This window comes from Ambystoma mexicanum, chromosome 11 (assembly GCF_040938575.1).
Source record: "Ambystoma mexicanum isolate Mex_15411 chromosome 11, UKY_AmexF1_1, whole genome shotgun sequence".
Lineage (NCBI taxonomy): Eukaryota > Metazoa > Chordata > Amphibia > Caudata > Ambystomatidae > Ambystoma > Ambystoma mexicanum.
Genome location: NC_090934.1, coordinates 666748755 through 666820843, shown reverse-complemented (window position 1 = coordinate 666820843; position 72089 = coordinate 666748755).

Here is a 72089-nt window from a genome sequence, read left to right as displayed (position 1 = left end):
TCTCTCCAGGACTGAAATCCCTTCACTGGCTCCCAGTGGCTGCGAGGATTAAGTTCAAAACCCTCTGCATTGTCCACAAGGCCTTCTGGTGCCAGGGACCTAAATACCTTCAACTCTCTCTTCCTAAATATCTTCCTTCACGAGCCCTTCGCTCATCCGTCTCCAACTCCCTCATGGTCAGCCGCTTCTCGAAGCAACGAGCTGGGGGTAGATCTCTCTCCGCAGCAGGGGCCTCCCTCTGGAACAGCCTTCCTGCCTCCCTGAAACTTGAGGAGAACCATCTCCGGTTCCGGAAGCACCTCAAAACCTTCCTCTTCGCTTCTGCCTTCTCTCTCCCTCTCCCCTGCTAAACCTGCTTAACCCCCCACTGAATTCAGCACTAAACCTGCATCTGGGCCACTCTCAGCAACCTCGGTCCAGGGCCCAGCTACTCTCCACTTGCACTGCCTCCCTGGCTCCCCGTGCACTGTGGGACTGTCACTGTACCCTACAGCCCCCTTCCCAGCACTTGCTCTGCACTTACCTCGCACTTGCCACCAGCTGGCCCTTTTTATTTATTATTTATTAATTATTATTTCTTACGCTACTTACCTTGTACTGCACTTTCCCCCCCACCTCCTCCCCCTGCACTTCCTCCTTTTCCCCTTACCTCTGCACTTGCGCGATCTGAATGACACCTGGCCTAGTAGGATCGTTTGTCTGTCTTCCCCTTGTTTCCCCCCCTCCCTGCCTCGTCGCGCCTTGAAACACTTGTGTATAGGCGCGTTACAAATACCATATCATACCATATCATATCATATACTTTTTTTGCAGAGTTTGGTGAGGATTCGTCCAGGGGGAGCGAAGTTATAAGCCAAAAAGTGTAGTTGCTATGGGGTTAGCAACTTAACCATAACTACACGGCCACTACCATGGGCCGTGTAATTCAGTGAAAACATTTTGTTAAAGGGGTGTTATGCTTAGGTTGAGCTGCTAAAAACCCATGAAATTCAGTAAAAAAACTTTGTTAAAGGCACATTATAGTTAAGTTGCTCTACTAAAAACCTATGAAATTCAATAAAAAAACTTTGTTAAAGGGACGTTATGGTTAAGTTGTGCTACTAAAATCCTATGAAATTCAGTGAAAAAACTTTGTTAAAGGGAGGTTATGGTTCCAAGTAAAACCGAAAAACCCCTGAAATTCACCAGTTATGGTAAGCTAAGCAACCATCACTCGTACCACCAGCGTGCACTGCTAAGGCTAACACCCGGGACATCAAAGAAGACATCACAAATGTCATTGATGACATCACTGATGACATCACATGTGCATTTACTTTTCATGAAAATTCTGTACAAGTGATCCTTATTGTAATGTTAATAAAAAAAGTGTCAAGCATCATTTGAATAAATATCATGAGGTACATAGTGCATTAAGCAATGCATTAATCCAAATAGCATTGTATTATGAAGTTTTTTCCAATATACTAAGGTACACATGTAGTAACATAGGCATAGTGTGCAGCAGCCATGATGCAGATGCAATATTAATACTCTTGCCATGTTAAATACTAAAATTATAAATGCTTTCTTATTAGAGTTTTGCACACTGTGAAACATTTAATAAGTACCTAATAAAACCCACTTACTATATTATTGCATTATTGCACACAAAACACAAACAGACAACAACACATACAAATATGAGCATATACAGGGAAAGTGAAGTAAACAAAAAAAACAGCAGTATTACCCGACAATCTTCATAACCTAACTGATTATCTTCATGCACAGAAATGATTGCTCTGCTTCAAAGCTGCTACTTCCCTATGTATAACTATCACATGATGTGACTGGACCCTGAGGAAAGTAGTGTGAGTACAATGTATACAATGTATACAAATATGAGCATATCCACGGAAAGTACAGTATTAAAAAAACAGCTGAACTATAAGAAAATGTTGATAATGTTACTGATTATTTTTTTTATTTTTTTTAATTGTTGCATATGATTAACATTAAACTTTTACAACTATTTCATCATGTATCCAAATCTTTCATAATATCATAATAAAAAAACATTATTTAAAACAAAATAAAATATACATGCACTCCAGATTCAAAGTTAAAGAAAATACTTTCCCACCCAAAACAGGAGAAAACAGTACCCTGATGACATATAATCTCCTTTTGCTATCGGTCAGGCAAACAGTTGCAGTGATTTTGAGCAAAATTCTGAGTCTTTTTCCAAAGCAAATTCAACTGTCCAGTATAGTGATAGTAAGTTTCAAACTTGATCCTGATTTCAAGCTAAGACTCAATTTTACAGTTCTCCAACATCTGTATCACTGCAATTGTAATTTCCTCTAAATTACCACCAATAAGTCTTTCCCACCAGGATTCTTGTGTAGAGTATAGAGCAGAATGAGCACATTTATTAAAGAGGTGTTGTTATCTTCTGCTGTGCCTTCGCAGAACAGCAGTAGATGTTTAATAGACTGCCATTCCGGGTATTCACAGATCTTGCAGAGCTTTACTGCCTGATCGCCCATTCCTCTTTTTGCTAAAACTTCTCCTCTTTTGGTAACATTCAACCTCAACCTTAAGAACTTGCTCCTACTTCTCCAGTCGGTGAATCTTACTAGGTATTTATTCAAAACACCCAATTTCCGGTCTGTCATCTGGAGAGGTTTCGGGCGTGTGCATGTTCTTATTTTCTCAATAGTATGGATCCAGTCCATTTCGTCCCATTTCATTTTCGCTTTCATCGGATCGTCAAGTAAAAGCTTAATTTCAATGTCACTATTCAACAATGATTTTTCCACCAACAGCTTTAAATTGTCCAAGATGGGTGATTTCCCTGACTTCATATGGACATCTATGACCGCATATAGTGAGTCTTTTTGAGCTGTGATGATCTTTTGCCAGAGTGATATTAATTTCCAACCTGCTTGTGATGCAAGAGACCTAAGGCCTAATTCAAAACGGAGATTGTCCATTGATAAACTCAAAGGCAGCACTAATGCATGCTTCCAAACAAGGCCTTCCCATCTTTAGTCATTTATTTATTTGCATTTGTAAAGCGCGCTTGCAGCCCATAAGGCCTCTGTTACAGAAAAGGAAGGACGTTGTAATGACCCCCCCGGTATCTTCTTGTGGTAGCTGTGGCTGCCCTCAGTGCGTTGTTTTGGCCTAGATGCAATTTGGCAATGTTTTTGTTGGAGGTCCCAACAAGAAGGGCATTGCAGTATTCTAGCCTGACCCGATAATTGCCCTGGAAATGGTAAGGCAGTTATGGTGGGACCGGAAGGGCCTGGCAGCATTGAGGACAGCATCTTTGCCACTGTGTGTCACATAAGTGAGGTTTTGCCTCCAATCCATACAGTAAGATCAGGACGATTTTTGCTTGATAGAATTTTAATACTGGGATAATGGAAAGTCTTCCATATTTCCCAAGTATCTTTTTCATCTGGGCCGTCAGAGGTTTAAGCTTCAGGGAAATCTCAAGCTCCATCTTATACACTGCTGGATTAGCAAATATTTTATTGCCAAGATAGACCAACTCTTCTACTCTCATTATTCTCACTACCGCCAATGACCAATGGTGGTAGGTGACATGTTTATTTTTCTGTCTATACACTAAGATTTTAGATTTTGTAGGGTTAATTGAGAGCCCATTTATGTTTGCATAATTGAAGAGTCCATCCAACAGTCGTTGTAGTCCTACCGCAGTTCTATCTAGGATAACAACTTCATCTGCATAAGCGTGCCAGTGTAGTTGAACCCCATTTAATACTGGACTCGCTAATGCAAAGGGAGCTAGAAAGTCACCCATATCAGATGTATAAAGATTGAAAAATAATGGAGCCCCTAAACAACCCTGCCTCACCCCCCAGTTTACCCTCACTGGTTCTGATAAATGGCCTTCTTCATCCAACCGTACTCTGATGTTATTCTCCCTATGGAATTCTATCAACATGCCCAATAATCCTTCTGGAATTCCCTTTGATCTTAATTTCTGCCAGAGCCTTCCTCCATCCACCTGGTCAAAGGCTTTAGAGAAGTCCACCCATGCCCCATATAGCTGTTTTTCCCCTTTCTTCTGTGTCTTCTCACTTAATACATTTAACATAATGACATTGACTGCGTGGAAAGCCCCTTCCTGAAGCCTTTCTGGCATCCTGATATGATCTTTGCCTTTCTTTCCCAAACCTCTAATTCACTTAACAATAGCTTCATGAAGATTTTGCTATCAATGTCCAAGAGGGCAATAGGACGATAGTTTGCTGCCACCGTCCTATCTCCCCCCTTGAACAAAGGAATTATAGTTGCAGAGCTCCATGATGAAGGAAATTGCTTTCTGGCTATGATCTCCAAGAAAAGCCAGTTAAGCAATTTTGACCACAAGTCGGCCTATTCCTCATTACTTGATAAGTGAGACCATTCAGACCTGCCACCTTTGAGGAAGATCCTTTCATAATCAAGTCTTTGATGAGGGTTTTGTCGAATGAAAATTGCCAGCTTATCTGCATATCGCGCTCAAATATAGTATTGATCGGTGTCCCGAAAACACGTTTTAAATGGCTAATAAAGTCTTCTTCTTTAACCAAATTACAAAACTGGGTCGCCGAATTTCCCTCAAGTTTATTAATAACAGACCAGAAATCCTTCAATTTCTTTTTTGTGAGTAAGTCCAACATATGTTCACCATTTTTCTGATGTATGATTATTTTCCTTGATATAGACCAGTTTTTGTAGTTTCTTTTCAGCAATCTTATCTCATCTTTGATCGCCTCCATATTCCCCTTGTGTTTTTTTTAATCGACAGTAGGTTCCTATTATGTTCTTTTTTCTTCACCATGGTCTCTTCATCAAATATATGTTTATGTATATGTTTAGGGCCGTCCCCACTTGTTCTCGGTGGACAAATTGACCAGATGAATTTTGAGAAACCTGAGGGTGAACAGTTTTCATGTTGGAGGGATTCCGGCAGGGCTATGAGTTTCTCATTTATTTTCAATCCCCCTGCTTTATATTTGTGGATCCAGACTCATCCCTTCCTACATTTCAGTTTTTATTTGTCTCTCAACTTTATTTCTGATAGTACTTCTGGGAATGAGAGTTCTAACCTCATACGGTCACTGCCACGCCCCTCACAAATGGCTAGCGTTGCCTTTTGTTCAAATAGTGAGTTTGAAATGAATAGGTAGTCTAGCTTTGAAACCACTGCACCTTGGATTCTCGTTGGTTTTGCAGGTATATCCCCAGGTATGTTTCCATTTGCCATTTTTAGATCCCACATACTAAAGAAGTCTATCCATGAGTGACCATTCTCTGTCACCCTCCGTCCTCCTTGGTTTGTTTGTTCTTTTGGTAAATTCAAGCATTGGGAATTCAAGTCCCCTCCTAGTATTATTTTAGCCTCTGGAAACAATGTTAACGCCTTTTCTAGGGCCTGTACTAGTTTTTCCAAAAATGCAGCCAGGCCTGAAAATGCAGGGTTCCAGTAGATATTGCCAATTATCAGCTCCAAGACTTGTTGAGAGCTCTTCAAAGTCGCTTTACAGAATTGAAGCCATTGTATCTTACAGTCAATGGTGTGTATATCCCTAAATTTAGAGTTCTTGAGAGCTATCAGAATCCCCCCACTCGGTCTCTGACTAGCTTTTTGAAATGCGGCTTGTGCCTCTACGAAGAAACCCTCTATTGCTATATGGTTTACCATCCATGTCTCCTGTAGCATAATAGCATATCCCTCCTCAAAAAGGTAATTTTTCGTGAGCTTGGATAGGATGTTATTCGGACCCCGCATGTTCCAACAGAACATTTTTAGACCGTTATTTTCAAAGAGGTTTTTGTACCAGGCCGAGTTTCTGCAAAACCTCTGTAAGAATATCCAGGAGCAGAGATAGCGCATTTCCATTTAAGGTTGCCCCCGAAACTACTGATGCATTCGTTACCAATTCAGAATTTAACTTGTGTGTATTTTTAAGCCCTTGAGGTGATTTACTTTTCTGACCCGCATTTGTAACTATTACATTTAGATTCTTCAGATCCTCCTTTGCCTCATTGATGGCGGTGTACACCTCTCTTGAAGCGCATCCGATCTCTGCCACCCGAGGTTGTGTTATGTCTGGAAATTTCACAAATTCAATGTCATTGCTGTTAATGAGATATAGGCTTGGCACTTTTTTAAGGATTGTTAAAATCACCCCTCGATTTAAGGACTTTATCTGGTTTTTATTTGCAGTTGATTGCATCCAGATAATTGGCACAGCAAATGGTGATGATCTTGCTTGACCTTCCATTTGTTGTTTTGGTGCCTCTGCCGAGGTCGTTGACATTAACGTTACTGATTATCTTCATACACACAAAATATTGCTGTCTTTCAAGTCTGTGTTTTCCCCTATGTATATGTTTCATATGCTGTGAGTGGACCCTAAGTGAATTACTGTAAGAGCATATTTGAAGTATAAGTCTACAAATATAGTACTTTTTGAATTTTTTGTTCCTGTGTCACGACCGCTGGGCACTGGCGGCTGTGGAAGAGGTGGAAGCTGGGCCGCCATTAGATTGGGCCGTCACGTTTTTTCCCTGACAGCACCAGCGTTCTAGTCTTTTTCAACATGGCCGCCATCTACGCGTATTTACTTTTCCGCGCTAGGCGACTCGGCGCGTTGCAACTTCGCATTTTCCCTCTGTTGCTCTCGCTCCTCCATTGTTTTCTCCTTGGCGGTGCTTTGCCCGCTCTGTTCTATATTTTCCCTGACCTGGCTTTTTCATCCCTGGCTCGCCCCTCTCATCCTCCTTTCCCTGTGTTCCTTCCCTTGTTGGGACCGGACGGGTTCCCTTCCTTGCTGTTTTTCCGTCTTGCTTCATCTCTGCCTACAGTGCTTGTTTCTCATCATACTCTCACATGCTCACCTCGCATAGTATCGCCAGAGTGTGCTTCACCGAGTTGTCCTGTTTCCGGCTTGCTACTTGCTCCAGTACTCCGGAGGGGTTTTTCCACCGTTTGGCTTTTCCCCTCACTCCGTTGATAGTCCGTCACGGAGGGGGGTCACCGTGCCTCCTGTTAGGAGCCACGGTGGCTTCCTTTCGAGGCCGACCTTACCTCTTAAAGAAGAAAAAACTTCCCGCTCTGCACGTCAGAAGAAAGAAGTTAAATTACTCTTCGAGTTCAGGTGAGGAGGAAAGGGAACCAGGGAACGAGTTGAGTTCTACTGATGAGGAAGACATTACTGATCTACCTGATAAAGTGGTGAGTCCGCCAGCCCAGTTTGATAGCTTGCAACGCCAAAACATCGAGATGGCAACCCCACAACAACTCCAGGAACTCGTCGCAGCGGTTCAGAGTTTGAGTCAGGAGGTACAGATTTTGAACACAGACAATGCCGCCCTTCAACAAAGGGTTGCTACTCGAGAACAGCTCGCAGCTGATCTCCCCCCCCCACCTTTGGTATCAGGCAAGTTTGATGGCACCGAAAGGAAAGTAAAGGAATTCCTAGATGCCTGTAATATTCACTTTGCTTTCCGAAGAGGCACCTTTTCCACAGACCATACCAAGGTAGGGTTCATGATTACCCATATGACGGGTAATGCCTTAGCATGGGCCACTCCTTTGGTATCTCGATCTGACCCGGTGTTACCGGATTATACAGCCTTCAAGGACCTTCTCAAACAAACTTTCCTTCATACGGAAACAGCCTTTGTAGCTAGCGAAGACCTCCTTGACGTGCGTCAAGGCAATTCAGACCTGCTTTCCTATCTGTCCTCTTTCAAAAGAATAGCAGCTGAGGCTGGATGGCAGGAAGAAGCACAGTATACCATATTCCAGCGAGGTTTGCGGGAGGACTTAAAGGACGAATTAGCCAGAATTCCCCGCCCAGATTCTTTCTCCGATCTCATCAAGGCGGTAATCAGGATCGATTTTCGCATGACTGAAAGAAAGAAGGAGAAGAAGAAAGCTCGTCCATCCGGATCCTTTCTTGAGACCCACCCTTCGACCTCCTCACCTGCTACTCGCCCACCTTCCAGAGACGAACCGATGCAGATTGGTACCACCCGAGCTCCTTTGTCTGTTGAAGAAAAGAAGAGGAGGCGAGAAAGAAGTCTGTGCCTCTATTGTGGTTCGGCCACTCACCTTCTGAGGGACTGTCCTGACGTACCCCGGAGGAGGCCGGGAAACGAGCGCCCTCGGTAGTCGGTAGGACAGACTATCGAGGGGCGTCAGTCGGTTCCTACGCTACTCTTTCTGTGACCTCAGCCAAGACTTCTGAAGATCATCGTTTGATGGTAATTGCTGTCCAACTCCAGTTCAGAGGACAGGAGATAGAGACACAAGCCTTGCTTGACTGTGGAGCTGCCGGAAATGTCCTAGACACCTTGTGGGCAGACAAGGTGGGTCTTCTTCGAGTTCCAAAAAAGGAAGACCAGAAGGTAGAAAGGGTGGATGGTACTCTTTTATGCTCAGGGCTCATTACCCACACTACCGAGGAAGTGCAAGTATCTATCCAACAACATTCTGAGTCTTTGAAGTTCGATATTATCAGGGCCGCCCATTTCCCGGTTATATTGGGGATTGGTTGGCTCCGCAAACACAACCCAACAATAAATTGGACAGACAATCTACAGAGTTTTCACTCTTCCTTTTGTCAAGAAAGTGTTTACCAGGACCAGGGTTTGAGGAAGTCAAGACTATATGTGCTACTGAGAATAGCTCCATCCACAATATACCCAGGCTATTCGAGGAATTTGCAGACATTTTCAAGGAACAACAACCTTCGGTACTCCCTCCTCATCGACCGGAAGATTGTAGTATTGATCTCATACCTCAGGCCTTGGTCCCTTTTGGAAGAATGTACCCCCTTTCCATGGTTGAAAAGGAAGTTCTCCTGGCCTACTTGAATGACAATCTTGCCAACGGATTGATCCGACCTTCAAGATCCCCTGCAGGTGCTTCCTTATTTTTCATACCCAAGAGAGACTCGAAGGAGTTGAGACCTTGTATAGATTACAGGGGTCTTAATCAAGTCACGATCAAGGACAGATACCCTATGCCTATAATCTCTGAGATACTTGAAGCCGTTCCGGGATCGGTAATGTTTACTAAACTCGATCTTCGTAACGTATATCATTTGCTTTGGGTCAAATCCGGCGACGAAAGGAAGTGTGCACCCATTTCAGATACGCACTGATCACAAAAATCTGCAGATCTTGAGGCAACAGGAATGCTATAACACTCGACAAGCCAGGTGGGCACACTTTTTTGCCCAATTTCATTTCACCATCACGTACATTCCGGGCTCTCAAAACCAAGTCGCTGACGCATTGTCCCGAAGAAACAAAGTTAACAAGCCATATCAGAAAGAACTCATGTTTCCCCATACCAAGATCGTCCTGGTGGTGTCATCTTTTCTAGAAGAGGTGAAGGGTGCTTATACTCCTTTAGAAGGACCCACTCCCAGTCTAGGAAGATTACCTGTCGAGGAAAAGGATGGACTATATTTCAATCAAGGAAGACTAATCCTACCTACACACAACCTCCAGGTACAAGCCCTTCGGTGGTGTCATGACTCGAAGGTCGCGGGTCATCGAGGTTTACGCGGTACACTCGAATTGCTCCAAAGAACTTTTTTTTGGCCCAACATGAGGGCAGACACTCAGGCGTACATTCAAACATGTTTGACTTGTCTACAAAACAAGAATTCCACCCAGAAACCGTTGGGGTTACTTCAACTCAACCCGATCCCTCCAGGTCCTTGGATTAACATTTCTACAGACTTCATCGTCGACTTACCTGAATCCCAAGGTTGTACGTGCATCATGGTCACTGTCGATACCTATTCCAAATTGGCACATTTTTCCCCATTGTCCGGCATACCCTCTGCTTCTGTTACCGCTGAAGTCTTTCTTAAAGACATATTCAGACTGCATGGCCTCCCTCAAAAGATTGTGTCCGATCGTGGCAGCCAGTACACCTCTAAGTTTTGGTCAGCATTGTGCAAATTGTTGGGGATTGAGAGGGCTCTTTCTTCTGGATTCCATCCTCAGACTAATGGCCAAACCAAGAGGCTGAACGGAACCCTTGAAAAATACCTGAGGTGTTTTATAAATCAGTCACAAGACAATTGGGTTTCTCTTCTCCCGACTGCTGAGTTCACGTACAACAATTTGATTCATGCCTCTTTAGGTATGAGTCCTTTTTATTGTACTTATGGTTACCTCCCCAGATCCATCATACCCACTTTCTGGAAGGATACCTCTATCCCATCGATTGAATCCGGTTTGGCACAACTGAGAGAAGCTCACATATCCGCCAAACAGAGTCTTCAAAAGGCTAGCATTCAGTACAAAGACCAAGCAGATTGCCACCGGAGGCAGGTACCTACTTGGGAAAAAGGTTCAAAGGTTATGCTGTCTACCAAGTTTCTACCCTGTTGGGTCAGACCTTCCAAGTGTCTCCCCGGTACATTGGTCCTTTCGACATCCTGTCCAAGATCAACCCAGTGGCTTACCGCCTCAAGTTACCCAAGTCACTCAGTCGTGTTCACCCGACTTTTCACTCCTCACAACTCCGCTCCTATGTGTCGAATGAGAGAAAGCAGAAAGCTCCCAGACTTCACATTCCTCCCGACCCTAACTCTGAAGAATACGAAGTCTCCCACATCAGGGATTCCCGTTACCATAGGGGTCGCCTGGAATATTTTATTCATTGGAAAGGCTTCCCTTCGTCCGAGGATTCTTGGGAACCCCAATCTTACGTCAACGCACCCCGTTTGTTACGCCGGTTCCACAACCTGCATCCCGGCAAGCCTGGGGGGTGTCGCCCTAGAGGGGGGCATACTGTCATGACCGCTGGGCACTGGCGGCTGTGGAAGAGGTGGAAGCTGGGCCGCCATTAGATTGTGCCATCACGTTTTTTCCCTGACAGCACCAGCGTTCTAGTCTTTTTCAACATGGTCGCTGTCTACGCGTATTTACTTTTCCGCGCTAGGCGGCTCAGCGCGTTGCAACTTCGGATTTTCCCTCTGTTGCTCTTGCTCCTCCATTGTTTTCTCCTTGGCGGTGCTCCGCCCGCTCTGTTCTATATTTTCCCTGCCCTGGCTTTTTCATCCCTGGCTCGCCCCTCTCATCCCCCTTTCCCTGTGTTCCTTCCCTTGTTGGGACCGGACGGGTTCCCTTCCTTGCTGTTTTTCCGTCTTGCTTCATCTCTGCCTACAGTGCTTGTCTCTCATCATACTCTCACATGCTCACCTCGCATAGTATCGCCAGAGTGTGCTTCACCGAGTTGTCCTGTTTCCGGCTTGCTACTTGCTCCAGTACTCCGGAGGGGTTTTTCCACCGTTTGGCTTTTCCCCTCACTCCGTTGATAGTCCGTCACGGAGGGGGGTCACCATGCCTCCTGTTAGGAGCCACGGTGGCTTCCTTTCGAGGCTGACCTTACTTCTTAAAGAAGAAAAAACTTCCCGCTCTGCACGTCAGAAGAAAGAAGTTAAATTACTCTTCGAGTTCAGGTGAGGAGGAAAGGGAACCAGGGGACGAGTTGAGTTCTACTGATGAGGAAGACATTACCAATCTACCTGATAAAGTGGTGAGTCCGCCAGCCCAGTTTGATATCCTGACTGTTACTGGCCTAGATATATCAGTAAAGGAAAAAAGAGTGAGCCAGACATGTGATGTCATCAGTGATGTCATCAATGACATTTGTGATGCCATCTTTGATGTCCTGGGTGTTCGTCTTAGCAGTGCACTGTGGTGGTGAGAGTTATGGTTGCTTAGCTTACCATAGCTGGCGAATTTCAGGGGGGTTTCGGTTTTACTTGGAACCATAATGTCCCTTTAACAACATTTTTTCACTGAATTTCATAGATTTTTTGTAGCACAACTTAACCATAACGTCCCTTTAACAAAGTGTTTTACTGAATATATATATATATATATACATATATATATATATATATATGTATATTTATACAGAGTGCTTCACTTAGGTGTGCAGTGAAAAAGTCAAAAACATTATGTCGAAAGTCATAATGTCGAGAAAAATAAATGCTGAATGTTTTTTTTCGAATGTTTTATTTTTTTATTTACATGTTTTGTTGAGTTCCACAAGTAAAAAAAAAGGGGTAAAACAAAAAAAATTAAGAAAAGGGAGTTGGGGAAACCCCCCCATTTTGAACAAAAAACAAACAAAAATAGACATTCGAAATTTTTCTTTTGACTGTTTTTTTCAACATTATGACTTTTGACATAATGTAATTCGAAATGATCACTATAAACCCTTCGCTTATTTGTTATTATACTTTGATAACCACTTATTTTGTTTTCTGCATTTACTCTTACTTCTTGATGTTTGTTCTACGGTACTGCTGCCTCTCTTTCATTTTCTTATGCTGTTTCTGGTACTACATTATCGTGCTCTTTCCTTACGTCTGACAAATGGACCCAATACTTTAACCCCTTTACCTTCACTGCCAGGGGCATGCAGCATACCACCTCATATGGTTCGTGGAACCTTGGTGAGTTCCACCTTCTTACGAAGCTACAAACATTCACTAGTTTGCCTAGAATTAAAGGTTGCTGTGGACTATCTTGTGCAGCAGTGTTGGTGTCTGTCTCATTCTCTCTTGTGTATGGTGGGGCAATCTGTTTTGCAATACTTCTTACTGCTCTTGTGAGCTGTGTAAGATACACTTCAAATTCCTCTCCCAGCACTGTCACTGTTCTGTGTGTGTCTGATATTCTTCTTACTGTGACAGTGGCGTTTGCATTCGTCTACCTGTCATTATCTCGTGGGGGGACAAGTGGTGGTCCTTGCTGGGCTGTGTGCATAATTGAAATAAGGCCAGCGGCAAACAATAGATACAGTTCTTTTTGAGGGTTTGGCAAAGTTTAGACAATCTGCTTCCAAGAAGGCCGTTGATTTTCTCGACCACCCCATTCTATTGCTGGTTGTAAATCGAACACTTCTTATGCTTTATTCCTAATAATGTGGTTACATCCTTGAAGAGGTCATTTACAAAAGTGTTTTGTTATCAGACCTTATGACATTGCATATTCCCCAACGCGGAAACACTTCCCTCACTAAGAATGTTGCTGTACACTTTGCATCTGGGTGGGAGCAGGGCCCTGCCTTCACCAAGTGCGAGAACGGGCAGACCACCACTATCAGGTATCTTGCCCCATTATAAACAAATAAACTGTATCTGTGTAATCACACTGTTACTTATTGGGGCTTATATGGGGTACCAGGTTAAGGGTCTTGACCAGTATGATAACATCGATTGCAGGGTAGGTCTGGACTTATCAAAGAGGCTGGCGGGAAAATTGATGTTTGTTAGTTGCAGGAGGCAATATATTGTGACAGAGGTCTGATTTTAGCTAAGGGCATGTTTGGGTGGGCTTCATGGCAATGTCACATATCTGGTACATCAAGAGAATACTTTGCAGGGACACAGGGTTACACTGGCAGTAATTTTCCAATAGCAAGGGTGAGGGGGCACCGCCAGGTTTGTGGAGATGGATGAGCTACAAGGCCTGGCTCAGACTGGTTCACACACGGTACAGTGATCTCAGAGGAAGAGCGAGATGCTACATTTGTTTTTGTTGCAATTGCCTCCGGCTCGAGCGTGAGAATGGAGCTGCGAAACTTTCAGACACAGTGAGAAAGGGTGGGGGCCCTGTGTGCAGTGTGTGTGGTGCTGCTAAGGAGAGAGAAGCCTTTTCGTATTATCGCAGTGAGGCCTAGTTAAAAAAATGTAGCCGAGGGTGCACAAAATGGATTCCATGTGTCTTGTGCAACAGCCCCATCTACGCCAATGCCAACATTAAGCTGATATTAATATAAGGGCAATGGAGGCGTCCCCCACCATTGGAAGAGCAAGTGGTCAAGGCTGTACTGAATGAATGGCGGGGGGCCCAAACGACCCCTCACTCCTACACAGCTATCCCAGTATTCTTGCTCACATTTGAGGTTTCTGAATAGGTATCTGTTACCTTACACCAAGGTATTGGTGCTTCTGGTGTGGCATTCCATAAAATGGTCATGATTTCTATTTTGGCTGGTTTGAGTTTTAGTCTTTCTTTGTGTGATTACTTTTCCAAGGTCATTGGTAAGGGAGGTATTAGTGTCATTGATTCTAACCATTTTTAACTTGATTTGTGCATCGTCCTAGCCATAGCCTATAGGTTTGTGTTTATAATGAACCTCATCAGTGAGGCTGTGTAGGTATTGGAATCAAGGGGGGATCGGCTTAATTATTATTTATTGTGTTTGCATTAGTTGCATTAGTTGGAAATGGAAGTTGGAAGCCAGAGGATGTGTGTTCTATAAGTAGAAAACCTCATCCATTGTAGTGCTGTGTTGTGTAGGCCTGCTTCATCCAATCACTGATTAATGATCTGTGGTTGATTGTCGCAAAGTAGCAAAAACATCTTAAGACTATTAGGGAGGAGTCAGTCTTAGAGTCTGCATTGATTTAACCATCACCCCAAATGGATCTTTGTGCCATAACTGTTTACTCATTGGTTGGAATTCTACTCATGCACAATCTATTTTTTGACTGTACATATTATTTTCCAGGATTTAAGCAGCATCTTCAAATTTCAGGTAGTAGTTTAGAATAATTGTTTTATCTAGGTTATGTTGACAGATATTGGCTCAATTTATATTTCCATTGGAGTTAATCAATGTGTTAAATTAGAGAGCTGGGTTCCTCTATTCAGCAGCTTTTTTAAGTGTGCTTCCATGATTGGTTTGAATTGGTTGAACAATCTTGTTTCCTTAATGACTTTGAACCTTTCTATCCGCAGGGAGTTAATGTTCAAATGTGTTCTCTGCCTTATCATTTCTTGAGCTTTAATGTTTCTGCTTTGTATTGAAGAATATGGCACTGAAGTGCTGTATTGTCGTGCTGGTTGTAATGTTCCATTTTAGAGTGTTCAAGTTTCTGATTTTTTTTTCAGAGTTTATAGCTGAGGTATAAAAAACCTTGCTGCTCTCATTTTTTCTAAACGAGTTTAACTTTTTAAAATTGTTAGGCTATCCATAGTCATTGAAAAACGACTGTGTGGGCCTCATTCCGAGTTAGGCGGTAGGGATACCGGGCACTGGTAAGGCGACCGGTGTCGGTAATCCCCTACCGCCCAATTCCGAGGTCCCTTAGTGGAAACCGTAAGGGACGTGTGGTCGAACCACACGTCCCTTACGGGTCCCGCTAAGGGACCAGTGCGCAAATAACTGGCTTGTCATTCGCAAGCCCGTTATTTGCGCCCTCCCAATTCCCATTGAGCCTTATGGGGGCTCAAATGGGAATGGGAAATGGTTTGTTCAATGGGGATTTACCGGTCCCTCCAGGGTCGGAATGGACCGGTAAGTCCCCATTGAACAACACCAGAGGCGGTACCGGTATGAGAGGCAGCCATGGAGCTAATTGCTCCATGGCTACCACCATACTGGGAATGAGGGCCTGTGTCACATATATATCTTCCTCAGAGTCTGCTTCTTGTGGGTTTGGTGTGCTACAGGTTCCTCCATGTGGACTGTCTAACCGACTTGTCCTGGCGATGGCAATTGCTTTGTGCATCAACAGCCTGAACGTGCTTTGACAGCAAATATGAAAATGATGTGGTCACTCTACAGTGTGTGTATGGGAGGGAGAGCTGCATTCATCAGACCCTCTCTGGAGAAAACTGCATCAAGTGCAATCCCAGTAGACGTGCTTTGGCACCTTCACCATTTGTTCAAGGAAAACCCTCGTGATGTAGGAGATCGATAATTTGACAGAGATTACATGTTTTTCCCTCAAACCAAGAACCAAGAAATCTACACAATTATTAGTTGAGGTTTTCTAACTGAGTCTGAAACACTTCCTTTGTAGGTGGGATTGTTGATCTTAAATGAGCAGGTTGGTAATGTTAGATTGATGGCAGAGGATAAGTTGGGTGAGAAGGATATCTGTTATTGGTACTGCTGAGATTCATAGGAGTTCCATGTGTACCATGGCTATCCCGCCTCATCTTCTACCTAGTTCACTTAGCTGGTGGAGTTGGAAACTGTTTGGAAAAGGATGGCATTGTAGTCATCTGAAAGCCAGGTTTCCATGATAAAAACGTACCCGTTCATCTCATGGAACTTAATCCAAACTAGCTCTTTATAAAATATATTCAACAACAAAAATCATGATAGCACTACAAAATGAAAATACCAATAATGATCTAGCTCTGTGTGAATTAAATATAGCTGTGCATAAAATAAATTTACCTCTGTAGACAATTAATCTTGCTGCTGCCTTACAATTAACTCTGTATAAAGTTGATTTAGCTGTGCATACCATACATCTAGCTGAAACATCAATCTACCTGTGCATAAAGTGTGCCTTGCTTGAAAATGTAGACTATCTGTGCAACATCAATCAACTGTGGGACAGCAGTAATGTAGATGTGCAGAGTGAATTAATCACTCTGCAACAAGTAAAATATTTGTTCATAAAATTAATCTAGTATAGCTATCTGCAGCAATAAATCCAGCAGATACAAAATATATCTAGCCGAACATCAAACTAGCTCTGTGCATAATTAGATGTGCATACAATTATCTAGTTCAAAATGTAATGTTGCTCTCCAACTATGTAACTATAACTATATGTGTATGTAGTTGTACAATACATTAATGCAGCTGTGCCGACTGAATAAATATTACTGCAATGCAGTGAAAAGACCAGTCGGGTAGTGACATAAATTAAATGAACTGTGAAAATAATTATTGAATTATTGTAGCTATGCTTACTGAACTAATTTAGCTGCGACAATCTATCTAGCGCTGCAAACAATTAATCTAGTTGCAAAAAGTCAATCTGCATCGGTATAAAATTAACCTAGCTTCAAAATGAATCTAGTTGTGAAACTAGTCTGGTTGTGGAACAAACTAATATAGCTGTGCTAAAAATAATGTAGCTATGTAGTAAATATATATAGCTGTGAAAAGTGATTTAATCTAGCTGCAACAATTAATTTAGCTCTGAATAAAATGGATCTGGCTCTATGTACAATTAACCTAGGTGCTACAATCAGTCTAGATGTGAACGCAATTAGTCTAGCTGTGCGACATAAATATCTACCTCTGTTTATAATTCATTTAGTTTTTTGTAAATTATTCTAGCTGTACATTCAATGAAACTTGCTGTACGAATGGTTTAGTAGTGCCGAGAAAAACAGTATATCATGGATTATTGTTTCTTAACTGGCAGTGGATCTGTGCACTCAGCTTGAGGGAGCTGCAGTAGCGTGTGGGCATCAGATTTACAGTCACGCAGGTGTCACTGTAAGACTTTTCCCTTTGAAAGCTGCCCATGCAAGGTTTTCCTGCAGAACTTGGTTTAGTGTGAGGTCCAGGTTCATGTGACTAAATGGGAACCAATCCTTCCATTGGAAAAAGAGACACAAAGGCCGGTGGGGGAGGTGACTGAGGGGTCGGGGTGGAAGAAGGGCCGATGGGGCACAGAAAAAGTTCCAAAAATAAAAACAGACTTAAGTAAACATGGATGCATCTTTTACAGCTAAATGTGAAACTCATCAGAGTGCTTGGGTTTTCTTTCTGCCGATGCTCCGAACCGGGTCTCGTGTCCTGTAAGAACTTTGGAGTGAAGAAGGATGGCATAAAATAAACTGATGTCAGAAAGTATCTCGGAAAGAAGGAGAGCGATGCGTTATTCACACAACTATACTTCCCATTCAATTGCACATTTTGGTCACTGCCATGTTCAAATAGGATTTTGTTTTATTTTATGGCGATTTGAACCTGTGTTGCACTGTATTGTCTTGCTTCCAAAACAAACGTGTTGCCCCCGACGATCCTTCCTCCAATCCCTTGGAAAATATAAATAACTGTGCATGTTGTTGAGAAAATGTTGTGCAACAGAGCAACGTAACTTCATCAGCTGTGACCTATCAAAGTTCCTTTTCAATACAATGTATTGTAAATATTAAAAACAAGGGCCAAAACCTTGGAGTGCCATCCCTTGTAAAAGACAGGAATTTACAACATTCTAAAAATACAACAAGCCACAGAATGTGTATTGAAAACATCTGATTGTTATTATCTAAGGCACAAGCACCAGGAATACACTGCCAGATGTCACTTAGTGGGGTTGGACTTTGGGTTTCAAAAGTGCTTGTCACCATCCCTCAAGTTGCCTGCCTCATAAAAAATCCATTTGCCATATGTCTGCAAATAACACATATACATTTTGGTTGATTATGAATGGTGAGTCTACTCAGGTCAGATTCGAAAATTGTGTGATTGATGAAGCCACTTGGTACCTATATTTGACCCAACTATATGGACACACATCGTGTGTACTGATAGACTATGTGATTTACAGACAGTCTCTAAAAATATGGACCAATAGGTTTGGCAAAGTGGCATTCTAAGATTTGAAGGGCTTCCGTTCCTGCCATGATGGCCCTGGTGACCATAAAACATAACCTGGAACTATGATCTGACATTTTGTGTCCCCTGTTTTCTGATATTATTGAAAAGGATTGTGTTCCTACATCCAGGCAAACAGCTCATATTATTCCAGTGTGCAAAAAAGGGTGACAATAGTGATGGTTTTAGCTAGTGACATCTTTGCAGAGCTGCTTTTACAGGACATTAAGAGTTGGGTCACAACTTCGTGGCAACTGTCTAAATATCAAATTGGTTTTCAGACACACATGGGTACCTCACTAAATGGTCTTATTATGTACCTAATATTTGCTAGTAGCCATACACCACATGGGAAGACTTTCTGTATAGCAAGTATGGACATGACAAAGGCTTGGGAAACTGTGAGTAGGGAGTTATTCTGGACCAAACTCTATTCTCGGTCTTTGCCTGAAGGTGTGCTAAAGGTTCATTATGCTACTCCATTCAGATACTAAAATGGAGATCAAAATCATGAAGGGTGGTGCCATGTCAAGGCCTGTCAACTCATTGGTGGGACTTTGGCAGGGTTACATTCTTGCTCCTACGCTTTTCAATTTATATCTTTCAGATATGAATGAGTGAAGTGCCAATATTAACTGCTTCCCGGTTAAACTTGGTTAATGTTTTTGACATTGAATGGCCTTTGCAATGTTCTTAATGTTTGATCTAACTCCTCTGGGGATCCAGAGAAAGTTGAATGCTTTCTCTGCTTATGGCGAGAGAAACAACTTGACAGTAAATCCCCATAAATCAAAAGTAATCGTTTTTTCCTAGCTTAGGTCTCCAAAGCTTGCAAACCAGGTAGTTATTGGTTTCAGATTAGAGCGAGTGGCCAGATTCACTTATTTGGGCTTTGAAGTCACCAATTCCAACTCAATGATAAAAATTGAGGACAGTCTAAAAGCCTAAAGTAAAGTTTATGATGCTCAATTTAAATTAATTTATTATGCAATCTGTAGGTTTTCATTAATCCCCACACTGACCTATGGCCTTTAGGTTGTCCTAGGCAACTTGGAGGAATGTTTAATTCCTTGGAAGGTAAGATATGTAAATACATTCTTCTTTTACCTTACTCATTGACTAATTTTGTTTTACGACATGAGTTATGTCCCACCTCCTTAGGCACCTTATTTGGTTGGAAGTAACTTAGTATTTCTGCTAACATTTTAGCTCCCTCAAATTCTTTGTTTGAGGATCTACGTATTTGCTTAAATAAACGATCCATGCCAGTCTTGAATAACCGTGTGGCTAGTAATGTGTGTATATTGGATGACCTGGGATTCGATAAGGGGACCATGGCTACAAACCCATTATTTATTAAAAAACAAATTATATGAAAGGGATTGGCGTCGTACCAAGAAGTTGCTCTCAAATCTGAAATTGTTTAAAGAATATGCCAATTTACTCTCACAAATGGATTATTATCACAAATATGTGATTACATTTCCAGCACTGTGACAACGATTAGAGAATATGCAATTTCATTTTAACATTTTGCCTACTTTGGAAGCCATAGGACCTAGAGTTGGCCTAACCATATGTCAGAGGAATTGCAGACTGCATGTTCTCATATTGTTGTGAAAACTTGAAGCACATGTTCATCATATACCCTGCTTTAAGTGAGTTAAAATCTAATTTCTCTAAATATTTGTATGAGATGTCAGAGGTCTCTTTGAAGCTTTGTGGAATAGGTTCACAATTAGTAAGCATATGCCACTGATATTGGCATTACTACTATTTTGTAACAAATTATATGACATTTTAGCAGGTTTTTCTTATAGGGGTCAAATTACACTGGGTAAAAAATATAAAATGACCAGTTTTAAACGTATTTGCAAAATTGAATGTGGGATGTTTTTTATGTGATCTTTGTAATTTGATATTGTATTGTGATTTCTGAGAAATTTAATGGAACTATTGTTAATATGACTTGTTATATATATATTTTCTTTTTTATTTGTTTGAAATTTGTCAAAGTTGAAATACATTTTGGAATGTTTAACTAATTTAAAAAAAGGAGCATTTGTCCTGGGAGGATAGCTCAGCTGCAACGTGCTCGCCTTGGAAGCTAGACGACATAAAGCAACACAGGTTCGATCCCCGGGTCCGCGTTTAGAAACCTCTGGCTATTTAAGCGTGTTATAAATAGGCAACTAAGACAAACTACACAACTAAAATAAAAACAATTCCTGTAACAGCGCCTTGATGCCCGCGGGCTGTGTGAGCGCTTTAAAAATACAAAATAAATAGAATTTAATTCACTATTGATATTGGACGATATGGAAAGGTTACTTAAACAGGAAACCTTGAATTTGCAACAACAACAAAACTAGACAGAGTAACTGTCATGTGAAGGTAAAAGTGGCCTCTTAAATCAAGACATGGTTTCAGGTCCTGCGATCTGTATAACAGCTGGACAAGCACTCCCTCAAACGACATTGAGAAGTGTATGTTCAAACATTATTGCCCAGGTCCACATTCCTCTCGATAGACAAACAAGGCAGATTACTTTGATACCCAGGCCTAATGGATATAGAGCAGTTCATGCCAGGCCCAGATATGCCTTTCACTTACCACCACAGCTGCACCATTAATTGGGGTTATTGTTGAGGCTGATCCTCTTTCTAATGACCAAAAGGAATCCAAAATATCACTGTTAAATAAATAAATCCACAGGATCAAATCAATTCAGCATAACCTCAAAATGTTACAGATCATCTAAAAAATGGTATCGATGCCTTCAACTTGACCAAATGAGACTGGGCTCATTCCGAGTTGGGCGCAAAGGGATTACCGGCACCGGTAAGGACACTGGTGCTTGAAAAACCTTTGCGCCCTATTCCGAGGTCCCTTAGCAGGTACCTGCTTTATTGCCTGGTCTGATCAGGCGTTATGGACGGGACCCGTTAGGGGCTTCAGAGCTAATAACGGTACTGCAAATTGCAGTACCATTATTAGCTACTTCCCCATTCCCATTGAGCCCTATGGGGGCTCAAATGGGAATGAGGAATGGATTTTTCAATGGAGACTTACTGGTCCCGCAAAGGTCAGACTACACCGATAAGTCCCCTTTGAACCAAGTCGGAGTCGGTACCGGTATGGGAGGTAGTCATGGCGCAAATACCGCCATGACTACCTCCATACTCGGAATGAGGGCCTATGTGTAAACCTACAGAAAAGCAGCACACTGGCTACCAGTGAGAGAAATTATTAATTTCAAAATTCTCGCCATCACCCACACTGCCACTCAAACTCTGTCTTGCCCTACCTCTCACAGAGCATCACCAAATACTCATCCTCCTGACCTACCAGGGCAATCTACAGCCACTGTCTGAACACCCCACAATTTATGCACATGCAATCTGGAGGCTTACTGCATCCCATCTCTGGAACACTTTTGCTGCTTCGTTTGCATGCTGAACCATCATACTGGCCTTTCGAGAAAGAACTCAAAACCATACTGTTCAACTGAAACTGTAAAGATACCTGTTGTATTTGTATTTGCTGCTCCCCTCTCCTCTCTTCTATAGCAATCTTTGTAAAAATCTCCTTGATGACAGTGAGTTTTTGAACATATTATAAATGCAAACATAAATGAATAAATAAATTGTGTTTGAACTTTCCTCCACCATAGCTATCATGTTGTCTGCATTTTTCCCTCTCCCTCCAAAACCATAAAGTTAGTGCTTCTGAGCCACCACTTTAGTTGACTTACATTTTGATACAATATAGTTAATTCACTGTAGATAGTTTTCAGCATGTAGTTGTAAAGACTGTGAGTCAGACTGAGTGATAAATAGGAGGCTATCCTAGTCTTGCATAATTGAGGGTCTCAATCAAATCCAAAACATAGCATGACATCTGCTGCAGATGCTGGCCATGTGTTGGGTCTGACATATTTATGTGTTTTGTGTATTTATTGAAGTCCATCTTGCAATTTTTAAATCTTGACTTGGGGATCATTTATTTACGGCCAAGGTTGGTGATACATCATTATTGCAACTGATTTGGGCTCCAATTGGTGCATAGATTAACAACACCCATCCCTTGTGCAAAATTACATGTATGTTAAAAAAGGCAGAGACAGAGTTTGCTCTACCCCAAAATATGTGGAATCGTTTAGCTTATCCTTGTCCCACCTCAATTTTCACATCAATCCCATGCCCAGAGAGGGTTCCTCTACAGTGTTAAATATAGTTCCAGCATAGGCAGAACACATGTTAGGACTCAAACAATCTTATTTTATATTAAATATTAATTGCATGCAGGGGACGAATAGTTTTAGTTTACACTTACTTGCTGTGAGGTGTCCTGCTTGCAATTTAGAATATTCACAATGTGGAGGGTAAAAGGAAGTGTAAAGTGAGTCAAACTTGCTTTCACTTTTCTTATGTCCTATCCTTCTTGTCAAAACGTAAACATCCCCTGTGTTAAGAAGTATTTCCAAATCAGCCCCGGGGTATTTTGGGAGACACTGGGCGTCATTACGACTCACCTGGTCTGAAAATAACAGTGGCGGTAAAACCGCTGCTACCATTGTTTCCGGACCGGGTGATCTCGAGTCCTGCAGCAGGAGGTGTCATTCCCGGCAGGTCAGAACTGGTGGGTTTAACACCACCTGCCTGCAGGCGGACGTGGAAACAACCGGCACCATTACAAGATGGTGCCGGTGAATGGGGACTTACAGAATTCTGCCTCCAGAATTACCGGGTCACTGGGGTTGTAATGCCCCGGTAATTCTGTGAATCACAGAGGCGGAATGGAGCAGGAAAAACCGGAAGGTTACCACCGGGCTCGTAATGAGGCCGACTGAGAGATTAGCCAAACCCAATCAAGCTAAGGTAGCAGGATAGCAGTTACAGGAAGGGTTTGAGAGTGGTCAGGCCTTTAGTTTACACGGTAAGCAAGTAAAACATCTAGTCAAGCATTATCCTACAGAATCTTATAAAACATATATATATATACCCTTAGGGGAACTAGAATATCATGTGATTCAATGACCATTGAAACATAGGTAAGTACTCTGAAGTCTAGAAATAGGAAGACCTCTACAGAATATTCACAAAACAGCTATCCTAACTCATACAAAGTCCAGCCCTAAGATGATTTGGGCCCCTTTTGTGCCAAATATTCATCGGTTTGAAAGTATACACTCTTCAGGTAGGTTTATATAGACAATGCCAGTGGTTATGGATAATAAGAGTCATAGAAGTTAGATAAAGTTCCGATCAGGACTCAACCCAACCCCAACACACTAAGGTATGTCTATGGAGGGATCCTTAACTAAAATTCCACTGCCTAAGGACAGTTCAGAGTGAGTTAGGGTCAGAACTGTATGCCCTTGTTTCACTATGGAAGACAGGGGAGCACTATGGATACCACTTGTGGAACTTCCAGACTTAGTTGGTGTCTTGTTCTTTTGTCTTTGTTCCCTCCACGAGGGCCGTCTTGATGTTTTGACAGCAGAGGTTACTTTTGGTCCCAGGATTTAGTTTCGGTCGGTCGTGGTACATAGGAATCCGTTCTATACAGCTTTCAGTAGAACATCCAAACAAGGAAAGTTGAAAACTTCTGCAGGTCGGACAGCCATGCAACACCTCAATGACACTAAGACAACAAAATTCAATGAAGGTCACCCTGGTCAGGCGGTGAACGTTCAGCAGTAAACACAGGAGCAGGCCCAGCACAACTTCCCTGTGAGGTGACTGAAAATTCAAGAGCAGGTGACTTGTGGCATAAGCTGAAGATCTGCACATTTCTTAGATGTTGCTCAGACTGGCAAAGGCTGCAGATAAGTATGCGAGGAAAGAGTTGGTCAGTCCTCTGATTTGTCCAGGGACACCTCTGAATATTTAACTTGCAAGGATCCTCAAGCAGGGGTCAGGACTGGCTGTTCCCACCATTTCACGGGTAAAAGCACCAAGACCAGGCTTTTGTGATCAGGTCAGAGGAGATGGGGTTTACCAGAACAACACAGGAGTAGATGCTGATCGGCTGCAGGGGTCATCCTTGGTTTGTCAGTGGGTTACTCTTCTTCACAGCTTGGCTCCAATAGTGAAGAACTGCAGAAGCCCTCCTTTCATCCAATGGTGAATAACTGCAGAAGCCCTCCTTTCATCCGAGATTCAGGCTGTGAGGAAACCCACCAATAGTAAGGATCTGCACCATTCAAATGAACAGTGGTTACCCAATCATGGATAGCTACTTGCCAAACCATCTGCGCAACAACAGACATTCAACCACATGGGATGTGAATTTGGGACTAGACAGTCCCAGTCCATTCCACTGGCTACACACTGTTAACGCCACTTTGCCCACCTAAAGCCACAGCTTTCCACGGAAAAGGGATTTCCAAATATGGCATTTCCTGACCTGAGAAAGCAGGAAGAAAGCCAAAGAACATCATGGCCAAAAAGCACTCAAAAAACATTGTAGCACAGCCAACTTGGGTGGTAGCCACCTTTAGAAGCCATTCACGTTAAAGACAAATGTGTTTGAATAAAATGTAAAATACAATGTAAAAATATCATAGCTGCTTCGAGCTTGCCTTAGGCACATTGTAAAAGTAACCAAAAAGCCATTATATAAAAGGATGCAAAATCTTGTAACCGCACTTTACTGTAAGATGATGTGCAATTGTTTCTTTTTTTTGTTTGAAAAGGTTTTATTTGAGAAATGTAACACAAGGCAGTATATAATAACAGTGGATCTTGCAAATGATGATATACCAATTGATACAGAATGATCCAAACATTGGTAATTAGACCTCATGAAGTCCAAGCATACTTATGCGATTTGGTACAAAACAACAGATTTTATCGATAAATTATAGCAAGACATACAATAACATAGACAAATAACAGACATACACATGAGGGGGGATGTAGTTACAGAGTACTATAATTCAGTGGTGTGCATTATAAATTAGGAGCAACATTAGTTAAAAATCTAAGGAACAACTTCCATTTCAGTTCATGCTTGTATACAAGAATAGGAGAGGAGGCACTCCATCTCTCCAGTCTATGAAAATTACACATAGAGTTACACCGATTTTTATAATGAATCTGATCACAGTTTTTCCAATTGGCTAAAATAGTTTGAATTGCAACTGGAATAAAAAGGTCAAACAAATGACAAGCGCTGCTCTCTAAGACGTCTCGTTAAAGTGCATTCCAAATGAAAATAAATGTAAAACTGAAGTCATGTTGTATCCTGAAAATTAGTTTCATTGTATTCCACACGTTTTTTCCAATACATGTTCTCAAAGTCGATAAACATATGCTTAAATGGTCCTTCAGTATGTAGGCAGCTCCAACATCTGTCGGTTTTGTGATACCTTGCACTTGGAGAGTTTTGTAGGAGTGATAACACTCTATGATTAAACAAATATAGAGTTTTGAGTAAGCTGGCTGATGTGGTAACCTGGGAAATCGTGTTCAAAACTGGAGGCCAACCTTTATCTTCATTGTTGTGGTTGCATTCTTGCTGCCATGAAATTTGTGACCACAACACAAGATCCAAAGATGTTTCAGCAGATAGGATCTTATTGTGGCGCTTTGAAACTCTGGGGGTCATTACGAGTTTGGAGGTAGCCATGGTGCTATTAGCGCTATGGCTGCCTCCAAACTTCGTGTCCGGGTTCCTTGAATGGGGATTTACGGGGACATTCCAACCTTGGAGGACCCGGTAAGTCCCCATTCAAAATACCCATTCCCATTCGAGCCCCCATAGGGTCGTTATTAGCGCCCTGGTCCCTTAGCGGCTCCCGCTAAGGACGGCTGGTTTTACCAGCCGGCCTTAGTGGGACCCGCTAAGGGACCTCGTAATGCGGCGGCAAGGGGTTAACGGCACCGGCATCCTTAGCGGCGCCGTTAACCCCTTGCTGCCAGCCTCGTAATTAGGCCCTCTGTTTTACTGCATACATGCATTAAAATGACCAATACTTACATATATAAATAAATAAAACAAGGAGGCACTCACATTAACATTTTACATGTCCTATAATCTGTGTTTATGAGAAGATGGGTTAAATAATAAAACTTAAAAATGTTCCATTAGTGCAGTAATAATTATACCATATTGGTGCCAATAGGAAGCCAGAGTAGAACAATTTTCAGTAAGTTGATTATAAGTAAATGGCACTCCCTGAACAAATAACTGATTCACATATGTAATCCCCCTAGAGAGCCATGGTCTCCAAAAGACAGATTTGCCATTCACCCATACCAAGGTATTAAACCAGAGATATTGTGAAATGAACTGTGATGAAATGACAATAGAAGGATGAAAATAAGTTCTGAGGTAATGAACAGATAAGGTAATACTTGTACCTTTAACAATAATTTTTCCCTTTAATAGTATAACAATCAACAAGTGACAAAGGCAATACCATAGCTCTTTCTAGGAGTAAACATACAGACACATTATTATGATCATGAGATGCAAACCACAGCTGCCGTTGTTTCAAGAAAAATACTACATGATTTCTTTTTTTTTATCAGGAAATTCTGCTCCACCATTGAACGAGATGTTGTAAGTTCACTTATTGATATTCCGTGCTGCTTTTTTCCCCCACAAGAACTTAGACAGACAGTAGTTTTAAACAAAATAGAAAAGAGAATTGGTTGCATATAAAGAAGGTATAGAATAAGTCAAGCTATCATAATTGTAATGGTATCAATCTAACCCCACCAGGACAGATATAGGGGAGATCATGAGTCAGTTCATTCTTTGATTCTGGATAGTAGAATATGTGTGTTTTTCTTGATGATATCATGGATAAATGAAGACATATTAATACCTTCATATTTATTTCCCTTTGGACACCATTTCATACCAAAAGCCTGAGTGTGATGTTTAGTGCAATATATTGAGAGGTAGTATTTTGGATGTATTAGTGTTGAGTTTATGAAGCTAATGGAAATTGTGAAATAAAATCCAACAGGTGTTATATACCAGTGTCTGGATTTTTAAGGAGCAGAAGCGCATCATCGGAATATGCTGCTACTTTTATTTGAACCCCAGTTGTATCAATTTATTGTATAGTATTATCCAGTCTAATCGCTTCTTGAAAAGGTTCAATTTTCAATATGAAAAGAAAGGGAGACAGAGGGCAGCAGTGATGCATACATCTAAATAGGTGTCAAAGTATGAAGACATTTTTTTATTTGTAAAGATAGCAGTTTTAGTATTGGAATATACTAAATTAATCATGGAAAGAAAGGGGTAACTCATCCCATGCCATTTGAAAGCATTAAACATATAATCCCATTCTACCCTATCAAATGTTTTTTTTTTTTACATCAAGAGTCACAGCATCTTTGGACATATATCTAAAATATCAAGGATAATCTTCAATTATAGGAGGACAATCTACCATTAACATACCCTAACTGGTCATGTTTAATCAAATTGGTTAAGAATGGAAGACGTCTATTTGCCAGGATCTTTGCAAAGATTTTACAGTCAGTAGTATTGGGAGATATTGGTCGGTAGCTTTGAGAAAGTTTGGGATCCTTGTTACATGGCTTCTGATAAAGTTCCCTGTGCTTTACTCAACGTAATGATGTACAAGTGTAACAATAAAATCATTCGCAAAGAGAAACACTGGGAATTATTCCAAGTATGAAGGCCCAGAAATAAGGGTGCTGGTAGCAACGTACCGGCACACTTTCCGGACTGCCATACTACGAGAAAGCCAGTAGAGGCACGGATTCCCTAGCAGGCATGACTTGCTGGGCTTTAGGGCCCCTAACGGCATATCTCCCACTGAGCAACAATGCCAAGGCCAGTGTTTCAGTGTCCTTGTACCCAGGGAGTCCTATGGGACTCCATGGGAACGGGGATTTACTGTTCCACCACCACGTGTTATATCCCGGTAGTACTGGGATATCAGGTGGTAGAAACAGTGTTAGAGGGTTGGCAGCAACCCGTCAGCAGCACCGGCGGGTTACCACCAACCTCATAATGAGGCCCATGCACTCTCAATACTGATAGTCTTAGCGACTAGTCAGTTTCCCCATAAGAATGAGCAAAACAGTCTAGAGAAGTATAGCAAAAAATTACCAACCTCCAAAAAGCCATCACAGGGTTCAAAACTAGCAAAAAGAAAGGGAGAATATTGTAAAAAGAAAACCTTTCCTAACAGCCTGCATAGTACCCTTTGCAGACCATATTTACTTAGGTATTTCTATGGAATCCTCATGATCTTTGTTAGGTGCTAAACCAAGATGGATTGCATAGCAATCAGTTAATTTGAGTGCACAGAAGAGACAGAGGAGAATTTCATGGCAGAGATCTTATCTTAGCTCCTCTGCCTTGTAACTGCTTTAAAATGGGCTACAGGGTTACATGGGGGTGTAAAAGCAGTATAATTTGACACACTCCATTAAGTGCACCACCAATTTTAAGTCAAAATTAATATCTGATCTTTGCACTGATTTTGCTTTTCCTGACATTTTTTCCAAGCAATATTTCCAGTATTTTCTCAAGCAATGGGCCTCATTACGAGGTTGGAGGTAGTCATGGCTCTATTAGCGCCATGACTACCTTCAATACTGGTACCGTGTCCGGTCCCTTTCAATGGGGACTTACCGGTCCATTCCGACCTTTGCAGGACCGTTAAGTCCCCATTGAAAAAGCCATTCCCCATTCCCATTTCAGCCCCAATAGGGCTCAATGGTTAGGTGCTCATAACGGTACCGCAAATTGCGGTACCGTTATTAGCTCTGAAGTCCCTTAACGGGTCCCTTCCAAAGAGACCCGCTAAGGGACCTCGTAGTAGGGTGGTAAGGGATTACCGCACCGGTGCCCTTACCGGTGCCGGTAATCCCTTACCGACCACCTCGTAATGAGGCCCAATGCCTTTTTAGCATTATCAAGGCTTATTGATAAATGTTTCCAGGGTAACTGTTCCTATTTTCAAAATTATAGCACTACCAAATAGTAGTAATTACAAAACTGCATTGCACGCCTAATTTTCAGCTTAAGACGTCTATGCAACTCTGAAAGCTAACTCATATAGCATTTTAGTATGCATATAGTTTAAGTGTCAATTACTCCTTTCAGGCAAGGCGGTGTGCTTGGTCTCTCTGCTTATGTTCTGTCTTATGTCTACATACCTTGTATGGTGGTGTGCATGAGATCAATGGAGTTGGCAAACTGTTTGGAGTCACATTTTCTAAGATGTTATGCATATACATCCATTTACAGGTATAGGACCACAATCAGTTGCCCACCTGTCAGATTTAATTTTTGCACTTCATTTCATGTGTACTTACCGGTGGCAGCAGTGTTGGGGGGATCTGTAGATGTACTGGTCCAGCATGCTTGTTGCCACCCACATGCACTGATCTAAGAATCCTTGTGCTTTTTAAATGATGTTGGCCAAGTGAAATTGCACTCAAGATGAGCTTGCAGGAGTGTTAGGAATGTATCAAGCCCATGATACACATGCACCTACAAATGGGTGCGTGGTGCAGTAAAGAGTAGACGTTTTGAGTCAAAGCACTAGTCTTGGTGCGGCCTTCCTCCAAGCTCTCAACACCCAAAGCAGGAGAAGGCTGAAGGGGGCATGATGTGGCTTGATTGCCCCTGGCAATAAAACCCTAATCAGCACTAGAGTCAAATTTGAGAGTCAGGGTTGCATCCCTAGATAGGACAACAGGAGAGGAATTGATGCCTGGCTTCTTTCAGCATTTCTTCCCTCCAGGTCTACCTCTCCCTATATCCAGGTTCACTGCCTTCTTTGCAGAAGGACAGCTCATTAGAAAAGGCAGATATTTTAGCAATAGTTAACATAACTCTCTAAAGATTCCCCCACCCCCAACTGCTGCAATTACCCTCTTCCAGTCCCCTGATCGAAACATATATCTGCCTCAATAAATACTAATACAAATACCAAGACAAATTCCTCTAATTTTCGTCAAGATTTCTACACTAAGGCTAACAGATAATACACCACCTTGATGGGGAGCATGGTCTGTGTTAGGGAGAATTATCCAGAATGGCTAATTTCCCTTACCTACAGAGCCCCTCAGCAGTTTTGCTGGATTTCTAGGATTTATTTTTTCATCTGGTAAGAGTGTGAGCCTTTTTTTTTCCCACACTTACATATGTTTTTGCTATGTGTTGTACAATTTTATGTGTTCATGGACTGTGGAGCCTCACCTACTCCATAGGCATCATCTTTTTACTATGTGTCAAGTGCAGTGACACAGGTTTGTCTTTTTAGACTTCCCAAGAACTGTAAAGTTGCCATTGACTTTATTTAGTCTTTTTAAATTCACAGACCCACTACAAACTATCTTACATAGAATACTGGAAACGGTTAATAGTTATCCCTTTTCATCTGTCTCTCATGGAACATTATTTTGTTCCCCTTTCTTTAAGATTTGGCTGATGGCAGTGGTATATACCCTATTTTTTTCTACCGTGGTCTATTTAAATAGCCATGGTACTGTTTTAGACTAAGTTAGTAACCTCAAACTATAAACCCGCTGGACCCCTTTTATTTTATTTCAGTTCCGCTGGGAACTCGCCATTTCTTTTTGTAAAGGTCTTTCTCGTGTTTTACTCTGTGCGCCAAACCAGGTTTGGTTCCTTTGTCCGTCGTCCTTTGGCGGGCTTCTGTACCGAAGCCCTCCTTAGGCGTCTGAATGTCTGAGGGGGACAGGATGTGAGGTAGGGGTTTGAGACTCCCTGCACAGGGTCTCCTTGGAGACCCATGTTGCATCTGTATGATTGGCTGTGGTGACTGTCCGTCCAGGACAGCCACCATGCTGTGTGATTGACAGCCAGGTTGTGTGAATGGGGGAAAACTTCATAAAAAGCAGGTCTCTGGGACTGAGTCGCCACTGGATCGAGGGAACCGAAGAGAAGCTGACAGAAGAGGACCTCTACCACAACTGAACCTCCCGGTGAAGCCCTGCTGCGGGTCCGAATCTTCAAACTTCGACGACAGGGAAGATCTGCAAGGAATCTTCTCCCCTTGAGCTGTGGGACCAACCAGTTTGCCAAACTGCAAGCCAGGCATCCCTCCTCTGGTCGAATTTGCTCTGCACAGGTACAGTGAACCGGATAGCCAGGAGATCAGATTTGGTTGGATTTTAAGGAGCGCACCTTTTATTTGTTGCTTTGCTCCGCTGCTGGTTGTTTCCCTGGGCAGTGCAGGACCCTCCAGTCTTCCTCCTTCTTGTCAGTCCAACAGTCGCTTCAGGAACTGTGAGCCTGCAGGATCTGCCAGGAACATCTGCCTCAGCTACAGCATTCTTCTGCTCTAAAGGTACTGTGTTAACCCGGTTGTTCATTCCGTCTGACCGCAGTGAAAGTGTTTGAAATATTTCACCAATCCAAGGGCTTGATATTCTCTATTCTTTAAAATAACTTTTCGTCTGACCAACTTCTTTTCGAACTCTTGGCAAAGAGTTAACCACAAACTACTCTGAACTGTGTGATCCTCTGCATCTGGTCCATGGATTTTGGCTCAGGCCCCTTGATTTGATTTCCTCACCGTAGTTGCCTTCTAGATTTCCCTGCTTACTTACTTGTTGGTGCAGCTTAGTTTTTGTCTAACCTTGCCTTTCCCTCCCTTTTAAATTGCTGGAGTGCCAATTTGCTCACACTTCATTTTGAGCTTAACTTGTCCAGAATCTATTGGGTGGTGTGTAGTGTATTAACAGTGTGATTGTTCTACTGCTTTACTTTAGTGACCTGTTTTATAAATGATGTGTAAATAAATGTATATTCTTTTACTCAGAAACCTTGAGTCAGTGTTTGCTTGAACCATAGTAAATTGCTGTCCTTTGTGTAACTATTGATACTGCTCACTTTACTCTTGAGATGAGTCTGGCTGCTCAGCCATCGCTACCACTTTACTGTGTAGTACAGGCTTGTACCAAAGGTGAATTTGTACTGTCACTTGTAGTCTTAATTTTGTGTGGTGTTCCCAAAGGGTACTGCATATGATTCTGCATAACAGTCTGTCTGCCAATTTGTCAAGCAAAGCGAAGGGCCAGTTTAGCTCAATTCAGACTCCCACAGTGACCGGGCATGAGCAAATCAAGTGTGTGTGCTCTGTCACCTCCACTTGCTCTCATCCGGCTCTCACTGCATCCTTCACCTTTGTAGTATACTGGCAGCACAGGATGGAGTGCAGTGTAAGAGTGGGTTCCAGGATGTATGGAGAAGAATGTGAAGTGCAAGAAATCAGTTGAAAGGTTGGAAAGAGCAGACAGAGATCACTGTGCTGCCATTGGGGAATATGTGCTTAAATTACTAGAAGGAGAAATACATACCAGTTACTTTTGAAGTACACCCTACTTCAAGGACAGTTTTCGATTGACTCTTTCCATAAATAAATTGGATGGCGTGGACATCAAACCAGCAGTTTATGGGCTGTAAATAAAATATAACACCAATTTTTGCGAGATTATCATGTACTGTGTTGGTGATCAAATGGAAAATATCAGGATGTTTGAAGGGCTTTGTGCACCAAATCAGGGTAGTCAAAGGTTCTAAGCCAGTGGTGCTTAGCGGTCAGGGAAAAGCTAAAGGAAAAGGTAAAGGAGAAACTGCTTAAACTAGAACAGGATGGAATCATTGAAAGGATAGTAATGTCAGAGTGGGTTTAACCTTTAATTGTTGTCGCAAAACTGAATGGAAGCTTGAGACTATGTGGACCTCAGATCACTCAACAAATGTGACACACCAGATCGGTATTGTCTTCCGAAGATAACAGAAACCCTCTCTACCTTACGTGATTCATGTGTATTCTCGCAACTCGACCTCACTTCTGCATATAACCAGTTAACACTCCGACCTTGTTCTAAAGAGTTAATAATGTTAATGTAACCTGAGGGTCTGTTTCAGTTCATGAGCATGCCTTGTGGGCATGTTTTGGCAGTGTTAGTATTTCAGAGAATAATGTATGTGATATTCAGGGATGAACAAGGACTAGTATGCGCTCAGGATCACATAACAGTTTTTGGAATTACCAAGAAAACCCATGATGAAAGGTTAATAAAGTCAAGAGGGCATTGATAAAGAGAGGCCTCACGTTGAGTAAAGAAAAGTGCAGATTCACTCAGAAGGAGGTTGAAAAATTAGGACACACTGCATCGGTTGCTAACATTCACATGAAACAGAAATGAGTGAACAATATTAGGAGGACCACTGAACCAGGAGATAAGGAGAAATTATGTTCATTTCTAGGAATGACTGCATACTATTCGAAATTCATACCACACTTGTGGACAAGACAGTAAACATGAGACCTCTAATAAAAGGTCAATGTAAATATGAGTGGAATACACAGTGTGCCAAAGGGTTTAAAACCATCAGGGCTGCTCTAGAACAAACACTATACTTAAAAAAAACTTTCAAGTAGAAAGGAAAACTATACTCTGGACAGATGCCACCAACACAGGTTTGGAAGCTGTGATGAACAAGTAGAATGGGATAAAGAGTATATAATTTGATTGGCTTTGCACCTTCTTAAGCATGCAGCAGTGACCTATTCAACTACTGAGAAGTAACTTCTGGTGATTTAGTGGTTGATAGAAAAGTTCAGGACATTGCTCTTAGGATCAAAGTTAGTTGTGCAAAAAGACCACAAACAACAAAGAAAAATGTTGCAGAAGAAGGGACTATACAAAGTATTCTCAACAATAAGGAGATGGATGATCTTGCTCCAAGAATATGCTTTTGACATAGCATATGTTCCTGAAAAATAAAAAAATCCCTGCTGACTGTTTGTCAGGTCTGGTTATAGAGGGTGAAGATGGAGAGGAAGGAGAAGAAAGTGATTGTGCTTTGAGCATTGAACAAAAGACGGTTTCAAAGGATGAGTGGATGATCAGTATAGAAGGAGATGAAGTGCTGAACAAAGTTAAGAGAGAAATAGAGGAAAAAGCAACAATTGCGAAGATGTGTGTTGCGGGTACACATTTGGAAGGTTTGTGGATTATTAGGGATGAATTATATGTGAGTGGAGATTACGTCATGAGGGATGATAGAGTAATACCTCTGAATGGGGTGAGGAAAAAGATTGTGGAAGTAGCTCATGAAGGTGATCAGGGCATCACAGAAAACAAGCAGAGTGGTCACTCAGATTATTGGTGGCCTGGTTGTGACTTGGGGATATAGAGAGAAGTAAGGAACTGCATTTCATATGAGTTAATCAAAACTAATCTCATATCAAGAGAGAGTCCTGTGACTCCTGTTTCCATACCCCACATTCCTTGGGAGAAGATAGGCATGGATATAGTGGGGCCCATTCAGAGTTGAGAGATTCCCAAGTACTGTATTGTTTTGGTGGATACTCTGTCCAAGTGGGTGGGAGTGAGAATTACACTGGGCTTAACGACAAGGGAAGTGATAGGGTTCATGGAGGAAGTGTTTAGTTGCAAAGTTTATCCTAAAGAAACATTTGCTAATAATGGTTTACAATCATATGAAAGCATTACTTGCTGACAGTGGTATAGAACCTCTATATATCACCTTCATACAATGGTGTCACAGAAAGATGTAACACAGTGATAAAAGATTGTATCAGGTGGGCATGGACTAATCATGACGATTGGGAGAAGGCCCTGTTTGATATAATAGTGGCTCACATATTTTCACATCATGTTACCACAGATGTGTCTCCCTTTCAAATGAGTAGGGAAAGGAAGCCCAAAAGTAAGTTGGTTCTGCCTTGGTTGAACAGAGCAAGGTGGGTTTCAGAGAGAGTTGAAGATTCCAAGACACATATCAGAGAGAAACATATGTATAATAAGATGTGATATAATGATGGAAAGGATGTAAGGTAGAAGATAAACAAAGGTGAGAGGATGAGAGTCATGTTGCATGGCCTGCTCAGGGATGGTTTTCACAGTTCTGTCAAAACTGAGAATGGGAAGAGCCGCTGGTTTTCCACACTGGATGCGAGGAGACGAGGCCTTGGGCCTCCCCGTTTGGACCTGGGAAGCTAACAACGAGCGCCCATAGTGGTAACAATGGAGCGATCCATTCTTCCCACGTTTGCACCGTCCCTCCTGCATGTCCAACTATAAATTGTCAAGGTTGTCGGACTGAAGCACTCAACCACGAGGAAACCGCAAGTTTATCGTCTGACCTAACCCACAACCAATCTATTCTCTTGAACAAAACACTCCTTACAATTGAAGTACACCTTATTCCAATTCGGAATGACCTGAAGAGCCCAAAGGAGGCTCCTAATCTTCCGGCCCTGAACACAAACTCAGTGTCTCCACGGCAAACCTGATACCCTTTCCCAAGGAGACCCCGAGTTTGCCGATCGGCAAGATTCATCTGTGCGCTCGAATTTTTTTTTTAAAAAAAGCATTAGTCGAGGGCCTCCTGAACTTAACAACCATTACGCACACCAAAAACCACCGTCACATGAGCAACAAGTGCAGAAGAAGACAAACTGTGAAACCTCCGGTTCCGTCAAGTAAAAAAATGGGTCCCAAGAAATGTCCTACTAAGCCTCTTACAGTGGCAGCCTTGAACGACTTCTTTAAGAAGAAACTTGAGAGCCGGTTGAATCTCCAAAATGAACTTTCGGACAATGAAATTTTGGACAGCTTAGTCCAACAAGAGTCAACTACCACCTTCACACAAGTACCGACAGGGAGCCCTATTAAAACATCATGGGCCATGCAACATCAACCATTAACCACGTCGGTGGAAGTCCTTCCTATCGTAAGATGGCACTGCAGTACCAAACTGACACCAGTAGCGGAAACGGACCGCCAGTTGTCTGATGAGATTCCCGCTGCTGTCGCAGCCATTCCAGCTAAAGAAGTAGAAAGTACCAACAACATAACTTTGACAGGAAACCAACTACAACGTTGTGACTTGTCAGAGAACAGTGTTAATCCGATCCTTCATGGCAGTGATCTAACGACCACGACCCCAGTGGAACCCAAGGGGTTGGGTTTGTCCGTATCACTGAGCCCCCTTCTCGCTGGCGCAAAAAACTACAAAGTCCCCGGCACACAGGAAAAAAAGCTCTGACACAGCAAAAAATTAGTGGACTAAACAGCTCTACAAATTTTCCACACACCCCTACTCTAACGTGAAGAGCGTCCTCTTTTTTGGGATGCCCAGGCATTGCCATTGGAATCAGTTGATTCCTGATAGGAAACAAGATGGCCCCTGTGGCCTCTTGCCTTCTATCGCCCGTTACCTTATTTTTCTCGAAGTCTCGGAAGCCCTGACTCTGTCCCTTCCCCCTGACTGGCTATTGAGTGGAAGTTGCATATATGGTGTTGTGGGGAAGTCCAGGCCAGACTGGCTGGAGCCTTCCCAATGACTGTATGTTGTGGGTACGCCCGTGGGGTGGGAATCGAATGAATGGAGTGTGTGACGAATACGCATTCCATGTTATAGGTGTCTAGTATCTGGTGGTTGACACAATGACTGAGACAGCCCTGCCCAAAACTGATATGAATGCAGTGTGGAGTGTTGAATGGTGCAATACTTGTCCAAATCCGCATCCCGCGTTGTGAGTATCTGGATGGAGAAGAATGGGCAGAATGCACTGAGTCTGATTGGCTGTCTGACTGCCTGAATGCCCTCCTGAGTGATTGGTTGCCTGAGTATGACCCAGCAGAGTGAATGGGAGATCAACAGTATATCTGGTTGCCTCTCACTGCTAGAAATCGTTCAGAAACTGAACTTGATACTTGATGCTTACTCCCAAAGCCGAGCCGGAAGAAGAAGGTGAATTGATGGTCCCTTTGTTGCAATCTGAAAGCTGCTGTGCCTTCAAGAACTGATCTAAAAGAGGACCCAGCTAGGAGACGAGCTACGAGGGACCATCATGCACCAGCTGATCTTTGCTAAAGCTCCCTGGTAGACAGACCTAGGAAAGGCTGCCGACCGGAGAAGGGGACCGCCGAGGAGAATGGAGAGAGGCACCGGACAGCCGTTCACCATTGCCGACCGCCATCACCAACCGGAGCTGCAGTGCTCCCTTTGCCTAAGAACATTTTGATACAAGGACTCCCTTGCTCATCCTCGTCGACCGCTTTCATCCTGCTGGAGAAATTCAAGGGCGCCGATGACTGAGGAGAATCCGCAGGTGGGTTTCCTGCCACCGGAAGACCTCAGAGACGCTGACGAAGCTACTGAAGCCAGCCGTGGTCACGTCTCATTGGCCGACGCCAGACGCGACACCCCAACGCCCTTGCTGGGACAAAGTTCTTCATTTACTCTTTGCGGCAACAAACTTTCACCGTCGAGGTGCACCGCACAACTCTTCTTCACAGGACGTTCACAAGCACCGTGAAGATCGAAGCTGCTCCCTCCACGATAATGTTCACCTCTTTCTTCACAGAATCTCGATAACCCGTGGCTCCTGCCTTAGAGGGAGTGCGCTCAAGAAGGGCCTGTCGACGACTCACTGAAGAACTCTACGAAACCAGGTACTTTGGGGCAGTAGATCTTTTATAGAAGGAGATAAGACTCTAATAGACAATATCTGGAGTGGGATTGTAGTGCATCTTCATTTACAGGTTGCCCAGGTGGGGGGATCCTCATACAGAACTGTGCCTAGTGGTAGGGGCCCAGTATTCTGCCAATTGTCTAGCCAACTTGTTTTCCTCCTAAGTGTACGGTTGATATTGTTTTGCTGTGTTGATTCATATACTATTTAAACTGAGTACAGTTGATGCATTTTAATGGAATCAAAATGATAGGGGTACCACATAGAACTGTACATATTTACCATTTTAGAATTGTCTGAGCACAAAGTGTGCCATTGTGATTGTGTATATAGGGTGAACCTTATTTATATAAAGAACTGTGTTTTCGCTAAAATAGTGTGTGGGCATTCCTTTGTTGGTGCTTGGGGACTACACTGTACTTAAGGACCAGCCGTATCACCTCCTGAGAGCTAAAGCCTTGGTTACTCATCCACAATACCAAATAGAGAATCTTGGCTGGGTTCCTCTGTGCCTCTCCTCTACCATATAGAGAACAGGAGTACAGACACCCCCGCCAGTCTTTGCACATATTTATTGTAGTTCTCAACTCCGGTCCCATCTGAAGATACTCCAAAGCACAAATCAATGGGTAAGAACAAGTCGCTTTCAGGCTGCCCTCAGTTGCCTCTTCTCCCTCCTTCAACGCAGATTGTTTGTCTGCAATCCAGGAGTGGTGTGCAAACAATGATCTCTGCTTTAATGCCAGTAAGACCGAGATCCTCCTCATTGGCACACCCGCACCTTCCTTTCCTGTCACTCTATGGCCGCCCACTCAGGGCCCTCTTCCTGCTCCCATCTGCTTGGTCTTTAGCAGTTTCCAAACCAAGGTGAAATCAATAGGAATTAATTTGTTTCACGTCTGCATGAAAATGTCATGCAGGCGTGAAACAAATCACATTGAGGAGAAAGAGGAACAATGGATGGCAAAGATCTAATCTCCACTTTCTGTGTCTCCTCTGCCTCGTTACTACTTGAACATTGGCGTGGGTGTTAAATAGAGGTGTCAAAGCAGCCCACCTTACTTTTACTCCTACATTTGACTTATTATCTATTCTGAAATGAGGGTGAAAATCATTATCTTTTGAATATAGCTCTATATGGTACATATGTTGTGTACACATGTAGAACCCAATATTACTGCATCCTTTAAAAAAAAATAGCACATCCGCATTTCTAGTTACAAATAACTATCTTCTGCACACATCTTAGCATCTTCCTGATGATCATTCAAGTGACATAATCGATAGGTCTGAAGTGAGGAATTTAGAGAACAAGGCCATTACGTAGAAGACCGCTTCATCACAAAAAATATAAAAACAAACCTATGAATAGAAATATATACAGCAGCTAAGTCAAAATGCTTGTAGCCTGACATTAAGCAGGCAATGTAATTCTTTAAAGTTGTAAAGGTGGTCAGAATTTGCTAATTGGAGAGTGGGAGTAAATATAATGTTTCATCCCAGTTACTAAAGAATATAGTACATACATATTGTTTTCTCTTATCAAGTTTCCACCAGTACTGTATAAAATAAGACTGAGGTGAAATTATATGAGAGGTTGTCCTATATTTTAATTGTTTATTGATGTAATTAGTTTGTCAGCAAAACGCATGGCTTAGATATCAACAGACAGGAATATCCAACCCCACTAGTTGAAAAATAGTGCTTTTTTAAATAATGCTGCAGCAAGTGTGCAAGTAATCAAAATACCTGGACTATCCAAACCCAAAGCATCTCGGGTAGTTTTTTGTGAAGCACCGTTCCTGTAGGAAACAATTAATATAAGCCAGAGCCCTTTGGACCCATGGTGTTGACATTTAAAGCGCATCCTAAGCACACTAAAACATGGCAGTGGTCCTAAAATGCAAATACTGGAACCACACTGTGCTCTATGTGACCTTTAAGGACAGTGGTAACATGCATCAAGAGATCTATGGCTAGCAGTGGCCAAAGAGGCTGCAGCTACCAGGTTTTACGAACGTCAGCATCATAGTATCGAAAGGTGCTAAATAAAGACAATAACTAACCTTCATCTAAAAATAAGCCAATGAAAAAATAGGGGCCATGAGCAGACCTCTTATTGTACTTCTGTCTCTGCTGGCGTGATGGCTACAGCTAAGCTAATACAAGAGACATAGACCTGTACAATATGATTGTCATGTGTCTTGAAATAAACAAAGAGAACACACGCAAGGCCAGCACAACAGCGGTGCTCAGAGTTAAGGTGGCATAGTTTCCAACACTTGATTTCAAGGATTTTGTTGTGTTAAACAATCACTTTAATGTCACATCAAATGACGTTTTTTTCTCTGAATATTCTGTACATTAGCTTTCTCATCCTTTTTTCAAATTCATGAATATAAACCAAAGATGAGAGTTGGCAACCAATATATATCAGACGATCCTAAAACATGAACATGATAATGTAACTCTTGCTGTAGACATGATGACGCATTTGATCCTGTAATGGATAACGTAAGCCTACCTCTGAAAACAGATTGGCAATACAGAAACGAATTCAAGGACACAATATGAATGATTTGTGAAGACTTTGGGCCTCATTACGAGAAACACCTTCAGCAATGCCTATATAGACCAGCCCTAAGATACCAGAAATGTGCATTCAATCCCATGCTCAGTTATTGGGACAATCATCTGTTTAAATATCCATAAACAAGAGTTCCATACTGTGATGCTGGAAATGCATCAGAGGAACAGGGCCTCTGAATCCTTGTCCTTTACTGCTTTTTATCATGTGTTCTGTCGTGTTTTCTGCCAGGAGTCCATGTGGGACTCCTGGCAGTGCAGCTCTCTCTTTTGGTTTGGTGAACAGACCCATGGGATACCCTTATGCCACCCATGGGTAGGGGTACAACCCTGTGCCCCTAGCGTATGTTTTTGGGCACCTGTGGGTGGCCCACAGAGCAGGGTATGGGCTGGTGGCAGCTCCATGCTGAATTTGACAGGTGCTCTGGGTGTCCTCCATTTTGGGATACCCAGGCCCTGCCATTGGGATCAGTTGATTCCTGATAGGAAACAAGATGGCCCCTGTGGCCTCTTGCTTTCTATTGCCTGTTACCTTGTTTTCCCAAAGTCCTGGGAAGCCCTGACTCTGTCCCTTCCCCCTGACTGGCTGTTGGGTGGAAGTTCCATATATAGTGTTGTTGTGAAGGCCCAGCTAGACTGACTGGAGCCTTCCCAGTGACTGTATGTTGTGGGTACCTCCTGTGGGTGGGACCTGGGTGAATGGAGTGTGTGACCAATATACACTCCTTGTTGTGGCTGTCTGGTTTCTGTCATGAGAGACAAAGACTGAGACAGCCCTGCCCGAAACTGGCCTGAATGCAGTGTGTAGTGTTGAATGGCTGGGTACTTGTCCCAATCCATATTCCTTTTTGTGAGTGTCTGAAAGGGAGGAGTTTGGCCTGAATGCACTGTGTGCCTGATTGGCTGACTGACTGCATGAATGCCCTTCTGTATGATTGGCTGCTGAGTGTGTGCCAGCAGTGTGGATGAGAGACAGAATAGTATATCTGGGGACCTCTCACCACTGGTAATTGTTCAGAAGCGTTCAGAAGCGTTCAGAAGCGTTCTGGAGTTGAGTCACCACTTTAAGAGTAACTGGAACTGCTGATCCTCGACGTCCAGCTGGAAGAAGAAGACTTGCTGTTGCATTTGCTTCGACCGATCCGAAGGCTGCCGAAATCGTCGAAGACTGACCCGAGAGAGGACCTGGTAAGGCGCCCTCTTCCCGTGCTCCGAGGGACCATCGAGCATCGCTCCATCTTCGCCGAAGCGCCCTGGAAGACAGACCCTCGAAAGGCTGCCGACCTGAGACGGGACCGCCGAGGAGATCGAAGTGAAGCACCCGGACATCGCCGCCGTCGAAGTCCATTGCCGTCGACCAGGGTTCGCAGGTTTGTGTAACCGCTGGAGGCCCATCGAAGTTGTGTTGCCCAGCCGTGGGAGCCACTTGACACTGTGCCGCCGACGACCGGAGCCGTCCGCTCCTTGCCTAAGAACATTTGAATCGAAGGACTCCCTCGTCCGCACCGTCAACCGCTTTTATCCTGCCGGAGAAAGTCGAGGACGACCAACGCGCCGAGGAGAAACCTACCGGTGGGTTTCCCGCCACCCGAAGACCACAAAGACTCGAACGACTCGACGCCCTTGCTGGGCCTCCGTCTCCACAATCTTTGCGGTCCAGAACTATTGTCACCGAGGTGCCCCGCACGCCTCTGCCTTGCAGGACGCCGACGCTCCGACGCCGACGAGCACCGCTCGGACGAAGCTGCCGCCTCATCGACACCGTTCTACCCTGTTTGTTGTCGGACGTTCGACGCCCCATGTCTCCTGCTCGAAAGGGAAGGCATTCAAGAAGGGCCGTCGATTCCCCGCCGCCGAACGCCGAGTTCCTCGACGCTTCTCGACGCCTCTCGACGATCCGTGACTCCCGCTTGAAAGGGGGTCGCTCAAGAAGGATCTGTCGACGCCTCTTCGAAGAACTCGACTCCACCAGGTACATTGGGGGGGTAAAAACATTATAGGAGGGAATAAGACTTGCAGAACAATATATGGACTGGGCTTATGCTATATCTTTATTTTACAGGTTGCCCAGGTGGGGGGATCTTCACACAGAACTGTGTCTAGTGGTAGGGGCCAGTATTCTGCCTATTGCTCAACCATCTTATTTTCTCTCCTCTCTCTATTGCTGGTTTCACTCTATTGATCTGTGTGACATTGTTACAGTATTGTTGATGCACTTTAATGAGATCTAATACAAAAGTTATCATGATAAGTGTACATAACCTTGAATATTGATTATATAAAGACTGTGTTCTAACCAATACAGTGTGTGGACATTCCCTTGTGGGGGCTTCGAGACTACACTGTACTTAAGAACCAGCCCGCATCACCTCCTGAGAAGCTAGGCCTTGATTGCTCGTCCATTGCTACCGTAATAGAGAATCTTGGCTGGGGTCTTCTGTGCCTCTCTTCTACCATATAGAGAGCAGAAGTACAGACACCCCCTACCGGTCCTTTACACTGGTGGCAGCGGTGGGATGCTTATGGTTTTAAGAATCAGTGTATAAACGTGCCACTTACAAAATTTCTGCACTTTATTAAATTAAGGTTTAGTTGTGTACAAGATAACTGCATTACAAACAATGGAGTCTATTGCAAATGGCAAATTGACTTGGATGAGCTTGGAGGCTCTCCAGAGTGCTTGTGAAGCCAGGGAGTTAGACTTTGTGGATCAGTCTAGGGCTGAGCTGATAGCTGCCCTGGTGGACTACCAGACTGATGGTGAAACTCTTGTTGAGGGGGGGAATGCAACCAATGAGGACTCTGCCCCTGGGGTTTCTGCTGAATCTGTTTCTGGGAATGCCGCCATTCCTGCTGCCTCTGTTCCAAACCCCAGCAATTCCTTGGAGCTTGAGTTATTAAGGATGAAATTGGCCTTTGAATACCGCAAGTTGGAAATAGATGCTGAATTTAAGAAAGAGGAGTTGGCTCAACAAGTGGAGCTCAAGAATAAGGACCTTGAACTCAAGAGCCAGGACACTGAATGTCAGAGAATCCAGCTAGAGAAAGCTAGAGTGGAGACTTCAGCTAAAACCAGTGAGAGTGTCAGGTCCCCAGCCACCAAGTTTATGAAAGATTGGGTTGGTGTATTTGTGGAGGGTTCAGATATCCTCCAATGGATTGAAGCGTTTGAAATGGCTTGTGCGATTCATGATGTTGATAAAAGAGATTGGGCTAAGTGTTTGTTAAGCAGAGTGCCTCAAACTGGATATGACTGTATTCTGAAGCTGAGTGTGGAAGAAAGGGGTCAGTATGAGTGTATGAAGTCTGCTTTGATTGCCAAGTTTGGCAAGACACCTACCCAATACCTTAGAAGGTTCAGGGATTTTAAGAAAAGAGAGAATGTGTCTTGGGTTGACTGGGTGAGTGCTGCGCACATGAACATGATGGGGTGGATTGATGGATACAAGGTTAAGACTTTTGTTGAATTGTCCCACCTCTTGTTTTTTGAGCATTTTTCTGAAGCCTGTTCACCAGAGTTGCGTCAGTATGTGGCTGACCAGAACATTTTGGACCCCTTTAAGCTGGCTAGGTTGGCTGACAAGTGGGTCTCCCACCGGGTGTCCCCTAAGGACTCCAGTGGGAAGGACAAGGACAAAGAAAAGGGGGCCTCTCAGAAAGCTGAGGAGTCCCACAAGCAGTCACAGTCGGGTAAACCTAAACCTTCCTCTCCCAAGACCCAAAAATCTATTGGGGATAAGTCATCTGTGGGTGGGAATAAGAGTAGTGGTCCACCTGCTGCAAAGCAGGCTCCCAGTGGTTCCAGTACCGTACCCCGCACTCCTGGCGCTTGTTGGGACTGTGGGGCTCTGGATCACAGAAGGGGTGACTCCAAGTGTAAAGGTAAGGCACTTGGAGTACAGGCTGTCAGCCTGACCTACCCTTACCCCGTGTCTGAGGTGGAGGCCACTGTCCTCCCCTCCTCTAACGGGAGCACATTTGGTGCTCCGGTAGAGATTTCCTTAGTGTCCCTTGGGGCCTGAGACCAGTATGCAGAAGTACTGGCGACTATCCCACAGAACACCCGTAGGTTTTTGAGAAGTGTCCTCTTGAATGGCCAGCCTTCTACTGGTTTGAGAGACACTGGGGCAAGCATGACAGTGGTGGACAGGACCCTGCTCAAGCCAGAGGACTATGTAGGTGCTCCTCTGAGAACCACCAGGTTAGCTGGTGGGCCTCCCAAATTATCGCCTGTAGCCTTAGTCACACTCATGATTGGAGACAGGACAGCAAAGCTTCCTGTCCTGGTTCAGGACAATGTCCCTGCTAACATTCTGTTAGGAAATGATCTAGTAGAGTTGGGGTTGATCTCGGATGGTCTTCCCATGACTGCTGCTGCAATCACTAGGTCACAGGTGACACCGTGTCTGGCTGTGAGTCAGGTACCCGAGCCAAAGGCGAGGCCTAAGGCAAGAAGAAGGAAGACCAAGAAGGCCACCTCTGTGGAGGGAACACCTTCTCTTCCTGCTGTTCCGACAGCACCCATTGGGATCCATGCTCCGGACGGGCTGGGTCCAGTGGAAAACCCAAACTCAACTCCTGTGGGAGAAGAGACAGAAGACTCTCCTGTGGGAGAGGTTCTCAACCCGGAGGATCATCCCGACCTTCAATGCTTGTTAGCTGAAGGGAGACCCTCCCGGGCAGACTTCTGTAAGGGACAGAGACAGAGAGAGTGCCACTCTCTCGAGGGACTGAGGAAACAGGCCCTGTCCCAGGCACAAGGAGAAGTGCCTAGGACATTCCGGATTTATTGGGAGGGTGAGCTCCTTGTTAGTGAGCCCACTAAGCCTGAACCTGGTGCCCTCAAGAGGTTGGTGGTACCCCAGGTTTACAGGCCCTTCCTACTGCAGTTGGCGCATGAGGTGCCCTTGGCTGGTCATCTTGGGACCAAGAAGACTAAGCAGAGGCTCTCTGCCCATTTCTACTGGCCACGGATGGGAGTAGAGGTGGAGTCCCACTGCAGGACCTGCCCAACTTGTCAGTTGTCTGGCAAGACTGGAGGCAGTGTCATTGCCCCACTGCTGCCATTGCCAGTGGTTGGCACACCATTTGAGAGGATGGGCATCGACATCGTCGGTCCCCTTGACCCTCCCACTTCAGGTGGACATCGGTTCATCCTGGTCTTGGTAGATCATGCCACCAGGTACCCTGAGGCAATACCCCTTCGGACTGTTACTGCCAAGGTGGTTGCCAGGGCTCTCCTGGGCATTTTCACCCGTGTTGGATTCCCCAAGGAGGTTGTCTCTGACAGAGGATCCAACTTCATGTCTAGTTACATGAAAACCATGTGGAAAGAGTGCGGGGTAACCTACAAGTTCTTCACCTCTTACCACCCCAGACCAATGGTCTGGTTGAGAGATTTAATAAAACTCTCAAGGGCATGCTAGGGGCTTTGGAAGAACCCCTAAGGAGGAAATGGGATCTCCTCCTGCTATGCCTGCTGTTTGCTTACAGAGAGGTACCTCAAGAGGGTGTTGGTTTCAGCCCCTTTGAGTTACTCTTTGGACATCCCGTGAGGGGGCCCCTCGCCTTGATCAGAGAAGGCTTGGAAGCCACCCCTCCAGGTCCCGCCAAGCAAGTGGGGGACTATGTGTTAGGCCTCAGACGGAGGATGACACAGATGATGGGTCAGGCAACAGCAAATCTCAAGGCCAGCCAGGAATTGAATAAGTACTGGCATGACCTTAAAGCCTCGCAAGTGGATTGGACTCCGGGACAGGAAATCCTTGTGATGGAGCCTACCAAGCCTAGAGCTTTGGCAGACAAGTGGACTGGACCCTTCAGGATCATCTCCAAGATGGGCGAAGTCAAGTATCTGGTTGACATGGGAGCCTCTGGGGTAGCCCCTCAGATATTCCATGTCAACCGGCTCAAGCGTTTCCACCGGCGAGCAGAAGTCTCATGTCTCTTGCTAGCTTCAGGGCAAGAAGAGGATGAGAGTGAGCCCCTTCCTGATTTGCTGCATAGCAACCCTCAGGATGGCTCAGTGGAGGGAGTACATATCTCTCCGGATTTGACAACAGAGCAACAGAGGGCCTGCAGGGCTTTGCTCCAACAGTATGCCTCTCTGTTTTCACTGACGCCAGGCCTTACACCGTGGTGTAGGCATGAAATTGACACTGGTGACAGTGTGCCTGTCAAAAGCAGGTGCTACCGTATGTCAGATACCGTCAAGAACCACATCGAGGGTGAGGTCGCCAAGATGTTGGATCTGGGTGTTATTGAACCCTCCACCAGTCCCTGGTCCAGTCCAGTGGTCCTTGTCCCCAAGGCAAGTTCCCAGGCGGGTACCAAGGATTGGAGGTTCTGTGTGGACTACCGAGGAGTCAATGCCGTCACCAAAACTGACGCGCACCCATTGCCCAGGGCTGATGAGCTCGTGGACACCATAGGTGCTGCCAAATTTGTGAGCACCTTTAACCTTACCTCAGGCTATTGGCAAATAGCTCTGATGGACCATGCCAAGGAAAAGACGGCCTTCTCAACACCTGAGGGTCTCTACCAGTTTAGGGTCATGCCTTTTGGGTTGAAGAATGCCCCTGCCACCTTCCAGAGATTGGTCAACCATGCGCTCAATGGGCTGGAAGCCTTTTGTGTGGCTTACTTAGACGACATTGCAGTCTACAGTTCCACCTGGGAAGAGCATTTGACACATCTGGATAAGGTGTTGCAGGCCTTGAAAAGGGCTAACCTCACTATCAAGGCCACCAAGTGCCAGATAGCTCAGGGGAAAGTTACCTATCTTGGTCATGAGGTAGGAGGGGGTCAAATCCAACCTCTCTCCAGTAAAGTACAGAATGTACAGAACTGGGAGACTCCCACTACTCAAACCCAGGTGAGAGCCTTTTTGGGCCTCACTGGGTACTTTCGCAATTTCATGGCAGACTATGGAACCATAGCTGCACCCCTGACAGCTCTAACGTCACCCAAACAGCCTAGGAAGGTTAATTGGACCGAAGACTGTCAGAGGGCCTTTGATGGCTTGAAAGAAAGTCTGTGTAGGGCACCTGTGTTGTGTGCGCCTGACTACAGCCGACCCTTTATCGTCCAGACGGATGCCTGCGACACCGGAATTGGAGCTGTCTTGTCCCAGTTAGATGACATCCTATCATATTCATCAGTAGACAACTCAAGGGTAGAGAATTTAGGTGGGCTACTGTTGAAAAGGAGTGTTTTAGCATAGTTTGGAGCCTTAGGCATTTTAGGCCCTACCTTACGGGGTCTACCTTCAAGGTCCAAACAGATCATAAGCCCCTGAGGTGGCTTATGCAGATGAAGGGTGAGAATCCGAAATTGCTCAGGTGGTCCATTAGCCTGCAAGGGCTAGATTTCACCATAGAGCACAGACCAGGGAAGAGTCACGATAATGCAGATGGCCTTTCCAGAAGGTATGTTGATCGTCTGGATGAGGGTGTCTATCCCGTGGGAGATTAGACACCCTCCACCTCAGTCTGGGGGGGGCGACTGTGATGCTGGAAATGCATCAGAGGGACAGGGCCTCTGAATCCTTGTCCTTTACTGCTTTTTATCGTGTGTTCTGTCGCGTTTTCTGCCCAGGAGTCCATGTGGGACTCCTGGCAGTGCAGCTCTCTCTTTTGGTTTGGTGAACAGACCCATGGGATACCCCTATGGCACCCATGGGTAGGGGTACAACCCTGTGCCCCTAGTGTATGTTTTTGCTCACCTGTGGGTGGCCCACAGAGCAAGGTATGGGCTGGTGGCAGCTCCATGCTGAATTTGACAGGTGCTCTGGGTGTCCTCCATTTTGGGATACCCAGGCCCTGCCATTGGGATCAGTTGATTCCTGATAGGAAACAAGATGGCCCCTGTGGCCTCTTGCTTTCTATTGCCTGTTACCTTGTTTTCCCAAAGTCCTGGGAAGCCCTGACTCTGTCCCTTCCCTCTGACTGGCTGTTGGGTGGAAGTTCCATATATGGTGTTGTTGTGAAGGCCCAGCTAGACTGACTGGAGCCTTCCCAGTGAATGTATGTTGTGGGTACCTCCTGTGGGTGGGACCTGGGTGAATGGAGTGTGTGACCAATATGCACTCCTTGTTGTGGTTGTCTGGTTTCTGGCATGAGAGACAAAGACTGAGACAGCCCTGCCCGAAACTGGCCTGAATGCAGTGTGTAGTGTTGAATGGCTGGGTACTTGTCCCAATCCACATTCCTTGTTGTGAGTGTCTGAAAGGGAGGAGTGTGGTCTGAATGCACTGTGTGCCTGATTGGCTGGCTGACTGCATGAATGCCCTTCTGTATGATTGGCTGCTGAGTGTGTGCCAGCAGTGTGGATGAGAGACAGAATAGTATATCTGGGGACCTCTCACCACTGGTAATTGTTCAGAAGCGTTCAGAGGCGTTCAGAAGCATTCTGGAGTTGAGTCTCCACTCTAAGAGTAACTGGAACTGCTGATCCTCGACATCCAGCTGGAAGAAGAAGACTTGCTGTTGCATTTGCTTCGACCGATCCGAAGGCTGCCGAAATCGTCGAAGACTGACCCGAGAGAGGACCTGGTAAGGCGCCCTCTTCCCGTGCTCTGAGGGACCATCGAGCACCGCTCCATCTTTGCCAAAGCGCCCTGGAAGACAGACCCTCGAAAGGCTGCCGACCCGAGACGGGACCGCCGAGGAGATCGAAGTGAAGCACCCGGACATCGCCGCCGTCGAAGTCCATTGCCGTCGACCAGGGTTCGCAGGTTTGTGTAACCGCTGGAGGCCCGTCGAAGTTGTGTTGCCCAGCCATGGGAACCACTTGACTCTGTGCCGCAGACGACCGGAGCCGTCCGCTCCTTGCCTAAGAACATTTGAATCGAAGGACTCCCTTGTCCGCACCGTCGACCGCTTTTATCCTGCCGGAGAAAGTCGAGGACGACCAACGCGCCGAGGAGAAACCTACCGGTGGGTTTCCCGCCACCCGAAGACCACAAAGACTCAAACGACTCGACGCCCTTGCTGGGCCTCCGTCTCCACAATCTTTGCAGTCCAGAACTATTGTCACCGAGGTGCCCCGCACGCCTCTGCCTTGCAGGACGCCGACGCTCCGACGCCGACGAGCACCGCTCGGACGAAGCTGCCGCCTCATCAACGCCGTTCTACCCTGTTTGTTGACGGACGTTCGACTCCCCGTGTCTCCCGCTTGAAAGGGAAGGCATTCAAGAAGGGCTGTCGATTCCCCACCGTCGAACGCCGAGTTCCTCGACGCTTCTCGACGCCTCTCGACGATCCGTGACTCCCGCTTGAAAGGGGGTCGCTCAAGAAGGATCTGTCGACGCCTCTTCGAAGAACTCGACTCCACCAGGTACATTGGGGGGGGTAAAAACATTATAGGAGGGAGTAAGACTTGCAGAACAATATATGGACTGGGCTTGTGCTATATCTTTATTTTACAGGTTGCCCAGGTGGGGGATCTCCACACAGAACTGGGTCTAGTGGTAGGGGCCAGTATTCTGCCTATTGCTCAACCATCTTATTTTCTCTCCTCTCTCTATTGCTGGTTTCACTCTATTGATCTGTGTGACATTGTTACAGTATTGTTGATGCTCTTTAATGAGATCTAATACAAAAGGGTGGTACCACTTTAGAATTGTATATATTTGCCATTGTTGATTTTCCTAAGTACAAAGTGAGTTATTATGATAAGTGTACATAACCTTGAATATTGATTATATAAAGACTGTGTTATAACCAATACAGTGTGTGGACATTCCTTTGTGGGGGCTTGGGGATTACACTGTACTTAAGAACCAGCCTGCATCACCTCCTGAGAAGCTAGGCCTTGATTGCTCGACCATAGCTACCGTAATAGAGAATCTTGGCTGGGGTCTTCTGTGCCTCTCTTCTACCATATAGAGAGCAGAAGTACAGACACCCCCTACCGGTCCTTTACACATATTAATGTTGTCATTTGGGAATCGTGAATATGCTGTACCCACCAACTCTGCCAACATATTTCAGCTCATTTTGGGGCCGATTCATGGAACAAACGTGCAGCGAAAATCCATGCGCAAGCAGGTGCAAGGGAGCGCAAGCGTGAGAAATCCAGCGCACGCGCACGCGTGCGATTCAAGGAAGACACTGCGCGTGTTTCCCGCTGTCCGTGCGCCCAATGAATATGAACAAAAATGGTACCAGGAGAACAAGAGAGACTGAAGAAGGTGGGCAGACAAATATGAAGCTCAAATCGGTATATTCATTTTATTAAGATTTGTCTAAAAAAACACATAGACGCATATTGATTTAATTAATTCTAAAAAGCATTTAACTAATCATACATTCATACATTCACTCTCTAATGCAATATTTAAATAATATATTGACATGCTAAGAAATTACAAAAGCTGATCATTTCATTAAACCACTTCTTTTCCATTGTGCTGTAAATCATTCACAATGTTATTAATCACAGTTCATTCCCAATATAATATCGACTATTGGTGCCTAAGACTATTGGTGCCTAACAATATCAATCTTCTTTACAATAAAAGGCTTCCCAGTTGGTTAATAATTTCGACTCGACAAGTTATGTGTGTCTTCATCAGGATTGGATGAACAATAGCAACGTTCTAAAAGTAAACAAACATACAATTAAAACATTGTTAAAAAACATACTGCTGTCAACCTTCTATCAATAACTCTCTCTCACGATTTAGACCAATCATTAAACACTAGAACAAAAATTGTCTCTGAGTCCAAGTGGGTGTTCCCTTGCCCATGATCCCATCAATACTCCTCAATGCAGCCAGCTTAAATGAAACCAACCAAATCAGTCCATTTTCATATACCCATATACAGTCCCCCCAATTTCATTTAGGGCTCCAGGGTTCAGAAAGGAATATAAACTCTTCCCATATTCATAATTAATAGCACATATCCTTTTAAGTGCTAAGTGCCCTCTCCATAACACCTACCGCCCCCACTGTGATATGCTTCAGAATTCAAATACATGTAAGAAAACATACCTGCGAACCTCATTAGGTTCGCCTAATAGCTTGTGTCCCAGTAGCTTCTGGTGTAAGTCCAGTAAGGCTGGGTTTTCACAAAAAGCAAAATCTGTGACAAGAACACAGGAAGCAATAAACCAAACTTATTAGTGCCACACAATGGAAAATGCCTATACTAATCTCTTTGTAGGAGGATATAGATGGCGAAAGTTCTATACCTAAACTGATCCGTTCCAAACACAGGTCAGAAACACTGGAGACTAGGTCACTTCTTGCTCCAGCCGAACGGGAAGAAAAATAACTCTTCTCAAGTTTTCAAGTTTTCAAAACACCGTCTAGGAAACAAATTAAATCCTCTTAAAACTAGCAAAATGCGGCTCAGGCATGCATACTATTGCGGGCAAATCCGCCCTCTCCTTAATGCGAAAAGCCTCTCACCTTCGTTATAGTAACGCTATCCAAATGGAGTAGCACTTGTCTCCCTTCTATCCCGCAGCACAGTTTGTACGCTAACGGGCGTGTACGCTGATGCGTGAATCTGTAAATCAATGAATAAACAGATCCCGTCAGCAGCAGCCCCAATAAACCGTCCGATAAACAAACGCCTACTTCAAACCCGCTTACCTTGTTTGCAGCAGTCGGAGCCCGCAGTCTAACGCCGTGTGTCTCTGAAAGCAGAAGGACAGAGCCACGTCCATCATGGTCCCTCTTTTATTTCCAAATTTTTGCCATAAACACAAAGGAAGGACTAAAAAACGACATTGTGTCCTACATGACTTAGACACAAAAGAAGGACTAAACAACGACAGTGTGTCCTACATGGAAAATAAAGTAAAGCAGACCCCTAGGTGAATTGGGGTCCCAAGTTAAACTGTACCGATGTTTCAAAGCAATATAGTCTTTCATGGGGAATTAAGACTCACCATAACTGCAATGTAATAATAATGAAAAAATGATAATGAAAAAAGGGGGGGAAATCAATTCCATTCTTCTCGTTGATTCAGACCCCTCTCTAGACTATTGGTATGGTATATCCACCATTGTTCTTTTTGCGCTAGGCGTGCAGCTGTATTGGCCGCATCAGTGCCCAACACTTTCTCAACTGCCCACCATTTCAAATCTTCTGGCCTATGTCTCTGTTCCAAAAAATGCATTGTTAGCGGAGCATTCTGCTGGCCCGTTCTAATCTTAGATTTGTGCTCACTTATGCGTAATTTGACAGCTCTGGATGTCTTCCCAATGTAAGCCTTTTTACAAGGGCATATGATAACATATATTACGTTGGTACTGAGGCAGGTGGTATGGTGCCTCAGATCCCAGATTCTTTCATAAATCTCAATCGAGGCAATGGCCGAAGTACTGGCACAGCTCGAACAGTTGCCGCAGGGATAGTGTCCCTTAATGGGCAGCATACCCCAAGCGGCAGTGATGGTAGGTTGGCTATCTTGTGCCGTATTTCTGTCGGCTTTGGAAACCCAGTTCTTAATGTTTCTGCCTCTTTTAAATGCATAAATGGGTTTGGCCAATTTCAGCATATTGAGCTGAAGTAGATGCCAATGATTGGATATTATCTTCTTGATTTGATTATGCTGGGTGTTGAACGTAAGAGCACATACTAGTTGGTCTCCCCCCAGCTTCCTTTCTTTGATGTCCCTTTTTAAAAGGACATCTCTATGCTGGTACCTTGCACGTTTTTTCGACTGTGTAAGTAATCTTTTGGGATATCCTCTCTCTATCAGCCTTTCCTCGATAACAGAAGCTTGCTTATTAAAATCTTCTATTTTAGTGCAATTTCTCCTAGCCCTCAGAAACTGACCGTAAGGGATATTTGATTTCAAAGACTGGGCATGAAAACTTTCGTGGTGCAGTATAGTATTCCTATCGGAGTCCTTTCTGTAAAGGTCCACTGCAAGTACATTTATATCCACTTTGATAAGGAGGTCTAAAAATGCGATCTCCTTATTACTCGTTTGCATAGTAAACTTCAAATTAGGATTTAAGTTGTTAATCCAAAGGAAGAACGCATTATAGTCCCCCTTAGTGCTGTCCCAGATGATAAGTATGTCATCGATGTACCTCTTATACAATTTGAGAGCTGATCTAAACGGGTTCGCATCTATCAAAATGTTGGATTCCTCGAAATCCCACATGTAAAGGGTGGCATAATTGGGAGCAAATGATGCCCCCATAGCCGTCCCCTTAATCTGCATATAATATGCATTCTTAAATCTAAAGAAGTTTCTAGTAAGAGCAATTTCCAATAATTCAACCAGGAACTCACTAGGGACAGAGATAATATCGGTCCTAGATTGTAAAAACCTATTCATAATCCCCAATGAGTCCCCCTGGGGGATGTTAGAGTATAGCGACTCCACCTCTAAGGTAATAAGCATATCGTGGTCGCTATCGAAAGGAAAAGCCTCCACAATCCTAATGACATCAGTAGAGTCAGATAGATAGGTAGGAGTGTTTTTCGCCAAAGGTTTCAAAAAGTAATCCAGATATTGTCCCACGGGTTCAAGGATAGACCCACTGAGGGAAACAATCGGTCTCCCAGGTGGTGCAGCCATGCTCTTATGAATTTTGGGCAGCATATAGATCAAGGGAGTCCTGGTGTTCTTAGGGACAAGGAAATTAAATTCCTTCTGAGTGATAATTTCCCTTTCTAAAGCATCCTTGACCAAACTTTCTATTTCTTTCAATATCCTTTGCGAGGGGTCTCCCTGCAGTTTGACATAGACCTCTCGATTGTTCAATTGTCTCATGACCTCACAGTCATATTTGACAGCATCCCACACTACAACTCCACCTCCTTTATCAGCTTTCTTGATGACAATCGATCTATCTGATTGTAAATTCTTTAAACCTACCCAATCATCTTTGGTGAAATTAAAGCATTTGGTATCTCGTCTCTTTTTCTCTTTATTATCATAGAGAGCATTAAAGTCTCGAAGTACTGCCTTTTCAAATATGGCAGTTTCTTTAGAAATCATATTAATGGAAGGAGTAAAGGTAGAAGGAGGTTTAAAAGGAGTATTGGCCATCCTTTCAATCGATTCATGAGGGGAATCTTCAAAGAAATCTTTGAGTCTAATTTTGCGAAAGAAACTCCTCAACTCTGTTTCCACATCCATTTTACTAGGGTCCTTCATAGGAATGAAGGAAAACCCTTTTTCTAATATGGATATTTCTTTGGTGGTCAAAATTTTATCAGACAGATTATATACAGCTGAAGGGGAACTTACCTTCTGTATGCTCGCCTTCTTGTTTCGAACATGTTTCCTAAAGGCGGTGGGCCTGTTTGGGGTGGAGGAAAAGGGAGTTCTTGCCATGGATATGGTTGCAAGGGCCCTGGGGGGACAAACCCTTGTGGGTAGAAATAGGGGGGATATTGAAAAAACATGTTTTGTCTCCCTCTTCTACCTCCTCTTTGAAACCCTCTGTTTCTTTGCCTTTGTTGATTTCCTCTCCTCCCTCTTTGGTAACCATCACCTTCATCTGAAGAAGTGTCTGAAAAAGTAACCGTTTTTTGAATCGGTGTTCCTAAGGTGTTATCTGGATCTCGCCAATTCGATGGGCCTTGGTAATCCGCATGTAAATACGGATATGCCGTCTCCTTAGAGAAATTTATCACATCCTTGATCAATTTCTCCATCTTCTTAGAGGTGGTCATTTTAATGAAATCTATCACTTGATTCTCAATTAATTCCATCTTTTCTTTAATGTTTACAATAGTAGAGTCTGCCTTAAATGCCATTTCGGCTTTCTGGATCTCTTCCCCAACTGCCATGCTCTTTTTCAAGGCTGTATTTATAGTAAGCAACATCCAGTCCCTACTGCACTTGGTTCCTATCCCGGAAAACGCATTTTTATATTCAATATCGTCCACAAATAGACAAGGCTCGTTGCGAACGAGTAATCCTGTTGGAATAATATTCTTCTTTAAGTACTCTGTTAGAAGGTGACTGTGCATTTCTGTTCTAAATTTCTTTTTCTTCAATCGTAATATACTATCGCTAGTTATATTCAAATAATCTCCAGTCACATTATCCAACTGTAATTTGTCAAAAAATGAAGGGATCTTAATGGCCTCCGCTAACTGTTCTTCACTAAAGGACACTGAATCTGAAGAAGCCATGGCGCACGCAGGCATACACGGCGTGCGCTACGCGCACAGCAAAAGCGCACATATCGCGGCGCACACAGCCAAAGTGGGCGGAACAGTGGGCATAACACGCGGAATGGGGAACAACGTGTGAAAAAGAAGGCGTAACTGGGGAAGTACTGCAGGGAACTACACGGAACGCCCACACGCACGCGAACAACCCGTATTCATGGATCCGAATACGGGAAACCCGTGCACGGCAAAAGACGCGCACAGGCGTCAACACGTCTGCCACACGAAGGCAGGCGGAAGCGTCCCCGCGCACAGCATTAAAGTGAGCGCAAACAACAAACGCGTATATACAGCTACGATGAATGCCCCATTTGTCGCAGCACTGATCGTGGGACACCGCAGGAGGAGGAGAATAGCCAGGGCACACATTTTCGCACCACGGGCAAGCCTTTTTGGGATGCCTGACGACCAGGTCTATGGCAGGTATAGGTTTCCACCCCATATCATCCTAGACCTGGTCAGGGAGTGGGAAGATGACCTTACATCCCCCACCCTTTGCTCCCAAGCATTGAGCCCCTGGGAGAAGCTGCTCAATGTCCTGCATTTTTTGGCCGCTGGGTCATTTCAGAGGTCCACTGCCATAGTGGGGGGGGGTCTCACAGGCCACGCAGTCACGCTGCCTACACCAGGTACTGGCAATCATGACAGCACGCCCCTCAGTCCGCAGGCACATATACATGCCCAGAACACCCACAGAAAGGCAGGCCGCTGTCCTGGATTTTTTCAGAGTGGCACACTTCCCCAAAGTGCTCGGTGCCATAGATTGCACCCATGTGGCCCTACGTCCACCTAGGGCCACTGAGCACATCTACCGAAACCGCAAGCACTGGCATTCCATCAATGTACAGGTGGTATGCGATGCAAAGGGAATCATCACCTCTGTCTATGCAAACTACCCTGGCTCCACCCATGACAGTTTCATATACAGAATGTCCGCCCTGAGCCGGGCCCTGGAAGCTGGGCAGCATGGCAACACATGGCTCCTAGGTCAGTACAAATGCCCTTGCACATGCATGCAAGTCACACACAGACAAATATCCAAACCCTAATAATCTCAACTATTATCACCTCCCCAGGGGACAGTGCCTACCCTCTGAGCAACCACATGATGACGCCAATCCCGAACCCCACCACACCACCCCAGGTAAGATACAACGCCGCCCATATTGCAACCAGGGCCATAGTGGAGCGCACATTCAGAGTGCTCAAGTCACGTTTCCGCTCCCTTGACCGCTCTGGTGGGCAACTACTCTATGCACCACCAGTAGTGTGCAGGATCGTTGTGGCAGCATGTGTCCTGCACAATGTTGCAACACGGCAGGGCGTCCCGGTGGATATGGTGGTGCCCCCACATCCCCAACCACAGGCACAGGCGTTGCCCATGGGAGGGGACAGGGCACGTGGCGAGGAAGCCCGGACCCAGCTTGTGGCCACATTATTCACCTAAACTCCCACCCCTGTGGAGTGCACACAGGCCTGGCACATACCAGGTGACAATCGATGATGACAAAGAGGCAGTCAACTGTCACAACCCTACCACCCTGAGATAGTTGCCATGGAAGTGCCACATCGTCTGCATCCCTAGCTACTTAAACACAAGCTATCCCGTGTGACCAAAAGGCACACATATGACATATGACATGATATGGCCTATACACAAGTATTTCAAGGTGCGATGAGGCAGGGAGGGGGGAACAAGGGAAGACAGACAACGGTACTAGTAGGCCAGGTGTCATTGAGATTGTGCAAGTGCAGGGGTAGGGGGAAGGGAACAGTGCAAGGGGAAGGGGGGGAGTGCAGTACAGGGGAAGAAGCCCAAAAAAAATACATAGGTCGGCTGGTGGCAACTGCTAAGGTAAGTGCAGACAAGTGCTGGGAAGGGTGGGCTGTAGGGATAGAGAGAGAGTACCGCAGTGCAGGGGTTACCAGGGAGGCAGTGCAAGTGGAGAGTGGCTGGGCCAGGGACCGAGGTTGGTGAGAGTGGCCCAGTTTCAGCTCCAGTGCAGTTCCAGTGAAGAATTCTGCAAGGGAGAGGCAGAGAGAAAGCAGAAGCAAAGAGGAAGGTCTTGAGGTGCTTCCAGAACTGGAGATGGTTCCCCTCAAGTTCAAGTGAGGCAGGATGGCTGTTCCAGAGGGAGGGCCCTGCCGCGGAGAGAGATCTACCCCCGGCTAGTTGCTCTGAGAAGCGGATGACCCTGACATGCAAGGTGTGCATCACACACACCTGCAAAACAGGCCATGGCCATCACTGTCATGTCACTCAAACCCTCCCAAACCACAACATGACATGGCAAGCAATACCCATACACTAACACAGTAACGATAAGGTACACATTGTCATCTCCTAAATGTACAGTGGCATCAGACAATGATGCCTGACCCTGAATCAGATGAAATGACAGACCAACAAAATCTCCCACCCAAAATAAGTCATTTCCAAATGCATTACAAGAGTTGTAGACGTAACATAACAATGAATGCTTCTCTACATGCACATTGTGCATTGCAAAATCAACACTGCAGCTCATGTGTGCAGTGTCCTACTCCTGCAACACACTGCTCAGCGCACAGCACAGTGAACAGCCATTGTGTGTGATGCACACCCTGAGCATCACATCTAAGTGACAGACCACATCAAACAGCAAATTAGGCATGTACAGGATCCATAATCGGTCACAGAACATGTGCTGCAGGGACACAGTGGGCACCAGAAGGCAAACAGTGTACACGTGGATATGCAAGGGTGGGAGTACATGTAGTGCATCAGAGTGCAAGTGCGCGGTTCTGCAAGGACATGCACTCCCCATATGCATGTGCACTCAAGTGACCATTAGTGTTCGCTACACATCACATGTGAACATTCACCCTGTGTACACCCCAGCATGTCAAACCACAACTATCCCCTCGCACCTGAAAGGTAAACACAACACATGAACAGGCATTGATCAGCAGAACACAACATGTACATAGGATACCACCAATACAATGTCAGAGTTCCCATCACACTGCAGGGCAAGGCAACTATCAACAACAACCCCCCCCTCCTCACAAATGACCATGACCCACTGAACAACTGCACCTGGGTCATGGAGCCTTCAAACCTCAATTCCACCTGGCCACAGGATCACCTTTACCCTTCGTCACCATCTCCCACCTTGTGTGTAAAAAGGTGCCCTCATACTCAATGTCCAAAATCACAAAATCAGAACCAGAACACCCTCCAGTAGATGACATGACATAGCAGTACCTCACAAAGGCCAAGCACTACCACAATGATGCAACAACCAAGGTAGCACAGTAAAACAATGTCACGACAGGATGTGAAACATGTGTGGTACATGATATAGGATGATGCACCATGAACGGATGTGTACTGTCACAGGTCCCCTGTACATGCGCGGGAGTGTCACGAAACAACCACCCCCACAATGTCCCGGGTGCCTGCAAGGTCAAACTCACACAGGCCCCTGAGACCCTGGTGGGGAAGGAGGTTCAGGGATATGCAGTCGGGACAGGTGTTGACACACTGGATGACTGGAATGAGTGGCAGGAGAGGGGAGGAGGAATGACACATGAAACTAGGGAATGCACGAAAATGTACTACCTGCATGAACACATACACAATCCAAACAAACTTGGACATCATTGTCATGGCCTTCTGTAGTCCAGGCTCAGGAGTGGTACGAACCAACCACCCCCTCTAGGGTTTTGGCGCCTGCAAGTTCGGGGCTTACACAGGCATCCGCAACCCCAGCGGGGAAAGAGGGTCAGGGAACGTTGCTTGGATAGGAACGGGAAGCAGGAACACCGGGTAGAGGGTACAGGGTTCAAAATTGCATAGGATCACGGGTGATTAGGGAGAAAAAACATACCAAATTGAACCACACATACATCCATGCATTAGTACACTCCCCAGCAAGCCTATGCAGAGCAGTTCGAAAGAAAAACAACAAGACACTTAGCTCTGGTTTTGAGTGCTGGCCTCCTTCCTGCGCACTCTCAGGTCCGGTTACAGGAGCACTGCAATGCTGCAAAGAGAGCCACAGTCAACAACCTGTACATGCCAATTACACAAAAACACAACACCAAACATGCCCCATAGCAACAAACTACTCTACAAACAGACAATCTGGTGTAGATGCTTCGTACCCATACATAACATCACCCCTGTGACGGGTCATACACAGTCAATGCAGTAAGTCAGCCGCTGGTGGGTGCGTGGCAAATGGAACACCAATGTGTCACAATTCACACAGCATGCAATGTTCCCTGGGTAAGCAGACAGACCCATATAGCAAGCCATGACTTCAGAGCAAGTTGCGTACCACCATGACCGAAACAAAGTTGGCAGTGCATTTATCATAAAGTACATGGAAAAGACATGCACTGCACCCGAGTATGTCCCTTGCTGTATGTCCCTGTGAGCTGCCCCTTTCCATGTCTCGGAAGGCTACATGGTTGATACAAGTGGCTCAATGGACCTTGGTGTACCGGAGGGTATGTGCCACTGCCTCTGCATGTGTCCCAGACAACCCTACTATCAACAGCCATCAGTCCACCAACACATCTGAGCTGCATTGTGTGCTTCACCACCAATATTCGTCTAAGCTCACCCTCAGTGCTTTGACTAAGCCTGCATGTGCAACTCGCCTGGTGCAAGCTTTGCTGTGTCGTGGCCCCCCTGTGCTGCTCACCTTGCCTGGAGTTCCTTGGAACATGTCAGCAGTTCTAAGATGTGGGTCTGCAATCCCTGTGCCTCTGCTTGTGCACACATGTGCATGTGGGCACCAACAAACGGGTCCAGAATTCCATCGTCCAATGGGCCATGTCTGCTGGCAAAGGTGCTCTGGAGGCTCATCCCCCTGCGGAAAGGGCATGAAACACATGATTAATGCTTCAAAGCCATCTCTGTGTGTCTCATCAGGCATCTCATTACTTGACCATGTCAGAGAGTCACATCACAAATCACACCATAAGTCCGTCTTTCACATCCAAAGCGTGGAACACTATATACAGCATGAATTGCAACAAGCACGTGTACAGGAAAGATATGAAACATACTACACAATGCATAGCAATCAATGTACACATTAATCATGACACACCCCATCTAGCAAAAGCTGAACAGTGGACAATAACACCAAAATCATCCCCACTAGGGGTGTCAACACAAGTTACACAGCACCAGACATGCCACAGATATGACAGTCCAAAGCCCTTGTGTAATATTCTGTAACACCGAACCATCCTTGCGAGCCCATGGATAAGGGAGGCAGGAGTGGCATATGTGAGTCAAGGACCCCAAGCAGCAAACACATACACAAGTCAAGCCTGAAGGGCCCAGCTGGAACAGACAGTGGATGCCTTCAAAAGCCACAAAGCACCGCACCATCACATGAAAGCACAATAGACTAGCAATTTTAAACTAAATCAACTATTAACTAATTACACTAACAATGGAAAACCTACATTACCTAATTAAACTAACTATCAAACAGAAACTTAACTAAGTAAACTAAAAGAAAAATCAAAAATGGCCACATACGACCCAGGGGGGAGGGGAGGCACCCAGGAGGGGGGAGGTACAGGGTGCTGCTCAACATCCACATGCGATGACGCTGAGCCAAAAAAAAAACCTCCATGGGGTCAACGGCTGCACAGCCCGACCTATGTGGGAGATAGATGGTCGTCCGAGTCTGGCTCATCCTGTAAAGGAGGACGTGGCACAGTAGCCTGGCCATGCCTAGCCGCAGCTTGCCCCTCGTCAGCAGCAAGTCTGCCGGACGGGTGAGCCTGGTTCTGTGTGGCGATGTGACGTAGGTCTGCATGCAGAACCTCACGTGATACACGTGCTTCCTCTTGCAAGGTAGAACGTGTAACATGGAGTTCCTCCTGCAAGGCCTGGCTGGACAACCGCTGCACCTCCCGGCAAGCCTGTAGCTCAGCCGAGATGGTACGCTCAAGCTGTGCAAACCTCTCCTCTGCCTGCTGCCTCTGGGACATCATAAGGACACCCAGAGTGGATCTGAGGGAAGCATACTCCTCCCTCAGGGCATCCATGTGCGCCTCTGCGTGAGCAGCAATTTCTTGACGCAGAGACGACATTTCAGCCTGGCGTGCCCTGTCTGAGGCCGCCATGCCCAGCCTGAGCGAGCGGGCCGTGGACCGTGCCGTCTGCTGCTGGAAAAGCACCTGCCTAGCAGGGGGGAGCACAGATCGGGCCACACGCTCCATGCTCTCAGCGATGTTCTCCATTGCTGCCCCCTGCCGTTCGGAATTGGCAGTCATGTCTTGCTCCCACTCAGTATACAGCGGTTGCGCGCAGCGACCGTGTTGCCGGGCTTGACCCCTGCGGGACCCAAGGACCGGGGGTCCTCGCTTTGTTGGCACCGCCCGCGGCTACACGACTACATGCCCCCGTCGACGTGATGTCCCAGGCACATCAGTGACTGGTGTGGAGGGTGACCCTGCGTCCCGATCCACCACGGGTGGAGGAACCAAGACTGTCTGATCCCTCAGTGCAGGGGTCGCAGACAGAGGAGTGTCCACATCAGAATCACTCACTCCTGACACATGGACTTGATGCTCATCCAACTCAACATGGACGTCAGAGTCGTCATCAAGGCTGGACTCATAGGCAGCCAGAGACAAGATGGATTGCAGCACTTAGGGGTTTTCGTGGCCTACCACCCCACGACCCCCACTAGTGCCGGGTTGATGTGGTGTTACCAACCCTTTGTCTGGCATGACAACACCATCCTCCGCCTCCATTGCGTCATCACCTGGAAAATAGAGAGAAAAAATGTCACTACACATGTCAGAAGCACACGACACACACACACACCGAGAGCAAACGCATCCGGCAGACATGTGACACACAACATATAACCTGGCATGCATGCTGGGTCAACTTTGAATAGCTTCTGTGATCAGACCTGTTGAAAGGTGGCAGTTTCCATGGAAGTGGGTCTATGCATGCAGAAAATGTGTACGCCACTCACTACCTACATGAACAAGCACTCCATGGTGTGTGCCAGGAAATGTGAAGGCAGTGCAATGTCAAATTCAGACATCACGTGCATTGTGCATTCAATGTGTACCATATCTAGAAGCCAAGCACCCCTCCACCCCAACACCAAAGCAGGGATGCCTAGCATGGTATCAAAAGGCTGACCATACACCTGTGTATTGACAGGCAGTGTTGACTGGCATCAACAGCTTAATGTGATTCAAATGACAACACTGCAAATGATGCTGGGACAGTAGGCAGAACACATGATGAAAACTCCGGAGGCCGCCCACGTGTGAAGAAGACACAACAAGAGTTGGACAGAGTCATTGGCCATTGAACAGGCTGAGGCCTGTGAGCCACACAGATTGTCAGAGCCTAAACATGTGTGCAACGCAGGACTGAGACACAGTTGACATGGGAAGGCTGATGAGATGGCAGGCAATGTATGTAACCAAGGACTTGTATTACAGTGATCATCCAGTCAAGGACACATAGTGGCATGCGTGCAATGCACATGGAGCATGAATGGGCACTCATGTCCCTGTGGGACATCTGACCCATGCACAGTACAAGTGAGATACCCTGCATCGAGTACTAAGGCTGTACCACACGGCATATGTCTGGCAGATTCTACGCTGGAAGTTAACATCTACACAGGACACATGAACAAGAAACTACACATTGGCAAGATTGAAGCAGACCAGTGCAAAGGTGGAACTGGGGTGCAGAGTGGCGGAGGAAGGGCAAGGGAGCATGCCTACATGGAGTCCCGCATGCAGACAGAGGAGTAATGCATGACGGAAGCATTGCATTACTTACACATCAGAACCATGTACACGTCACATGTAGCAGCAATCTTTCACAACACATCCCACAAGTGAAACACACACGTCCTCAACAAACACGCATCAACACTCACTGGACTGCGCATCAAAGTCCAGCATCTCTCCCACTCCTTCGACCAATTCAGGTGGTATGAACTCCGCAACGAGAGCCTCATGCGGAGTGAGCTCTTCCTCCTCTGGTGCAGGCCCACCGCCAGTCACCAGAGTCAAGTTGTAATTAGAGGCACGCTTAGCCTTAGTGCTGTGCTTGATGTCATTCCAACGCTTTTTGCACTCTTGCGCCGTGCGCACCTCATGGCGAATGAACTGACATGTTCCGCAACATGCTTCCAGTGGGTGTCACGTTGGGCAGTCGTAGTCTGACTATTGGCACCCACTAGCATGTCACGGCTGTGGCCTGCACGTAGTCCACGAGGAAGTCCAGTTCCTGCTTACAGAAAGGCTTCTTCCTCGACGTGCAGGAGGTCGTGGCTGTGTGTGGGGTCCCAGCCTGTGCTGCAGGTGCAACCTTCCTCCTCTTGGACTGTGGCGCAGACCCTGGCTGGCTAATGCCGCCCTGACCAGTATGGCCAGTGGGTTCAGTGGATTGAGCCAAGGGAGTGGCAGGTGGAGGGATGACCAAAGGCCTGACTCATGTCAGTGGCAGCTGAGTGCCCACTAATGGACCCTGCGCAGCAACATCAGCTGTGGCAGGGTCATTGACTGCAACGGTCCTGGTTGGCAGACTCATAACCGGGTTGCTTTTTCGTGCATCTGCCCCTGCACTTGCCAACACCCGGCTGTTCGGGGCAGCAGATGACATGACTGCCCCAGGGACAAGTGTCTTGGTCTGAGCAGCCCGGCCTGCCCCTATGGTTTCCCCCCTGGCCTGTTGGAGATCTACCAAGGGCTCTTCAAGTGCCAATGCAGCCTGCGCTGGCAGACCCTGAGCCTGGGTGGCGGTGTCCACAGCTGCACCTGCAGCTAACCACTACCCTTGGGCCCGTGGCAGTCGATAAAACGGACTGCCGGGTTGAACGGGTACCAGTGCCAGATGCAGGAGCTGCATCCCCCGGAACCACAGGGGGTGGTGGCATGACTGCACCGACACATGGCACAACATTGTGCTCAAGTGGCGCACCCCTGCCTCTTCCCACTCTGTGGCCGCCCTGGACACCCTGGAGTCCCCCTACTCCCTGGTCACCACGGCCACGTCCCAGACCACGCCCACCACGAGGAGGACGCCCAGCTGAGGAGCCCCTCACCTTTGGTGGCCTCCCAACCATGGCACTGATGTAGTAGTGCTGGCACAGATGGAGTGGTGCCAATGGGAGGTGTACACCACAATTGACCTGGGCAGTTGGGGTGAAGGGGGTGGGAAGCAAGATGTTAACAGCCCCCCTGCACCTGCAAGGCTGTATGTGACCCCGGTGATGTGGTGACGGATCACGCAACGCTCAGGCACCCCAAAACTGCAGTAAAACCGTGCACGCAACCCTGCAGCCTACGTGCGTGGATTCAACCTCCCGCAGTACGCGGTGGCACCCAGTAACACGAATAGCGCGTACGCGTGGGACACGCAGGATACTATGACATCGAAAATGGGTGCGATACACAGGGGCACCCGCAGTGGGAAAAAGAGCGTGTGCGACTCACCATCTGACTAGCGCGATGCAGAAAAACATGCGTAGCCAATACCCCCGCCAAAAGAAGAGATACGTCCTTGATAGCTGTGAAGTTGTGATGGCGCACGAAACAACAGGAAGCAGCAACACACGTCGGTCTCCACGAAAGGCACGTACAGCGAACTGCTGGGCCCGCTCACCTTTAACCCGTGCTGAGGGAAACGCACGCGCGCGTCACGTCACTTACGCGCATGGGCCCTTTCCTCGTATTACACACGGATGTGCAGTTTTTCACGCGCGCTGAAATGCCCATGCCCGCCTGTACGTGTCACGTCACAGGGGCGCTTGCGCTTGAGGGGCCTTCTGTCCAATGAAAATGCGTATGTGTGCAGACGCGCTTACGCGCTAAGGGCCTTTCCTCGAATTACACGCTGACGTGCCGAATTTTCACGTGCCAAATCACTCCGTATCAAGCTGGCCACGCGTAAGCACACGGAAGACCAGGCTCCTGCCCAGAAGGCCGAACTACTGCCCCCCAGAGCCCCGAGCACGCTCCCACCTGCCATCTGCTGCTGCCTGACTGCCTGATGCCCACGTGCCCTGCCATTTGCTGCCTGCACATCAGCCAGGGGTGCTGTTGCTGTCACCACCCCTGCTGGAACCGAAGACTCCCGACTGGGATTCCATCACTCCACAGCCCAGCCCCAGGACCCAGTTGGCCTCCCACTCCTGCCTCTGGGGTTGTCATGTCGGGGCAAACACCATCTGAGACCACTGACAATCCCCGGCCAGAGAGGCAGAGGGGCACCAGCTTCAGTGCCACCGAAGTTGGTGTCCTGGTGGAGCAAGTCCTGGGGCAGTATGATGCCCTCTTTGGAAGTTCCCACGCCGACAAGGAAGGACGACTCGGATCTGGACTGACATTGTGACTGCCATCAACGCGGAGGGGGTGGCAGTCCGCGACTTACAACCTGTCAAGAAGCGCTGGGAGGACTTCAGGTCCAGGACCCTGAACAAGGCCCGGCGCCTCTTGAAGGCAGCGGATGCCAAGGGGCGCCGGGGCCACTTGTCGGAAGAACAGATGATGGTCCTGGAACGCATATCCCCAGCGCTCCACGTCCAGGTCCTCGAGAGGCAGACCCGTCTGGAGTCGAGCGGTAAGTGTACATGCATCCTAATTGTGAGATGTGCGTGTGGTGATTTTTCAGTAGTGTGCAGGTTGCACATCTGTTTGTATGGGGTCGAGTATGGGTGGGGATGTACAGGGCCGTGGGGCTAACACATGCGAGGGCTGGAATGTGTGAGACATGGATGGTGCTTGTGTGTGTTGACTTGCATGCCAAATGCAGTTGTGTGGGCACACATGTTTGGATGAATGTGTATGTAAGTAGACATGTCCGTGATGTCACGCATGTATGTTGTTTTCAGCTGCATGTATCAGCACTGTGTACATGTGCATCTGTGTGTATTTGACAAGGGTGCAACAGTGATGCAACATGGATGCATGTGACAGCGGTATGTGGAAGCCTGATCGGCAGATGTGACATGGATGCCCATCTGAACACTGCGACACTTGGCAGAGGTGTACACATGCATGCAAGTGTGGTGGTGTGTGTACATGTGTGGTGCACTTCCTGTGTTGCATGTGATGTCTGGCTCACCTTTGCCTGCTCATGCTGTTGTATGTGTATGGATGGTGCTGGCAGTTGCGATATGGCTGTGGTATGGCTCATGTGTGCGAGTTGAAATGACATGTGTGTTGGGGATTGTGATTATATGTCTGAGGTTTGCCAATGCCACTCATGTACAACTGTCATGTGTGTATGTGTCCATTGTACAGTGCCCTGATGCCTGTGTTTTATTTCTCCCTGTCTGCAGCGTCAACTAATGAAGAGGGCGGAGAAGGTGCTGTGGAGCACAGCGGCGGGGATCCCACCGCCAGCCGGAGACGCAAGCCCCGGCTCCCCTCCCATGTTGTCATCTCGTTGGGGAGTGAGGAGTCCGGTGCCGCGTCCCAGGCCGCAGCTGCCGGGGGGAGGTCCAAGAGGCGGAGGTTGGAGTTGGACTCCTCGGCAGCAGAAGGGGCAGCTGGGACCCCACAGGGCCCAACAGGGGAAGATGGCACGGAGTCATCCAGGTTGGTGGGGGGTTTGGTGGAGGAGGAGGCCGTGCAAGCAACAGAGACAGGGTCTGGAGGTGGGGATCCCACTGGTGCTAGTGGTGCAGTGCAGGACTAGGGACAGGAGGCAGCACAGGCCGCCGCCGAGGTGCCTGTGTGCAATCCTGTCCCTGATCCTGTCCCTGCATCATCTTGCACCAGCAGGGATGCCTACGTCCAGACCCGTTTTCAGGCAGGGGATGAGCTCATGACAACTGGCCTTCTTCTGCCTGCGGACGTGGCTATCCGCGTCCGGGTTGAGCCTATTCTGACTGGTGTGGCGTTGCGTCATCGGGCCATACGAGGTGACCTGCAGTCTTTTCATGAGGAGACTGCACGTCATCTCGAATGGCTCGTTGACCACGTCAGCCTGCTGGTACAGGTCACCCAGGCCGGATTCCTCCGTATGATGGGGCTTGCTACGACCCCCTCCTCAACTGGACCCCCTACGCGCCAGTCGTCCTCGGTGCCATCTTCCCACCCATCAGTCAACTGGGTGCCCTGTGGAGCTGCCTCTGACGGTGGGGCCAGGCTGGTGGAGGAGGCATCCCTGCCCCAGTCGGGAGTCGGACGTCCAGCAGGGGTGGCCACATCAACGACTGCACCCCAGCCGGCGGAGGATGTGCAGGCAGCAGGAGGCAGTGCACGGGCACAGGCACAGCAGCAGCAGCAACGTGGTGGGAGCCATGAAGGCTCGGGGCCTTCAACATCGGAGGGGCAGGCATCGGCCGGAGGGCAGGAGGACCCAGGACAGAGAGTGTCTTCCATGTGGCAGCGGTTGGGCCACACCATAGATGCGGAGCGGCAGCGGGCGGAAGAGGCACGGCTCACAATGGTCAGGGCGGAGAACTCCATGCGGAGGGCCCTGAGGCGGGCTGAGTGCCTCGAGGCAATCCGCAGGGGTTTGGAGGTGGACACGTCGACGGCCCTGCGGACCCTCGGGGCCATGGAGGAGGACCGCCTCCGGGACATTGAGCAGGAGTTCGATGATGCCCCGGCCCGGGACATCCAAAAGTGAGCCGTAAAACTAGCCCGCTGCCCTTGTACATAGTTATGTAGGTAGTGTTAGGTTTCATTTTTTTTTGGATTTATTTTGGACCTTTTGGACATTGGCCACATTTTTGTATATAGTTTATTTTATTAGTTAGTGTAGTTAGATAGGTTTCCTTTGTTTTGTTGGGATAATGGACTCTGGCTTATTCGTATGTACATAGTTCACTGTTGGATTGTATTTTTCTTTCACATTTTAACCCTTTAAGTGCCATGGGTATATCTCCCCAGTGCTAGGGCCTTTTTTGGTGATTTTGGTATGTGGCCATTCAATGGCTTGTAACTTTTTTGTTACATGAGATATCTCGGCCAAATTTGGCTCCTTTTTTTTCCACATGTAGGCGGTCTTAACGCCACCCAGGAATCCCAGGTTGCTGTAGGGGGGTGAGAGAAAATAAGGAAAAAGTGTGAAAATTTTGGTTTTTTTTAAAAAGTGCCAATAAAATGATGTACAAAGAAGCCTGTGGTTTTTTCCTTGTAAGAGCTAGGAACAAATGGTTTGCTGTGCTGAGTTCCCCAATGTGTTGGCTTTCAGGAACAGGTTGAGTGGAAATGGAAAAAAATTATTTTGATGTGGTTATCAACCGTTTTGTGAGAGGTAGGCGATTTTTGCCTTTTTTGCCAATTGGACATGCATGGACGGAATGGAAGAAAAGGGCAGGAAAGCCAAATTGGAGGACAGAAAGGCATATATTTCTGAAAAGTAGACAAAATTCCAAGTTTAGGAAGGGGTGAATTGCATAGGTCAGGCAACAACTAGGTAGGGGAAACTGCCATCGAATGGGGGAAAAGCGGGAAAATGACTGAAAAAAAAGGTACGTGTTGGTCATGGTTGGCTTGGTACGGCAATGGCTTCTATGAATTTTGAGAAAAGCAATGCTCTGCTACATTCCCCCGACTCTTGCAGTTAGGAGAGCATACCATTTTTGTAGTGTTTTTACAAAACAAGCATTACCACAAGCCAAACACTGAGCCATGGTACACAGGAGTTTTACTCTCACGGCCTGACCAGACGCACTTAGCAAGTGTAAATTGGGAAAACCAATGTGGTGAGGAACAGCAGCCATACATTTTTTGAAAGAGCACAGGCAGACCTTTTCAAGGGTAGGTGACTTGTGCAGGTTACAAAAGTGTATGGTGGCTAAAGCAGCGACTAAATGTAGGTCACATTTGGGAAAAGAAAGGGTTGTGAGACAAAGGGCACCAGCAAATGGGTCACAACGTTATGAAAACCACACAAACACAACACAGGGCCTACTGTCCCACGTTCCCACAGGTGTCCCGATGAAAACGGTACCCCACAAGTGTGGGTGCACCTAACTGGCCGCCAAGGGGAAAGCCTAAAACACAAGTAACCCCAAGTCTGATTTCAGAGCGAAATCTCAGACATTCTGCCGACCGGCACAACGTACAGATATGGGCCTCGGGTGTCCAAGCCACCAAGGAAAACAGGGAACCCCATGCATTTCCGAAAAGAGGACACCCGTGGGAATCCGCAGAGGTATGATTTGCGCACATCGGCCCAGATTTTATTACCCAGACAGCCCTGCAAAGTCCGAAATGTGGGGAAAAAAAAGCATTTTCCGCACATTTCGCTCGACGCACCCATGGAAACACGCCCCCAACAACACATGGCTACCGTCACGCGTTCCCACAGGTGTCCCGATGAAAACGTTACCTCACATGTGTGGGTGCACCTACCTGGCCGACAAGGGGAAAGCCTAAAACACAAGTAACCCCAAGTCTGTTTTCAGAGGGAAATCTCAGACATTCTGCCGACCGGCACAACGTACAAATATGGGCCTCGGGTGTCCAAGCCACCGAGGAAAACAGGGAACCCCATGTATTTCTGAAACGAGAACACCCGTGGGAATCCGCAGCGGTATGATTTGCGCACATCGGCCCAGAATTTTTTTACCCAGACACCCCTGCAAAGTCCGAAATTTGGGGAAAAAAACACATTTTCCGCACATTTCGCTCGACGCACCCATCGAAACACACCGCCAACAACACATGGCCTACCGTCACGCGTTCCCACAGGTGTCCCGATGAAAACGGTACCTCACATGTGTGGGTGCACCTACCTGGCCGCCAAGGGGAAAGCCTAAAACACAAGTAACCCCAAGTCTGTTTTCAGAGGGAAATCTCAGACATTCTGCCGACCGGCACAACGTACAAATATGGGCCTCGGGTGTCCAAGCCACCGAGGAAAACAGGGAACCCCATGTATTTCTGAAACGAGAACACCCGTGGGAATCCGCAGAGGTATGATTTGCGCACATCGGCCCAGAATTTTTTACCCAGACACCCCTGCAAAGTCCGAAATTTGGGGAAAAAACACATTTTCCGCACATTTCGCTTGACGCACCCATCGAAACACGCCCCCAACAACACATGGCCTACCGTCACGCGTTCCCACAGGTGTCCCGATGAAAACCGTACCTCACATGTGTGGGTGCACCTACCTGGCCGCCAAGGGGAAAGCCTAAAACACAAGTAACCCCAAGTCTGTTTTCAGAGGGAAATCTCAGACATTCTGCCGACCGGCACAACGTACAGATATGGGCCTCGGGTGTCCAAGCCACCGAGGAAAACAGGGAACCCCATGCATTTCCGAAAAGAAGACACCCGTGGGAATCCGCAGAGGTATGATTTGCGCACATCGCCCCAGAATTTTTTACCCAGACACCCCTGCAAAGTCCGAAATTTGGGGAAAAAAACGCATTTTCCGCACATTTTGCTTGACGCACCCATCGAAACACGCCCCCAACAACACATGGCCTACCGTCACACGTTCCCACAGGTGTCCTGATGAATACAGTTCCCCACATGTGTGGGTGCACCTACCTGGCCGCCAAGGGGAAAGCCTAAAACACAAGTAACCCCAAGTCTGTTTTCAGAGGGAAATCTCAGACATTCTGCCGACCGGCACAACGTACAGATATGGGCCTCGGGTGTCCAAGCCACCGAGGAAAACAGGGAACCCCATGAATTTCCGAAAAGAGGACACCCGTGGGAATCCTCAGAGGTATGATTTGCGCACATCGCCCCAGAATTTTTTACCCAGACACCCCTGCAAATTCCGAAATTTGGGGAAAAAAACGCATTTTCCGCACATTTCGCTCAACGCACCCATCAAAACACGCCCCCAACAACACATGGCCTACCGTCACGCGTTCCCACAGGTGTCCCAATGAAAACGGTACCTCACATGTGTGGGTGCACCTACCTGGCCGCCAAGGGGAAAGCCTAAAACACAAGTAACCCCAAGTCTGTTTTCAGAGGGAAATCTCAGACATTCTGCCGACCGGCACAACGTACAGATATGGGCCTCGGGTGTCCAAGCCACCGAGGAAAACAGGGAACCCCATGCATTTCCGAAAAGAGGACACCCGTGGGAATCCACAGAGGTATGATTTGCGCACATCGCACCAGAATTTTTTACCCAGACACCCCTGCAAAGTCCGAAATTTGGGGAAAAAACGCATTTTCCGTACATTTCGCTCTACGCACCCATCGAAACACGCCCCCAACAACACATGGCCTACCGTCACGCGTTCCCACAGGTGTCCCGATGAAAACGGTACCTCACATGTGTTGATGCACCTACCTGGCCACCAAGGGGAAAGCCTAAAACACAAGTAACCCCAAGTCTGTTTTCAGAGGGAAATCTCAGACATTCTGCCGACCGGCACAACGTACAGATATGGGCCTCGGGTGTCCAAGCCACGAGGAAAACAGGGAACCCCATGCATTTCCGAAAAGAGGACACCTGTGG